This window comes from Urtica dioica, chromosome 2 (genome assembly GCF_054948205.1).
Source record: "Urtica dioica subsp. dioica isolate 48M chromosome 2, U.dioica_male_clone48M_v1_H2, whole genome shotgun sequence".
In the NCBI taxonomy this organism is placed as follows: domain Eukaryota; kingdom Viridiplantae; phylum Streptophyta; class Magnoliopsida; order Rosales; family Urticaceae; genus Urtica; species Urtica dioica.
Window position 1 is genome coordinate 47,086,452 of NC_142757.1, and position 70,157 is coordinate 47,156,608.

General features: G+C 38.4%; 10 protein-coding genes across 10 annotated transcripts; 4 read left to right on the forward strand and 6 right to left on the reverse strand.

The window, feature by feature from the left end:
- Positions 1-2,503: 2,503 nt before the first annotated feature.
- Positions 2,504-4,047, reverse strand: LOC149405074 (protein FAR-RED ELONGATED HYPOCOTYL 3-like). The gene is made up of 2 exons (XM_089606760.1): positions 3,177-4,047; positions 2,504-3,087 (listed from the first exon to the last, which is right to left on the reverse strand). The coding sequence occupies exons 1-2, from the start codon at positions 3,996-3,998 to the stop codon at positions 2,626-2,628; spliced, it is 1,284 nt and encodes a 427-aa protein (XP_089462886.1). The 5' UTR covers positions 3,999-4,047; the 3' UTR covers positions 2,504-2,625.
- A 480-nt stretch (positions 4,048-4,527) lies between these two features.
- LOC149405075 (uncharacterized) lies at positions 4,528-5,804 on the reverse strand. Its single transcript, XM_089607759.1, has 3 exons — positions 5,697-5,804; positions 4,660-5,166; positions 4,528-4,532 (listed from the first exon to the last, which is right to left on the reverse strand). Exons 2-3 carry the CDS (start codon positions 5,162-5,164, stop codon positions 4,528-4,530), a joined length of 510 nt encoding a protein of 169 aa, XP_089463885.1. The 5' UTR covers positions 5,165-5,166; positions 5,697-5,804.
- A 1,501-nt stretch (positions 5,805-7,305) lies between these two features.
- Positions 7,306-11,448, reverse strand: STRS1 (DEA(D/H)-box RNA helicase family protein). Its single transcript, XM_089606810.1, has 13 exons — positions 10,867-11,448; positions 10,656-10,780; positions 10,318-10,425; positions 10,135-10,215; positions 9,850-9,928; positions 9,030-9,115; positions 8,891-8,947; positions 8,711-8,778; positions 8,528-8,596; positions 8,346-8,439; positions 8,082-8,246; positions 7,857-7,949; positions 7,306-7,738 (listed from the first exon to the last, which is right to left on the reverse strand). Exons 1-13 carry the CDS (start codon positions 11,336-11,338, stop codon positions 7,649-7,651), a joined length of 1,587 nt encoding a protein of 528 aa, XP_089462936.1. The 5' UTR covers positions 11,339-11,448; the 3' UTR covers positions 7,306-7,648.
- A 3,076-nt stretch (positions 11,449-14,524) lies between these two features.
- On the forward strand, positions 14,525-15,916 carry LOC149405077 (uncharacterized). The gene has a single exon (XM_089607761.1). It carries the CDS (start codon positions 14,525-14,527, stop codon positions 15,914-15,916), a length of 1,392 nt encoding a protein of 463 aa, XP_089463887.1.
- A 1,918-nt stretch (positions 15,917-17,834) lies between these two features.
- LOC149405078 (uncharacterized) lies at positions 17,835-19,720 on the forward strand. Its single transcript, XM_089607762.1, has 3 exons — positions 17,835-18,677; positions 18,894-19,304; positions 19,697-19,720. Exons 1-3 carry the CDS (start codon positions 17,835-17,837, stop codon positions 19,718-19,720), a joined length of 1,278 nt encoding a protein of 425 aa, XP_089463888.1.
- An 8,412-nt stretch (positions 19,721-28,132) lies between these two features.
- LOC149405079 (uncharacterized) lies at positions 28,133-29,831 on the reverse strand. Its single transcript, XM_089607763.1, has 2 exons — positions 29,822-29,831; positions 28,133-28,506 (listed from the first exon to the last, which is right to left on the reverse strand). The coding sequence occupies exons 1-2, from the start codon at positions 29,829-29,831 to the stop codon at positions 28,133-28,135; spliced, it is 384 nt and encodes a 127-aa protein (XP_089463889.1).
- An 874-nt stretch (positions 29,832-30,705) lies between these two features.
- On the forward strand, positions 30,706-34,712 carry SCAMP5 (SCAMP family protein). Its single transcript, XM_089606814.1, has 12 exons — positions 30,706-30,915; positions 31,573-31,683; positions 31,773-31,835; positions 31,946-31,979; positions 32,074-32,196; positions 32,426-32,488; positions 32,587-32,680; positions 33,143-33,188; positions 33,290-33,357; positions 33,811-33,859; positions 34,082-34,147; positions 34,396-34,712. Exons 1-12 carry the CDS (start codon positions 30,859-30,861, stop codon positions 34,426-34,428), a joined length of 807 nt encoding a protein of 268 aa, XP_089462940.1. The 5' UTR covers positions 30,706-30,858; the 3' UTR covers positions 34,429-34,712.
- A 3,768-nt stretch (positions 34,713-38,480) lies between these two features.
- PRK (phosphoribulokinase) lies at positions 38,481-44,144 on the forward strand. The gene is made up of 5 exons (XM_089606815.1): positions 38,481-39,349; positions 41,752-41,836; positions 41,949-42,033; positions 42,691-42,935; positions 43,559-44,144. Exons 1-5 carry the CDS (start codon positions 38,811-38,813, stop codon positions 43,805-43,807), a joined length of 1,203 nt encoding a protein of 400 aa, XP_089462941.1. The 5' UTR covers positions 38,481-38,810; the 3' UTR covers positions 43,808-44,144.
- Positions 44,145-44,423: 279 nt separating this feature from the next.
- On the reverse strand, positions 44,424-49,385 carry LOC149405082 (plastidal glycolate/glycerate translocator 1, chloroplastic). The gene is made up of 8 exons (XM_089600955.1): positions 48,967-49,385; positions 48,114-48,429; positions 47,096-47,357; positions 46,492-46,607; positions 46,288-46,397; positions 46,012-46,189; positions 45,775-45,904; positions 44,424-44,857 (listed from the first exon to the last, which is right to left on the reverse strand). Exons 1-8 carry the CDS (start codon positions 49,354-49,356, stop codon positions 44,707-44,709), a joined length of 1,653 nt encoding a protein of 550 aa, XP_089457081.1. The 5' UTR covers positions 49,357-49,385; the 3' UTR covers positions 44,424-44,706.
- Positions 49,386-53,574: 4,189 nt separating this feature from the next.
- On the reverse strand, positions 53,575-57,478 carry LOC149405083 (AMP-dependent synthetase and ligase family protein). Its single transcript, XM_089605644.1, has 6 exons — positions 56,395-57,478; positions 55,753-55,942; positions 54,674-54,819; positions 54,513-54,580; positions 54,036-54,138; positions 53,575-53,875 (listed from the first exon to the last, which is right to left on the reverse strand). Exons 1-6 carry the CDS (start codon positions 57,412-57,414, stop codon positions 53,762-53,764), a joined length of 1,641 nt encoding a protein of 546 aa, XP_089461770.1. The 5' UTR covers positions 57,415-57,478; the 3' UTR covers positions 53,575-53,761.
- Positions 57,479-70,157: the final 12,679 nt, after the last annotated feature.

Consider the following 70,157-nt stretch of genomic DNA (forward strand, 5'->3'; position numbering starts at 1 on the left):
GTGTTGTTAACATACATTCATTTGTCCCATTTCATTTCATCATCTCAAAGGGACAGAATTTAAAGTACTCTAATAAACATATGAACATAGGTGAATGAGGTTGAACGTCATGTCGTCCGACATTTCGTTTTCAACTCTAATTTCTCCTTAATGTTGGAATTTTTTTATTAATAGCGTTGGTAGTCCTCCCAAAACAACTCATTTAAGAGTCTAGAAGGGAATGTCATGACGTTCCTGTCACGCAAAATAGTGATCTCGTGACGTTCCTGTCACGAAAAATGGGGACTTCGTGACGTTCCTGTCACGAAACATGGGGACTTCGTGACGTTCCTGTCACGAAAACTGGGGACTTCGTGACGTTCCCGTCACGAAACATGGGGAATTCGTGACGTTCCTGTCACGAAAAATGGGGATTTCGTGACGTTCCCGTCACGAAACATGGGGATTTCGTGACGTTCCCGTCACGAAACATGGGGATTTCGTGACGTTCCTGTCACGAAAATGAAGTTTTCAAGTCACGAAACGGTACGTTTTCGTGACATACCAGTCACGGAATTAAAATCAAAACATTAAAACATTAAAACATTGTAAATATTGAGTACCTCATCTCGAACTACATTTTATTTCTTTCCGTCAACCCCCATTTGGCAAGCCGGCAAATCTTTATGGTCTTCGATAATAGCTCCCTTTGATTTCAAAAATTCCTCCCAATTCTCGCCGAATATTTCTTCAAGAACGGAGTTAGCCATCAAAACCGGAGATTTGTAATCCTCACCTGCATGCATCTCTACATACTCGTTGTATTCAGCGTCGCTCATGTCATGACGCTTCTTTAATTTCCTGGGAGGGCGCGGATATGGAATCATGTAATATCTCGCGGTCGAGTTTCTACTTCCTGAAGGCATCTCCGACGTCTCATTCACCGTCGACACCTTTTTACTCGAATCGCTTCCCTTCGTCGTTGGATCTTTAGCGTCCATTTCACCGTTAGACTCTTTCGAACAATATTATCAGTTTGATCTGAGGTAAATATTTAAGGTCGGATAAATATGAGGATTCCTTACCTAACTTTTGTACGTAAATGCTAAAATAAATTTTCTTACCTAACTTCCAAAGTTAGTTGTTCAGTAATTTAATTGCTATTAATGTCATTTATTGATATTAAATATCCATATCCCAATTACCAAGTCGGTCAAAACAGCGAAAGATATCATGGTTCATGAAAATGGCTCGAACTTCGTGACTTCTATGTCACGAAAATGGAATTTGTATCTGTTACAAAACATAATACATAATCCAATACAACACATACACACATAAATCTGTTACCTTGAAATCTGTTTACATCATACACACATATATTACAGCAAACATCATAATAACCAACAACACAATAATCAATCTCAGCCTCCGATTTGCTCGACAGTGATGCTCAATATCCAACTGCAACTGGTCAATTCTTCTCAGCAATCCTGGAATGATTTTCTTTGCTCTTTCAGAAACTTCAGGATCAACCCATTGAAAAAAACCACACCCACCCTCTGCCTGAAAATCACCAATTATAGCCTCAAAAATCAGGTATTTGTTTCTTGTATTAGAGCATATATGAGTTCTGGTTGTATTCAAACAGGATACAATATCCGGGCTAGCTGCAAAGTGGACAACTGCAAGTCCAATATTAACCAAATACCTTTGGGACGAAAAACCCAAATACCCAAAAATCCAAACCACTCTCAGAATAGGATTTTAATCAATTTCAACCAAACATTCAAAATCAAAATCCTTACCGTCGTCACGTGGCAATTTCTGAACCTCCTACCGGGATTATCCTTGGTCCATGACGTCCTCTCGACCCATTGCACGCCGCATTTACACAGAAATTCACCTGGAGAGTCTCTCATCGTCATCGAGTCTCTCGTCGTTGTCGAGTCTCTGCGTTCGTGCTTCGTGTGCGAAGAATAAGAGTGTTGCGATGAAGAAGCGCGGTTCACTGCCATTCTCAAGTTGAAACCTCACCGGCGATGAAGATAGATCAGACGAGAGACAGCAAAAGAGATCTGGGTCGAATTTGGGGATTTAGGGTTTCAAATAATTCTCAATTGTTTTATACGTACAAATGGTTTAAAGAGGTTTTAAAATAAAATAAAATAAAATGCTTTAAGCCCCTTGATGTCGTGACTTCTCTGTCACTAAAATGATGATATCGTGACTTCTCTGTCACGAAACAATTGAATGTCGTGATTTCTATGTCATGAAAAATGATGATTTCGTGACTTCCCTGTCACGAAACAATTGGATGTCGTGACTTCTATGTCATGAAAAATGATGATGTCGTGACTTCGCTGTCACGAAATAATTGGATGTCGTGACTTATATGTCATGAAAAATGATGATTTCGTGACGTCTCTGTCACGAAAAAATTTGATGTCGTGACTTCTATGTCACGAAGAATTGTTATTTCGTGACTTCTCTGTCAGTGAGAAATTGTTTAATGGGACTAAAACGTCACGAATGAGAAATATAAAAATCCATAACAAACATAACAAACTAAGTGAGAAATAAAGTAAAGTACAAATCCAAATTGGTACATCAAATAAAAAGTTTTAAAAAAAGGAACAATCGAGCTCATGTTCGGGGTCGGCTATGGTGGGTCGGGATCGCGTTGCGACATGTGGCTCGATTATGTCCTACTCCACCACAGCGACTGCATTTATTCCTTCTATCCTCATCCCCTTCCCATTGAGAGGGTATTCTTTTCTTTTTCGGTCTTCCGGCGGCACGAGCCGCAACATGAGGTGGATTTACTATTTTTTGCGTGACTTCCTCTGGAAAATTCCACGACTCCTCGCTGCCAATTGGATGAATTACACCTGCATAACAACTTCTCCAATATTCGGTGGTGTAGTAATTTGATATGTACTTCTCAACTGCGAAGTTTCGAACACCGCAAGCCGCAATGCCGTGGGGACAGATAAAGTTGTCAGTTTGAAAGACACGGCAACTACATGTCTTCTCTCTCAAATTTACAGCCCACTTTTGCCCCTCTCTATCAACGACTTCAAACTCGTACACCGATGATGGACGCACCTGTTCCGCACCCAATACCATTTTGTTTACGGGTTATAATAAAAAAACATCTTATAAAAAAAATTAAAAATTGAATGCCTATCACGTACCCCCAGTCCAGTAGATTTAGCGTGGTATTCTTCAAGTTTTTTATTCGCGTCAACGCAAAGGATCGTCAATGTTCCCAACGCTTTTTCTCTACGTTCGTAAAACCATTTACTCATTCTCTCCCGGAGAAAATCAAATAGCTTGGCAATAGGGAACTCTCTCGGTTTGACATTCATTGCATTCAGCGACTCGGCATTGTTTGATGTCATTATTGAGTACCTCTTCTCCGTGTAGAAACTACGAGCCCATTTTTCGTAGCCTACGTCGTTCTGAAGATACGCTCGGACTCTTGGATCTTCCTCATCTATCATAAGCATATACTTTTCAAACTCTGCATACGTGTATGCCTTTGCTGCAGCATAGAACGTCCAATTCACCTCTTTTGATAGACCTTTGATTTGGTTCTTCACGTTCTTCAAAAGATGAAACATGCAATAACCATGGTCTGAGTTAGTGAAAACCTTTTTCACACTGTTAATGATTCCCGCGTTCCTGTCAGACACTATGACCTGATGTGACCTCTCCCCGATTGCTTCCTTTAACCTTGTCAAGAAGTAAACCCACGATTCAGTAGATTCTGAATCACCAGCGCCGAATGCGAGGGGGTAAACTTGTTCATTCGCATCCATACCACATGCTGAAAACAGTGTGCCTTTATAGTAACTCTTCAAAAAAGTGCCGTCGATGATAACTACGGGCCGTAGATACTTCCACCCCCTTTTCCAAGCACTAAACGACATGAAAAAGTATTTGAAACGGTGGGATCGAGGAGTTGTGACAAGGTCGAATGACGAACCTGGATTGTTAGTCGACCACATGTACATGAATTTAGGCAGAGATCTATACGATGCATCATCGGTGCCAAACAATGATGTTAGTGCCGCCTGTCTTGACCTCCATGCTTTTTTGTAGGACATGTCCACTCCAAAATCTTGTTGCATGTAGGACATGATGTCTTTGGGTTTGCATGGTGAACATGAGGGATCGATGTACCTGTGTTTCATAGTCTCGCCTACAAATGTGGACGTAGCCTGAGGATGTTCTCCTTGTCTGAATTGTGTAGCACACGTGTGCTCAGAATCATACCTGCAAGAATGTAAGAGCAATGTTAATTTCGGGTCACCACGATAATATCAATGTAGAAATAAGTAATAAGTCACCTCCTCACTTCAAAGATCTCGGATGTAGTCTTTTTTACTCCACGAACAGACCACGCGCATGAGTCATCTCGACAAACAACATGGATATACCGTTTGTTAGAAGTCTTCGTCTTGAACGTAAAATGTTTCGTGATTGCTAACATGCATAAATGTTTCTTCAGAGTTGCTTTGTTGGCGTACAATCCTCCTTTGACTAGTCTCAGCGGAGAGTGCATATCTGACACATCAAGGTCAGGATGCATATTTTGGTTATCCGTGGAAGGCGTATCGCATTGACTCGTCCTCCTCGTTCTAGAGCAAGGCGTACTAAACCGTTTTGGAGTGCCTGAGCGCGGAGGGGTCTGCCATGGTGTGCCTGAATGACTCTGATTCGGGTCGGGGATCTCGGGAGAACTAGCCTCCGACTTAGGAGAACTAGCCTCCGACTTAGGAGAACTAGCCTGAATGTCCGCTTGTGCTGGTTGACCGGTGGTCGGAGTTGAACCAACGCCTGAGTCCGAAACCAACGGCTCTTGCTTCAATGGCTCCATATCTACTACCAAACTAAATTTGGATCTGTCCGGTTTCTCCTTCCGAAGATGCAAGTAACATTTCAAACTTAGGTCGGAGTCAATACTTACTGGGGGTACCGACCCTTCTGTCTCATAAGAAACACGGAGGACTTGATTTTTAGGTGAGCGATTGAGCGTGGCATACAATAGCTGCATAAACACCTCGTACGTTGCTTTTGCCGGTATTAAGATTCCCACTGCACACCCAGGGCCAGCCTCGTATCGTTCATGTTTCACCCATCTACCGCTATGCTTGACGAAGGTATGAATGTCTTTCATAACTACAAATAGTGGAGATAAAGTCACATTAAATTATTTTCTCATAAAACTTTATTATATGCGCAGATATATAGTAAGCACTTGAATCCATATTATATAATATCGTTCATATTTTTTCATTGCAGACTTTAGTTTCGTGACAATAGTGTCACGAAATAATTTAATTTCGTGACAATAGTGTCACGAAATAATTTAATATCGTGACAATAGTGTCACGAAACTAAAGTCTGCAATGACAAAATATGGAGTCATGCTGAAGCTTTCGTGACTATGGGTGTCACGAAATAATTTAATTTCGTGACAATAGTGTCACGAAATAATTTCGTTTTGTGACTATATTGTCACGAAATATGGAGTCATGCTGAAGCTTTCGTGACTATGGGTGTCACGAAATAATTTAGTTTCGTGACAGTCACGAAATAATTTCGTTTTGTGACTATATTGTCACGAAAATATTGAGTCATGCTGAATCTTTCGTGACAACGTTGGTCACAAACACTGTAACGAAATGGCTATGTATGAGGGAGCTTACCGGAATAAAGAGCGAAAAGAGTGTCAATGTGGGAGCTTGCTGCGCCGGAAAGGGCAGAGAGAGACGGCGGCGAAGGTGGGTGGCCTTGGAAGACGACGGACGGCGCGAACTAAGAGAGAGATGAGGGATGGCCGTCAAGTTTGAGAGAGAGGACGGACGCCGGCTGAGATCCAGACACCCCAACGACAATGGGACACGACGCCAATGGAGGTGATGCGACGGAGACAATGGAGGAGATGAAACAAGTGCAGTGGAGAAGAAGATGAAGCCGAAATGAAAAGAAAGGAGAGATTGAGAGTAGGGTTTAGTTTTTAGGATTCTTAAAAAAAATAAATAGAAAATAAATAAGGGTATAATGGTAATTACATAAATAGAAATAAATGAAGAGGTCCTATTGCTGACCTTTTAAAAAAAACGTCCAAAAAAGTCATTTGCCCTCTATTTACTCCTAGTTTTGGAAAACTCCCTTTTTAATAATAATTCATTCCAAGTTTTCAAATGCAAATTATATATACGTTTTAAATGAAGAAACTGTATGAAATAGTCTAATTGCTACTCTTTAATTAAAAGTGGAAATTAGACCACTAACCCAATGGTCCACCATCTGTTTTAAAAAAAATAATCAAAGTATTATTTTATTAAGAAAATAGCTCACAAGCTCGCAATAAATTAACTAACTAAAGAGTAAATTTATTAATTTAATTTAGTCTTTAGTTAATTAATTTACTGCGGACCTGGCGGTCTATTTTCTTAGTAAAATAAAATTTTTGTTAGAATTTTAAAAGAAGTTGGAGATTAGCTAGTTACAATAAATTCTTCTAATTAAAATTATGGACTAATTATTCAAATATTAAAGAAATAATTCAACTCATACATATGTCTTCATAGTATGGTGCATGTATCTTGCTTTAATTTGGGTTGTTCTCTTAATTTTTAGATATGCAGACCATGAACTGTACGCAGACGAACATGTCCGAGCCCTAGATGTTCACTATCATCGAGGTCATCCACATTGCGTGCACCGAAAGTATCAAAATCGATGCCCTAGCTCAACCAGCGACCGGAAATGCTACGGAGAACGTGAAAGTCTCACCCATCAAGGTACCAACCCATCATCTTCAAAAAGACATTGTTCCTCGACATCGCGGCATAGCCCTCATGGATAGACCCGATTTGAGCCTATACCGAGGATAAGGTATTTCCAAGAGGATAAGGTGGAAGCCCAAAATCTCAAGCAACAAAATTGTAGGTAGTTACCTAGTTTTCAAAACCATGTCTTATAATAATCCCGTTCTCATTCTTATTATGAGAATATCCCAGTTCCGGTGCGCATTTTCTACTATGCCCTTTCATTGTCTTGGCATTCACCTAGAAATCACCTAGAAAAAAAAATCAAGTTCCTTTTCAAACTCGCTGGCAATGATAAAAGATAATATGTACGAAAACGGAGCAAAATTTAGTTTATGTAATAAGTATTAAATATAGTATCAATTGTATTTTTGTTCGGATATTTAGCTCGTTGAGCACTATAGAGGATTCTTCAGGCGCTTGGAAAACTCACCGAATAAATCTACAAAATCGTTGCGACTACACCACATTGCGAACAAGATGAACCCCTGAGGTCAGAGCCAAGCAGTTTGGCCACTGACACAATGGGTGTCAAAGCCGCGAATTTCATCAAATTTAACAGAGTGGGACTTCTTACTTGTTATCATCTTCACGTCAAAAATATTGAAATAGAAACATGGTGTACCAGCTCTGAAGTTCTTCATACATATGCATTTGACAATACATCTAGTACTTCTACAAGATTCAAGGACTCGACCAAATAAAAAATAAAATAAAAATAAAAAAATCCCCCCAACATTAGGCAAGCCAAAATCTCTACCACAAAACATGTGATGATTTTACTCTGTATATGACTTCTATAGATTTTTCTCAAGCCTTGAAGGTCACTCGTCGTCGGAGTCAAACGTAATCTTCGTGGCCTTCGGAGCATCTGCCGTAATTTCCTTGAAATGAGATCCATATAGCTTTGACTCCTATAAGAAGCAAAATTTAAAATATAAAAGTAAATAAAATTGGTAATTGACAAGGCTTTAAATGACAAGAAAACAAACAAAACAAAACAAAAAAAGATAAATAAGATAATATACAAACCTTTTTCTTTACATGAGTCCCGAACTTCAACAGCGAAGCTGGGATAACTTGCCCGGCTTCTCTGAGAACATTTACCAACTCTCCGGAGAGTCCCTAAACAAAACATTTTTTCCATTAGTAGGAAAAATAAAAAATAAAACAAATACAACACAAAAAACCCAGCACTCTGATTGAGTCTCTCAACTCAAGATCTCCTCAACAAGTGAATGGAAAATATAAATTTACCTTGTTCTGTTGGGTGAAAAAAGTGTGAGCAACGCCTTTTTTACCGGCACGCCCGGTCCGACCGATTCGGTGGACATAATCCTCTGTGGTGAGAGGGAAGCTGTAATTGATAACGACCTCAACGTCAGGTATATCCAATCCTCGAGCTGCCACATCAGTTGCTATCTGCATGATCATTTGTTTTTATGATAGAACTCAGAATCGTCAAGTTTCTATATATATATATATATGGGGGTCAGAAATTTCAAAAGGAAAGAGGTATACCATCAAAGGACAGGTTCCGTTCTTGAATAACGACAAAGCCTTTGTACGATCATGTTGGGCTTTGTTTCCATGGATAGATACGGCCTTCCAACCCCTAGAATGGGAGTAGAAACATAAATTTATTAAGTATCACAGACTGTTTCTTCATTGGCAAGTCATACTTTGTAATGATGGAGTTTCACCCTTTTTGGAGCATGTTCTCAACGCGTGTGGCTTCTACTTTATACAAAACAAACACCAAAACTCTGTTCCTGATTAATTACAAAATAATAAAAATAAAAACATATGTCAGAAGACTAAATTCGTTGGCGCACAATAGTAAAAGCAACTGAGACATTTATCGCTTTAAACTACTGAGTGCATACTTTTGGGATTTGTGGTATTTCTCTAGCAAAGCAATCAGACGCGCATCGCGTGCACGGTCTTCGATTACCTAAAAAGTGTAAATCGATGATGGTATTATACACACGAGAACAATATTAACGAGTCCATATCTGATATTCCTCTTTATAAATAATAACATTTAGTGTCAATTAATGTAATACCTCAACTATCTGCATGACATCGTGGTTCGCAGCTAAATCCTCTGAACCGACAACGACCTGAGATGAGTCAACACCTTATTTGTTTCTTCTTTATGGTAGTTTCTGGTCTTGAGGGTTAATGAAAAATGAAAGACCATACCTTGACTGGATTAGGATCCATGAACTCTTGTGCTAACTGATGCACAGAGAAAGGCCACGTAGCACTGAACATAACCATTTGTCGAGCTGCACAAAAGCAGAAGCAATGGTTGAATACATATTCAGAAAGAATAAGTAAGTCCCGGAATCGAATGTAAAGCAGATTCGAAAGATAAATGAGAAAATTCCCAAATTACAGTCCAACATTTCAGCATGTTTACTTGGACACTCCGACTCCGAGGGGTATATAATTGCTAACTAGAGATGGGGAGATAAAATCTTAGGGCTAGGGAAATTGTTAAGTGAATATAGAATATTAGGAAATTGTATTGGTATATAATTAGGAGAAATTGTGTATTCCTGCTATTTTTACATAGTTTCCTCTTTTCTTTCTTTTTTTTATGACCGTAGTGTCTGGTTTAGACCCGACTAAAATCCACGAGGTCCATGAGACTAACCTAGTGGCCCCAATTGTTACGTCCAGGGGGAATCGAATTGGGGACTGACAAGGTCCCAAGAAACCCCCTTACCACTAGACCAACCTGTTGTTTTCTCTTTTTTTTCTTTTTAACTGAAAAAATAATTGGAAAAAAAAAAACAGCTGGTGGTAAAAATAAGTAATATCCATAAAAAAGATTGGACATTCAGATCGGGATAGGAATAGCAGAGCCAAGTGTCTCTCGAATCACCCGGGTATATCCTTGTTCAATCAAAGAGCTCCCGAAATATCAAAATTCATCTTTCATATGCACTCCTTCCATTGTTTAAGAATTTGATTACCAGAAGTATTAACAGAAGGCTTATAACATAGCACATAGTACCTGAACATGTTTGGCCCAGAATATAGCGAACTTCTGGCTCGAATCCCATATCAAGCATACGATCTGCCTCGTCAAGGACCTGTATAAAGCCACAAATCACTTTCCTTTTCCAATAAAGCAAAAAAATATGCTGGTTCTAACCCATTTAAGGTCACAATGAATATACATTTCATTCAAAGCAATAGAGGGGGAAAAAACAGTTTTGATAGCAAAAAAGAAACTGATGGAACTGGCGAAAAAACATGCTAAGATAAACAGACTCTTTCAAGTAATACTCCAACTTACTCCAAAAGTTACATTCTTGAGGCTGCAGATACCCATCTCAATCAGATCCTTTAACCGCCCAGGTGTTCCAATGACAATATCCTATATACAAAAGAGTACAAAAGATGACATAAAAATTATGACACATAACCATGTGATAGAGAGCTCAAGATCTCCAAGTCCAAAGAGAATTAAAACGCTTACAACACCGGACTTCAGAGCCTTTATTTGAGGGCCCTTAGACGTCCCTCCATACAAACACACCGTAGCAATACCGCAAGGCTTCCCAGCTTCACACAGTACGTCTGAAATCTGCAAACAAAAATACAAAATCCCCAAATAAACAAGTGTCACTAATAATGCAACGGTGATTCTAAAGCTATGGTGATTTCACAAGACTTCTCTTTAATGAAATCATCCTAATTTCAATTCAAACGCAGACTCAATAACACAGCACAGCCATAACTAATCCCAACTCTATACACTTGTAGTGACACACGACAATTAGAAATGTAAAAAAAATCAGAGTACATGAAAATTACTTGCTGAGCTAGCTCTCTGGTGGGAGAGAGAACGAGGCAAAGAGGAGTCCTTCCGTCCGAGAAATTTCCCTTCCTCTTGTTCATTATGTGCATAATCCCCGGAACCCCAAAAGCCAAAGTCTTACCTAAACCACACGCACATACAAATTAGTCGATTCACATTTATAACTCATACTTCATAGTATATACACACATTATACATATAAATCACCTGAGCCAGTTGCGGCGATCCCGATGAAATCGCGACCGCCCAGCAAAAACGGCCACGCTCGGGACTGAATCGGCGATGGCTTGTCGAAGCTCGCGCAACACTCCATGACCTGACTCGGCAGATTCGCTTCCGAGAAGCTATTCAGAGCCGCGTACTTTGCTTCTCCGGCGTCCTTTCCGGTCACAACTACGAGCTCGTCTTCCTGCTTATTATCTTCTGATCCTTCCTCATCGCTCTTATTCTTCTTCTTCTTCTTCGGCTTCGAATCGGATAGGTCTTCTGTCTCGCCGAGCTTTCGCTTTTGGGGCTCGGTCTCGGCTTCGGCTTCGTCTCTGTTCTTGTTCTTCTTATTCTTCCTGTCCTTCTTCTTCTTCTTCTTATTGGCCTTTGCTTCTGAGTTTTCTTCGCTGTGCGTTTCAGAGGCCTTTAGGTCACCGAGCTGAGCTTCTTCTTCTTTGAGCTTCCGACCCATTGTTGGAGCTCAGCTGCGGAGAACAAAGAAGAAAGAAGAAGGCGGGTTTAGTTTTTTCTCGTTCCTTTCGTAGGGTTTTGGGAGTTGGTTTTTTTTTTTTTTTTTTTGGTAGTTTGTATTTATATATTTATTGTTTCTTATTCTTTTGGGACGGTTAATGTTGCTCGGCGCTCGCAGGCACTTGCGTGAAAACAAATATCGTATTTTAGCCCCTTCTCTAATATTTCTCTGCATCATTCTTATTAAAATATATATAATAAAAATCTTCAAAAAGTGTCAAACAGAATTGCAAGTGAGTATTTGACGACCAAGTAAGTTATTATTTTCACCTATAATAAAAAAAAAATGTCATTTGATTTTTGCTAAAATTTCTTTAATATTTTAGTTTTCGAAACATGTTGGTAGTCGAAAGGCAATATATAACAAGTTAAAATATCCATAACTATGTTATATTGGAATAATAGTTTATTTTATGGTTTAGGGGTGAAATCGGTTCGGTTCGGTTTTGGACCAATTTGAAAACCGAAACCGAATTTTCGGTTTTGAAAATTTTGGACCAATGACCGAACCGAATTTGTCCAAAACCGCAAAACGGTTAACCGAAAATTCGGTTAACCAGTTTTGTAAAACCGATAATCGATTTTATAACCGTTTTAAAACTGGTTAACCAGTTGTTACGATGATATTTTCGCAAAGTAAAAACAACACCCTAAAATAAGAAACGACACGTCAAGTCAATGCACAAGGCCCAAACCGTTGGCTTTAAAACTGGAATGACTTCGTCACTTCGTCCGGTCGAGCTCGCCCAATCGAGCTGGAACGATTTCGTCACTTCGTCCGGTCGACCTCGCCCAGTCGAGCTGGAATGACTTCGTCACTTCGTCCGGTCGACCTCGCTCAGTCGAGCTGGAATGACTTTGTCGCTTCGTCCGGTCGACCTCGCTCAGTCGAGCTGGAATGACTTCGTCACTTCGTCCGGTCGACCTCGCCCAATCGAGCTGGAATGACGTCGTCGCTTCGTCCGGTCGAGCTCATCCAGTCGAGCTGGAACGGCTTCGTCACTTCGTCCAGTCGACCTCGCCCAGTCGAGCTGGAACGGCTTCGTCACTTCGTCCAGTCGACCTCGCCCAGTCGAGCTGGAATGACTTCGTCACTTCGTCCGATCGACCTCGCCCATTCGAGCTGGAATGACTTTGTCACTTCGTCCAGTCCAGCTCGTCACTTTCTCATTCACCTTAGCAAGAACAACCCGGTCATCTTCACTCGGCCAAGACCACCCGGTCATTGTCACTCGGCCAAAGACCACCCGGTTATCTTCACTCGGCCAAGACCACCCGGTCATCTTCACTCGGCCAAGACCACCCGGTCATTTTCACTCGGCCAGGACCACCCGGTTATCTCCACTCGGTCAAGACCACCCGGTCATCTCCACCCCTCGACCAATCTCTCTTCACCAAACTCCTTGGCCCCTATAAATACCCCATTCATTCACAGCACCAAGTAAGTTTCTCTCAACTTGTCAAAACTCTACAAAAATCACACCACCACTTTCTCTCTCTAGAAAACATAGAGACAAGTATAAATTGTTTACCAAAAACACAATACAACACGACTAATGTTGAGCGTCGGAGAACGCGCCGAGGGAAAACCCTCCGCGTCCCCCTAGATTCACATTTCGTTTGTGGTTAGGTGAAGGTGCAAGGATTCGAAGACCCAGCGAAGAACACGAAGAACGTAGAAGATCCAAAGACCCGGAGACTTGAAGATCCGAAGACCCGGACACTCGAAGACCCGAAGATCCGAATAACACAAACATGGCGAGAAGAGAAGAACTTCACCAAACCCAACCTACGTGCGGTCATAGGGTCCGGCCCTAGATCGAACCACGGACGGTTCTTAAGTGTAAATCCAAAAACGCGGTTAACATTTTGGCGCTAGAAGGAGGGGGTTCTCGAGTACAACCGCGAATTCCCAACAGCAAATTTCTCATATCCACTAGTAGAGCTTCGAAACTACCAGTGGGAGACCACTCTGTGTGACCGTACTAGACGACATCCTTACGAGATGCTTAACCGAGTAGCCGTCTCCGAGAGCGGACCACCCCGCCGAGGAGGAAACATTGCTCACCGCACGCGGGCTCAACTCCAAGCCCGACAAAATCAAATCGAAGACGCTCCCCGAGCAAGTGTAACCTCTGGACCCGTCCACCCCGAAAGAGATGCTCGAATAGAGCGCCTTGAGAATAATTTATTTCGTTTGACCGGAATGATCGCGAGGATGAGAGGAGAAGGAGACACCCTAGGCGAAATCTATGGTGAATACGAAGATCCGGTGGAAGCCCTACCGGAGCATAAATGACAAGAGCTGGAAGAGGCCGCCGAGGGGTATGAAGGAAACGAATACGTTGACCATGACGCGCAAGGTGATGCCCCCGACCCAAGTATCCAAGATATAGACCGCGGCGAACGCTCAAACGAAAGGAACGGCCACGATGAAGACCGACGCCAAGAAGGCCGAGCACCCGACATGCGGAAGCTCGCCATCGTGAGCCACCGAGGCGACCAAACCACAACCAACCCCGGAGTGTCCACTCGGCGTCCGCTCCTAGGGCAGAACCTTCCCGTCGCTCCGCCTCCGCCCGCCTAGGTCGAGGAGAAGAAGTTGCGGACAGTGGAGACATTCGAAGATTCTCGCAACCACGGCGAGTAGATGTTCCGAGACCACCCACGCGTAACCTAGATTTGAGGCAACACCTCAATGCACAATGGGAAATCCCCCGCCGCAACAATGAGCGAGTGAACACAGAGCCATTGTACACGACAGGGCCGTTCATAGCAAACCCTCCTCCTCCGCAAATCGCTCTGGTGAACCAGGAATCCAACGAAAGGGGTCGCACGGCGCGACCCGCTCCTGTAGGAATGCCGACTGGCGAAGTCGACCTGGCAGGAATGATTCAAGGGCTAAGGGAGGAAGTTCAGGAGCTAAGAGCGGCACGAACTCTCACGCCTGCGGTCCGAAACTTAGTAGAGAGTACGACTTCCCCATTTACCGCAAACGTACTCGAAGAAGAAATCGTGGGCGACTTCCGCCTACCGAATTTTCCTCTTTATGATGGAACGAGTGACCCGTCCTATCATATAACCCAGTACCAGACAGCAATGAGAATGAAGAGATTCTCCGGCGGCGATGTGTCAAGCGTTCTGTCTCACACTTACGGGCACCGCCTTTGAGTGGTTTCAAAGACTTGGCAAAGGAACCGTTCCCTCATTCGAAGACCTACAAGGCCGATTCCTCACACGTTTTGCCGCGTCGCGAGTTCGAAAGAAGGAGAAATCTCACTTATGGTCGATCAAGCAAGGGAGAGACGAATCTCTTCAGAAGTATCTCACTCGATTCACCGATGAGTCAAATAAAGTGGGTGATTACGATGACGGAGACGCGATTGTTGCCCTCATGAACGGGCTCTGGACATGCGAATTCCTTATATCCTTAGTCAAAGAGAGACCAACCTCGATGACCGAACTCATGGCCCGCGCAGCCCAACATATCTCTGTTGAAGAGTATCTCGAAAGTCGAAGAACCAGCGAACGAGGAAATCGGAACAGAGAAGACGATCACCATGATAACAACGGCTCGCGAAAGAAGAGGAGTAGAAACGCTCCAGTCCCACACGTTCGTCCTCTTGTTGAAGCAAGACCCCATTTGATGGAGAGATTTCGAAAGCAATCATATTTCACCCCGCTCAATACCCCGCCGGATAGGATTCTCGCTCTTCATGGGAGCAAGTTCACCGAACCAGTTCCTATGAAGAATGACCCCGCCAAGCGAGATAAAAATAAATATTGTGAATTCCACAAAGATCATGGACATGTTACCGTCAACTGCGTCCACTTGAGAAGGCAGATCGAAAGTTTGATTCAAAATGGAAAACTAAAAGAATTTGTATTGGCCATGGTAGCAACGGGGAACGCCTCCTCGAACCGACAAGCCCCACCCGCCAACCACCAGCAACGAGGTGTTAGAGGAACCTCCGCCCGCATTAATGACCTTGACAACGCCCGAGGGAACACCGTGACCACCCCACTCAACATTGTATCAACTATATTCGGCGGTCCGGAAACGGGAGATTCTAACAAGGTCCGAAAGAACTACTCCCGGGCAGCACTCAAGTTTGATCTCTCTCACCACGTCAACCTCGTTGAGGAGAATTGGCCAACCACCCCGTGCGAGGCAATCCATTTCACAGAGGAGGAAGCCGTTCGGGTGATGCATCCTCACAATGACGCGATAGTCATCGAGACCCAGGTTGCCAACAACATGGTGAGACGAATTTTGATCGATAACGGGAGCTCAGCTGATGTCATGTTCAAAACGGCTCTCGACCGGATGAACTTGGGAGGAATCAGCCTCACACCAATCAAGACGCCGCTCTTTGGTTTCACCGGAGAGCGCATATACACAGAAGGATCCATTGAATTTCCGGTCACATTCGGGACCAAAGGAGAAGCTCAAGTCACTAGGATGGTCAATTTTCTTGTGGTGGACCAACCATCCGCTCACAATGCAATCATCGGCTGACCGACACTCAATAGGCTTCGTGCGGTCACTTCTACATATCATCTCCTCATGAAGTTCCCGACTCCCGCCGGGGTCGGGGTTGTGAAGGGAAATCAAATAGATGCGCGAATGTGCTACATCCGTGGGACCAATCACAAGGCATCCGACCTCACGATCGGGACAATTCACCAAATCAAAGATAATTATCCATGTGCCGTTAACGATGCACGAATGTTTGGGGAACTCGACCCGAGGGATGAGGCAAATGGAAAGAAGATTGAAGCATAAAGCGATCTCTCCCCTGTCGTGTTAGATGAAACAAAACCCGACCAAATAGTCATGGTGGGAGCGCGCCTACCCGTAATAGTGAAGACCCAACTCGAGGCCTTCTTGCGAGAATACAAAGATGTCTTCGCATGGACACACGCAGACATGCCGGGAATAGACCCAGAAGTCATCGTCCACCGACTCAACGTCATTTCCCCGGAGAATGGAAAAGTCCAAAAGCGGCGCTCTTTCAATCCCGAGCGTTATCTCGCCATAAATGAGGAAGTTGAGAAGTTGATCACTGCCGGATTCATTCGCCAGGCGGAGCTCCCTACGTGGGTGTCCAACGTCATGATGGTGAGGAAGGCAAACGGGAAATGGAGAATATGCATCGACTACACCGATCTCAACAAAGCGTGCCCAAAGGACTGTTTTCCTCTACCGAGGATCGACCAGCTAGTGAATGCTACGGCCGGACATGAGCTCATGAGCTTCATGGACGCCTATTCTGGATACAATCAAATCCGGATGCATGAACCAAATCAACTTAGGACCACGTTCACCACCGACCGCGGACTGTTTTGCTATAGAGTGATGCCGTTCGGATTGAAAAATGCTGGGGCCACATACCAACGCCTAGTCAATCGAATGTTTGCAAGGCAAATCAAAAAGACGATGGAGGTGTACGTAGATGACATGCTGGTAAAGAGTTTGAAAATTTCGGACCACGTCCGAGACTTGAGAGAGATGTTCATTCTCCTACGAAGATATAAGATGAAGTTGAATCCCAAAAAGTGCGCGTTTGGAGTCGAGTCAAGGAAGTTCCTAGGATTCATTGTCAACCAGCGCGGAATCGAGGCTAATCCCGAAAAAATACGAGCCCTAATGGAGATGAAATCCCCAAAGAGGGTGAAAGAGGTGCAGAGTTTGACGGGGCGAGTCGCCGCTCTGAGCCGGTTCGTCTCCAAAGCAACCGATCGTTGTCGACCATTTTTTCAAGCCTTGAAAGACGGCAAGGACTTTAAGTGGGATGACGAGTGCGTGGGTGCATTCCAAGAGTTGAAGACCTACTTCAGATCTCCCCTATTTCTCGTCAAGCCCAAGGAGATGGAGACGCTATACCTGTACCTTTCGGTATCTACAAGGACGGTAAGCACGGTCTTAGTACGGGAAGAAGGAAGAGTACAATGGCCAATTTATTACGTAAGCAAGGCATTGCTAGACGCCGAGACTCGATACCCCGAGATTGAGAAGCTCGCCTTGGCATTAGCAACAGCAGCTAGGAAGCTCCGTCCATATTTTCAAGCACACCAAATTGTGGTGAGAACGGAATATCCAATTCGAAAAGCCCTTCAAAAGGGATCATCATCAAGAATGGTCGTATGGTCCCCAAGAGCTTGGAGAGTATGGGGTGGATTTCCAACCGAAGGTCGCCATCAAAGGCCAAGTTGTGGCTGACTTCATAGCGGAGTTTACGTACGCGGTAGATGTGCAACAACAAGAAGAGGAAGCGAAGCAGGGAAGCATAGAAGGGGAGAGCCCCACCAGGAAAAGGAAAGCCACTCCTGAGGGCCCGTTGTGGAGCTTGCATGTAGACGGAGCATCGAATATCCAAGGGTCTGGAGCAGGAATTGTTTTCGTCAACCCAGACGGATAAAAGTTGAAGTACGCTATGCATTTTCAATTCAAGGCTTCGAACAACGAAGCAGAGTACGAGGCCCTCCTCGTGGGACTCGAATTGGCCAAAAAACTAGAAGTCGAAAACCTCAAAATTTATTGCGACTCCCTCTTGATCGTTAATCAAGTGAAAGGTGAATACCAAGCGAAAGAAGATAACATGGTGGCTTACCTCGGTGAGACCAAGAGACGCCTCGAATCATTCTCATGGTATGAGATAGTTCAAGTCCCACGAAGCTCTAACGCTGAGGCAGACGCGCTAGCCCGCCTAGCCTCCGGAGTTGGAGATGAAGGTTTGGGGAAAGTTCCCATCGAAACTCTAGCGCGCCCCTCGATCGCCAGAGAAGAAATAAACTCCGTTGAGGCACCTCCAGGATCCTCCTGGATGACTCCCCCCGTGGAGTATCTTCGTGAAAATAAACTCCCCGACGATCACGCCGGTGCCAAGAGAATCAAGCTCCACGCATCGAGATATGTCTTGGGGGGCGATGTGTTGTACAAGCGCGGGTTTTCACAACCGTTGCTCCGTTGTCTGGATAGCACCGAGGCCGATTACGTCCTTTGGGAGATTCACGAAGGAATATGTGGGAATCACGCGGTCGGACAATCACTTATGCAGAAGGCTCTGAAGCAAGGTTACTTTTGGCCGACGATCAAAAGGGATGCTCATACCTTGGCGCGGAAGTGCAACAAATGCCAGAGGTTTGCGCACATTCCGAAGCAGCCCCCGGCACCTTTATGTCCTATCCTGGTCGCCCGACCATTTGCCAAATGGGGGGTCGACATCATTGGCAAGCTACCCTCTGCACCGGGGAATCGAGTCTATGCCATTGTCGCGGTAGATTACTTCACAAAATGAGTGGAGGTGGAACCGTTGCACAAGATCACTGAAGCCAATACAACTAATTTCATTTGGCGGTCAATCATATGTCGCCACGGAATTCTCGAATCCATAATCACCGATAATGGTACACAATTCGATAACAAGAAGATCAGAAACATATGCGAGCAATTGAAGATTAGCAAGACTTTTTCATCGCCGCGACACCCGTAGGCGAATGACCAAGTCGAAGCCGTGAACAAAACCATCAAGGAAAATTTGAAGAAAAAATTGGAAGAAAAGAAAGGAGCTTGGGCTGAGGAGCTTCCCTTCGTCCTCTGGGCATACCGAACGACGACTAGAACTGCCACTGGGGAGACCCCATTCTCCCTCACATATGGAGTCGAGGCGGTAATCCCCGCCAAGATCGGCATCCCGACATATCGGATGGAGGATTTCGATGAAGAAAACAATAACGAAGCCCTAAGGATGGAGCTTGATGTGATTGAAGAGAAGAGGACGGACGCTTTTGCACGCATGACCGCACAGAAGAGGATCGTCGAGAGACACTACAGCTCGAAGGTTAAGGCGCGTAACTTCGCGGAAGGAAATTTGGTCCTCCGAAGAGTGTTTCAAAACACGCAGGTACAAGGAGCAGGAGTACTTGGCCGGCCCCAACTGGGAAGGCCCGTACCGAGTCCGACAAGTGATACGCGACGGCACATACCGGATCGAAAGAATCGATGGTACCGAGATCGCACATCCATGGAATGAGGAACACCTCCGCCAGTATTACCAATAGAAGATTAAGCTAATTATAGCGTTAAGTCTCTACTTTTGATTTTGATTTTCGTTAAGATTATGTACCTTTTGATTTTGCACTTTTAGCCAATAGTAAAATGTTAAGCACTCATCCAAGTGCCCCCTTTTTTGTTTTATCTTAAAATCGGATCAATGAAAAAGCAAGCATATTTCCTCTCAATTGTGTATTCTACTTTTAAGTTTTTTCACAATTATTTGAATTATACAAAAACTAGGGGGTTAATGGATACATGGAATGAAGGAATACAAAGGAACGAGCCACGAGCTAAAAAAAAAAAAAGACGAGTCAACGCATGACATGAACAACACGCGTGAAAGACATAGTCTACAAGCACAAAAGATATAAAAAAATGAAGGATTGCCCGTCGAGGGCTCTAACAAAAACGAGCCCCAACAGAAGCGATCCTATCTGAGACCCACGGTCTGAGACCCACGGTCTGAGACCCACGGTCTGAGACCCACGGTCTGAGACCCACGGTGACAAGCCAAAGCGCATAAGACGCGAAGTAAACACCAGACGAGCGTGAACACGCATCAACGTTACGGGAAATAAACCCGACAAAGCAAACGAACACAATCGAGGGCTATAGCACCCCAGGTTCCACAAGCACGTTGAAAGTTATGAAGTCCACAAACCATCAACAAACGATGTATAAAAGCATAGATAAAAAAAAGGGAAAGAAGACGATTATGCGAATGGGAGAGCTTTCATTTATCGGCAATACACCCGTGAGGGAGGGCCCACAAAAGATAATAAGGGCTCGAAAGGACGGATAACATACCGCGTCAACAAAAAGAAAAATAGCCAACAAATGATGGCTCGCCCTGAAACGCATACATAAACATATAATAATATCCTAATAGCTAAATAAACAAAAAGCATCAAGACTACTCGCCAGTGCCATCTAGAGCATTAATCCTATCGGCGTCTTCCGGAACGTCTCTGTTTTCCATTCGAACTGCGCAATCCGCATCACCATCAGAAGCCCCTGACATCCTCGGACCCTCCGATGCTTCGACTCTTTCAGCTGCCCACCTAGCCGCACGTGCGTCATCCGCAGCAATGTACTCTGGCGGGATATAACTAAAGGTAAGCGGGCCGGGGTTCTCCATCATAGTCTGCCTCCGACCATAGAGCATCGCATCCCACTCCAAAGAGACGTTCTTAGCCTCAAGAGACACTCTGAGTTCGGTAACCCACTCAAGTGCCTTGTCCAACTCCAAGCGAAGAGAACACAAGTCGCCATTACATGCGGCCGATGCTTCAAGCTCGGCAATCCTCTTTCCCAACCGCTCAATCTCAGAGCGCGTGAAAGCCACATCGTCATCACGATCCCGGAGTTTCTTTTCGGCTAGCAACTGTAGCTCACGAGCTTGCTTCACCAGGTCACCGGAGGTGTGGCGGATAGTTCTTTTCTCCGCTTCAGAATTCTTTAAGTCAATCTTCAGACAGTCCACCTCCCTCGACAAGCGATCAGCATCTTTTCGAGAACGTTCGGAGGTCTTCATTTTCCCCTTTAACTCGTCCACCTCCGCCTTCAACGACCGAACAACCTCATCGGATTCCACGGACTCTACAAAAGCCTACAAAGGGGAACGACAATATAAAACAAGACGCATATACCCAAAACATATGTTCGTACAAAAATACGTTTAACCAGGTATCAGCACTAAAAGGAGCATATGAAATAAATCACCAACCATCATGAGACGCTCCGAGTGGGAGGACATCAACTCCAAGCAACTCATCCGACTCACGGATGCGAGCCGCTCATGCGGGACTGCCTTGACAACCGCGGTGATACGTTCACCCAATCTCCTCCCGCGCCCCGACGTGGACGACGAGTCTCCCTTTAATCTTTTCTCAAGACCATCAGGAATGGGGTCAGAAGAACGCTTCCTCCTGAACACCTCCAACGACGGATGCTCAGAAATAATAGAGGGGCGAGCCGGCACGACCCCCGTCTCGCACACACCCGGGTTGCGAGTTATCGGATACTGCAAGCTCGGCCATCCACTGCGTTCATTACGAGCGTGGGTGCCTCGAACCATCCCTGCAAAGAAGAAGAGGATTAAGCAAAACTAATGTTATTATACTAATGATTATAGTAATAACAATGACAAGTAAATATTGGGAATGTATGCACAATCGGTGGAACACGATCATCCACGCGCTACACACAATCGCATCTCCCACGCCAATAAATAATACCGTCAACTGTCGATGGCTGGGGCGAGGAAATCGACGGATCCGCGGGTGACATCAAAGGAGCTCCCCTCGACGGCAAAGTATCAGGAGTCGTGACCTCATGTGACAAAAGACCCCCAGACGGCGATAAAGAAACCCATGGGATATCGGGGGAATGATTCGAAACGGGAGAAGCCACAGAGTTGCCGAGAAGTTCCGTATAGGCCTCAGAAGTTTCCTCGAAGATCTCCGGGGACGGCGGGGTAGAACTTGGCACAAGAGACGCAGCAGGGACCCTCGACGTGCATGGCTCATTGTCGTCGACCACACCCGGACGAAACGGAAGCCAACCAAACTCCCACCATGTGACACGAGACCGATAAAACTCGGCACAGAATGCGTCATCGGGTAGCGACCGGATCAGTTGGCAGAACTCTGTTATGTTCGCTCCCTTGCTCGCGCTGAAACTAGCCGGTAGACCGAATTCTCAAGGAGCGCTACCGTACAACTTGTCAGAAATCCAAAACCACCGTTTCTTCCATCCCCTACGAATTCTCTCAGGAAGACCCAAAACCACCGGCCTCCGAGTACGGTCCATGAAAAAGTACGAACCCTAAACCGAAGGCAAGGTAACAAGCCTCACCAAATCACGAAAGTCCCCCGCCGTCATCGCCCGACCAGAAAACCACAACCAAATCATATAACATGCCGAGATAACCCAATAGGCTGTAGGACTCAACTGGAAGGCATGAATACGAAGGACCACTAATAAGTCTTGTACGATAGGCTGGAAGGGGTAACTTAACCAGCACATGAGACTCTCGAGGTGTACCGGCCCGTAACCCAAAAGAGGACAACTCGGAATATCATTCGGAGACGGGGCGAGAGTGAGAAACGATTCCGGGATGCGAAGCTCCTCCCGGATCAGTTTCAACTCCTCCGTGGTGATAGAACTCTCGACCTCCAAGACGGACGGTTTGGGCACCTTTCCGCGGGAGGCATGCTCTTTTTCATTTTTATTAACGGCTGCCATTTTGCTTTCTCCTGAACTCTCTACCCACACCTTCCCCGCCGCTTTCTTCCTCTCCCGAGGCTTGTCTTGTCTTTGCCTTGCTTCCTTCCCTTTTTTTCTCTTCCTCAACTCGCTAAGAGGGATGTCATCTGACTCGTGATTAGATTCGGGACCTGCCAACGCAAAATAATGAGAAGACAGACGCCGAACGAGACAAAGATACGTTCACAAATGTCACGCTACCTGTGATGTGATAACAACGCGTGTGCACAAAATAAGGGCACCAAAGACCGTGTTCGACCCAAAACTCAGTTCAAATATACAAAAAAAAGAGGAAACGTACCTCCTCCGGCCGCCGAGACAACTCCCGCCGCTAGAGCACTCATTGTCGACTCCACCTTTACCGGACCCGACATGGACGGTTCGTGCGAAAATCCAGTACCAGCAACGCAAGGCGAAGAAGGACATCCAATCGCCGGATCCTCGTCGGCCACCTCGGACTCGAGTCTGCCACCGACCCCTACCGGAGACCCCTGTGGAATGACCGACACCGCGCTCTCGCTCATCGCCCTTACTTTCCAGGCCCGCGTTCGCACCGAAGGCATCGCAATACCCACACCGACGATCTCCGGGTTTCGAACATTCTCCGGGGAGACCTCCGCCTGAACAATCTCACTGAGGGATCGTCTCGCCACCTCCTGGATGACCTCCGCGTGTGACCCCACTACACGCGCACCGCGTGACTCTTCGACTCCGATGTCGGAGACACGATTTCCGTCACCGTCAACGAGTTCCGCTCGGTTCGCTTCCGCCAAGATTTCCGTCCAGTCAGAGTCACCATGCCTCGACGAGCTCGAACCTTGAACCCCCTCCGTGGGAAATAAGTCGTCAAGCAAACGAGTCACAAATTCTTCTCCCGGGTCGAAAGCCTCCACATTGGTCAAATTAATTTCGCACAACGGCACATAATCGAGAATCTCGGACCCACCATCGATGGGGTCGTTGAGCACCATCAATGAAGAGGGAGAAAAAAAAAAAATATATATATATATATATATATATCTACATATAAAAAAAAGGAAACAAAAATACGAGAGAAAGAGGAGTCAAGAATCTTCTCTCACCTGAAACCCGACGATTTTCTATGACAAAATGAGCTTCAATCCGGCAAGAACGGTGAAAGCGTGGGTTTTAGGGTTTTGTTCCAGTTTTAAAATGGAAGAAGATGTTTCAGAGGTTTTTCCCGAAAGTGGTTGTTCCTTCTTTCAAATAAAATATATATATATATATATATATATATAATATATATATATGATACATTATATTATATGATATCTGTATATATTATATATATATATATATATATATCTACATGTAAAAAAAAAAAAGGGAAAAACCGTGTGTCAAAGGAGAAAGAAAGCTGACATTATATAACAACTACTCCTATCTCTTTCTAGACTCATGGTGTGACTTACCACATTACGTGAAGTGTTGGTCTTTGTTTTCATTTGTTAATCCGTTTCTTTTTCCCTCTCAATATACACATGTTTTTCAAAGTTCAGAGACATTCATAAAACAAAATCCCAACACCATCAGACGAAATATATACGTATAAATATATGCCTTTTTTTTTCCTCTCACATATAAATGCTTATTTGGGAAGATCTGCAAATAAGTATGTATGTATACGTTCCTAGAAATACATCTATACACATATGTAATAAAAAAAAAAGGTCGACCAAAAAGAATTTCGGAATCGTCATCGGAGATCCACGAACCAGAGAAGAAGATTAGAGAATTTCTCACACGACAAGTCGCGCAAGAAACTGGGGGGTTAATCCTACGGACGGTCATAGGCCCTAGATCGAACCACGGACGGTTCTTAAGTGTAAATCCAAAAACGCGGTTAACACCAGTTTTGAAACCGGTTAACCGATTTCAAAATTGGATGACCAAATTTAAAGATGTTACAATTATACAAATCGGTTATCCGGTTTCAAAACTGGAAAAAAAAAACGGTTAAATAACCGATAACCAAATTTTTGGATTTTCAAAATCGATAACCGAACCGATTCTTAAATTCGGTTTTGGTTAACCGAACCGAATTTTCGGTTTGATGACGTGGCACCAAATTTCAGTTCCGAATCGGTTCGGTTATCGGTTTAACCAATTTTCGGTCAATTTTTGTACACCCCTATGGTTTAATATCCATAACTATGTTACATTAAAATATCCCTTGTTATTATGGCTTATAAACGTCTGCCCCATAATTTATTTAAAGACAATAATTTTTTTTAAAGTAATAAACGCTTCATAAAAACCTCCACGTCAGCACATTATGCCTACATGGACCCATGACGAAGAGGCAATCAATTTCTAAGGAGTGCTTGGATGATTGGATCAGTGGTTTTGAAATTCTGATTGCTTCTATTTATTTTCGGGAGTACAAGTTTATCACGTGAAATACTTATGGAATCCTGGACAGCTTTTGATTCTCCTTGCTACTTATGGCAATGGAGCTCGAGAAAAAAAAGTCCAAAATTTTGAAATTATAGTGGAGTTTTGTTCTTGTTAAAGTTTGGTGCATTAGCTCGCGATATGGATGACTTTTGTATTGATTGGGGATTCTTTGAATTTGTTATTAAGTTTTGAGTTGTTATATTGAAATCGCAAATTGTTAATTATCAGTAATAATAAGCGAGCTAAAGTTGATTTCTACCTCAAAACCGATTTTTTTTTCTTTCTTTTTTGCATTTTCTATGATATTAGCTGCTTAGATATTACACATATTAGGGTTTTCAATTTTTTTGGAGTTTCTTTTCTTATAGAATTTTTATTTTTAAGACTTTATGTTGAGTTTATTTAGATTACAATATTTGATTTCCGTTTCTAATGTTTTATATAGTGACTAGGTATTTAGCCCAAACTAGTCATCTTCTTTAAAATTTTAACTCAACTATCACTTAAATTATGTAACTAGCTCAATCCACTACCAAACAATATTATATTCCTATCTTACTCATCATCAAATTCACACCAAAATTTTCGCCTCCGACTCCGAATCCTTCAATCCTCCGATATTGCCTTCAAACTCTCCGTCGATTTCGAATACTTCATTCCTCCGATATTGCCTCCGACCTCCTTTTCTGCCACCAATTTTCTGATTTTCCCACTTCCGAAGCCGACGAAGACGTATTCGTTCTCAGACTTGGAAAAAATGATAAGTAAATATTATTTTCAATTTGATTAATCCATCGTTCTCAGACTTGGAAAAAATGATAAGTAAATATTATTTTCAATTCGATTAACCCGTAGAACACCATAATTGAAACCCTAGCCCGCATCTCCGATCAATTCTCTGTTAGATTAACTATAAAATATGGTAAATATTATTTCTAATTCGATTAATCCATAGAACACCATAATCGAAACTCTGAAACTTTAATGGTAAATAATATTTACAGTCCGGCCATTCGACAGTAAATATTATTTACCATTCAAAAAAGAAAAATACTTGTCTCCAATTTGGCGAACGATTCCATGATTCAAATCCGATGATGAATAACTGTAAAAAATTTGGAATTAACAAACAAATAAGAACGAAGTTTTATGAAGCCAAATAACCTAAACACCTACACTAGACAAACATAAACTAAAAAGAATTAAATGACTAACCTAGACAAACAGATAAAATAAGAACAATAAAAGAACATCTATGAAATCGACGATCCTAAACATCTATTCCAAATGAGTCGTCGAATATCCTGGTTGCAAATCGTGGGATAATTTTAATGGTAAATAATATTTACAGTCCGACCATTCGATAGTAAATATTATTTATCATTTGAAAAGGCAAAATACATGTCTCCGATTCGGCGGACGATTCCATGATTCAAATCCGATGATGAATAACTGGAAATAATTTTGAATTAACAAACAAATAAGAAAGAAGTTTTTGTTTGTTAGTTGTAAATATGTTTATCTTTATGTCTCAGGTAAAAAAAGAGACTATATTGTTTCTTATGTTGGTGTAATTTAATAGACAATCTATTGTCTTCTTTTTTGTGTTTGTTGATGTCAAGCATCGTAAGTGTTGTTTACGATTTAACTATATGTGTGATTTTTTCTATAAATTATTTTGTTGATGAATATCTTCTACCACTTCTCAATCTTTGCCTTTATATATTAAGGTCAACCTTGATGCAGGCCGATTCATCCGAGTGATAAATTTTTTTTTTATAAAGGGCTCATCAAAATAATATATTAACAAAAGTCAAATGCTTAGATAACAAAAATAGCATAGATAATTCAAAAAGTTCTACGGGAAAATTGATGAAAAAATAAACCACAAACAATCATAGATACAACAAAATAATTTGTGAGTTACTCGTTTATACATGTAACCCACTGGACTACGCATGTATAAAATAAATGTGTCAACCTTAGCGCGTAGAATATGTTTGTCATTATCATGATGTGACATATTACAATCTCGTCCATCAATTACATCAATATAGGATCAAAGTTGTTTTCGTTGTATCAATCACAACTAAACACGTCAATGGTCACATACATCAATATAATCAAATGACATAGATCAATCATGAATATGTGGTAGATAAAATTATATGCAAGGTGATCTATTCATATCAATTTTATCCGATCCTACTTTAAAGAGATAAAACTTTATCCTGAATATGCAAAATGAAATAAACTAATACCATAAATCTAATCAGAAACAATAAATATGTGTGTTTACAAACAACACAAGTAAACATAAAGCACACAACATAAATAAAACAAATAAACAAACTCCCACCGAATCTAGATATCTTGAAGCTGTACAACACTCATATGAGAAGTGTGTTCGTGAAAGACCTTCGGTGGTAGACCCTTTGTAAGAGGGTCCGCTATCATGGAGTTTGTTCCTAAATGCTCTATGTAAATCTGTCCACTTTGCACTCTTTTCTTAACAACTAAGAACTTGATGTCGATATGTTTCGACTTCGTCGAGCTCATGTTGTTATTGGAATACATTATGGCTGATTTATTGTCACAATATAACTTAAGCGGTCTTTCAATTCCTTCCACAATACGCAGCCCCGTGACAAAATTTTTCAGCCATAAACCATGGTTGGATGCCTTATACATACATCCACCACAAAAAAAGACCATAGCCTGATGTGGATCTCCTACTGATTTGGCATCCCACAAAGCCAAAGTCAGGGGATCCATTGATCTCCAAATTGTCTCACTTTCTCTATGTGAGCATGCGATCTTTTGTTCTTTTCAAGTACCTTATGATCTGTTTGGGTGTTTTTCAATGATCCATACTTATATTAATTATCTGCATAAAGCTAACAATATACGCAATATCTCAATACGCATAAACTTGAGCATACATAAGACTCTCGACAAACGAAGCATGACTCCCGTATGTTTTCATTGCCCTTAAAAATTCATTGAAATAAGCTTCTTTAAAAGAGTGCTCGTTTCAGCCTTATCGCTCTTTTCAAAGCGCTTTTCGATTTCGGCAAGAAAATCTTTGGCATTGGTGATCTGTTCAGACACCGCACCCCTAAATGCTTCAGGTATGCCGCGCTTGATGATTATAAGACTCATTCGGTTAGAACGGTCCCACTTCTCATAGATCCGCCTATCATTGGCGGAACTAGCATCCATAAGAGAAGTCGGTTTATCCATTCTAAGCGATAAGTCAAGATCCATGCAGCCAGGAACAATCATCATGTTCTCCTTCCAATCCTTAAAGTTGTTACCATTAAGGACCGGAACCGAATTGAGATTAGCAGATACAGTAGCAACAACTGAAATAGAACAATACAATCACATAAACATATATACACAAAAATTTAACCTTAATAAGCAATAAAATTCAAATAATGGTAAATCCCATCCCAAGATACCTAATGCAACATCAATACCAAGTCTTTGGACAATAATATTAACTGCTAATGGTAATCTTGCTGTAATGATCAAACACTAACAATAAGGCTTGTAAAAAATTAATCTATCTTTGGATTGATTAATTATTCACAAGTAAAACTTTACAATTGTTACATGTTTATCATCACAAATATGTATATGTAATTTGGCCAATTACTAATCTTCCTTTGGGCCGACTAGTATCCGCATAAATTAACACATACACAACATCTAAAATTCTTCATAAATAATCTACACAAGAGAGGTCACTTTGGCGACATTTTTGTTTCGACTCTTTATTAGGAATAATAGACCAAGAATTATTTATAGTAACCATATATTTGAATTACCAAAATTTTAAATATGTGTATATAATATTCTGTAGCTTTTGAAACTGAATCTGAACATGAACGAATATAATGATACATACATATAAGAATCATGATGTACGTAAAGCCTAACAAAATAATAGAATTAAATCTATTGATATTGATTTAATCTGATATCTAAAAGCAGTGAATAAAGCTGTCATGTACGACAATTATACTAATATTCAACTTGAAAGGCTAAACCGTAATACTGTCACTTTAACAATCAATAGCCAATACCAAGAAAACAATGATAGCCATGTTCAGTAAAAGTGAATATTAATATCAAGCCAAAACAAAACAGGATGTACAGCATAAATGCAAAGAAAGGAAATCACCATATATGCATAATGCCAAACAAAAGAAACAAAGGAAAACAATATTTCCTTAAATATGCTATACACAAAAGTAATGGTTACGTATAACCAAAGACAAAAGTAAATATAACTTATAACAAAGAGGGGCTATTTAATTCAAAACCGAAGCAGTCAGCCGCAATAATCACATATGCGACAAAAAAAAAAATATGCATACAACATTATCGCAAAAGGCAAACAGCATAACCAATTTTGACCGATGATCAATGAGAATGAAGTAAAATCGCAATACAGTATGTTCGACATCGAAATACGACAACGACTAAAGATCCCAAAAAAATAAAACTTATATTATCTTTACCACATTGATCATTGCCGATGAAAACAAGCGGATTCTCAAAAATGAAATTAGGTTGCTCTGATACCAATTGTTATGATTTTTGAATCCCTAAAATTAATCCTAATTCAATTCAAGAGAAACCGAACCATAGATCTTAATAGCGGAAGCGTACCTGAATCCATGGATTGCAAACAACTATCGGAAGCGTACCTGAATCCATGGATTGCAAACACCAATAGTTGGATGGTCTTCTGATTGCAGTTTGCCTGAGTCTGGAGAATTCTTGTTGATGGGGATACAAGAAAATTATCTTACGTACTGCAATCAGGGACCTACCCTGTTATTAATAACTGTCAGACAGTTACTAATAACTATTGCTTATTTCTAATTTGACCCCTCATCAAATTAGATTAGCACTTATGGTAGCCACATAATAACTTCATGACAAATATGTCCTTAAGTCACAAACTTTATTCTAAATTAGACCACATCAATTTTGACTTAATTAATAATGACCCAACACATTTATTTAATGACATTAGTAGTCCCAAAATTATTCTAACAAAAAATATATATATATATTTTCTCCGGTCGAGAATTCTCTATTAATCAAGATCCAAGATCATTCGAATTTTCGTATACTATAAAAAGGAGAAAATTGTTGGGAGAGAGAGTGCCACTGAGATTTTTGGGAGGGAAGGCCGATATGAGTGGTAAAATATTACAAAAATTTGAAATCTATTCGAAATATCCATTAACCAAAGGGGTTTTACAATTTTCTAGCTTTTGTCTATTTGAGACGAGTAATAAAATAACAGACAATAGTACATAGTACAATAGACCAAGATAAGTAAACCTAAAATCCAAAGCAAGAGAGACGAGTGCAAACAATAAACTCTTAATATAATCATCATCGGACGGCCCAAACCATCCCACCATCACATTCTCGTGATTGCACAACAGCCGAAAAAGCGCGAATAATGGCAAAAAGCGTAATTAATTTGAAGTTCCGGGGTAGAACAGAATTCATAATCGAATTGTTCCACACCAAAAAAAAAAAAAAAAAAAAAAAAACACTTTTCATTTCGAAATCCCGCGTAGCGTGCCAGCAAAAAAAAGCCTCACTCTCAGTCTCACTGTAACTCTCTCCACTTTCTCTCACTAGAATTTGGGGATCGAGAGAGCTGAGGAATCGGATTTGAAACCGCCATGAACCGACACAATGATCCAAACCCTTTCGAGGAAGAGGAGGTCAATCCTTTCTCGGTAATAACCTTTATTTTAACCTATATTTTCTCGCTTGAATTTATTTATTTATTTTTATTTTTAACGAAAATCCTTGGTCTTTTAAATCGTCTTCTTCAGATCTGATTCACGTATCTAGGGTTTTATTTATTTATTCATTAATTTTATGAATTTCGGATCTGAGTTGAATTATCAGTTTAAGTTTATATTCGTTTTCAGCGATTATGTTTTAGAATTCATTTTAAAAAAAGAAAAAGATAAAGACAAAATATGTTTTGAGGATTATCAGGAACTCTATATATACTATAGAATTTAATTATCAACAACGCAATAAAATAAGATATCGAGAATTTGCCTACCCAGATTCGACCACTTGTCCGAAAAACCTTTTTCTTAAAGGTTTTTTTATTGGTGAATCTGAAGGTTTTGTTTTTGGTACGCAATATGATCAATTGGGATGGATTTTGAATTTGTGTCGCACCATTTTGAAGAGTTTCAAATTCAAAATGATAATGTAAACAGTATACCAAACATAAGTATATATTTCATACACATTTGAGAAGTAGATAAAAAAAAATAAAAAATAAAGATAAAAAAAATGTTATATTTCTTTTCCTATTTCAACTTCGAGTACTGATTGTGTTGAAAGTTTACGTCGTACATTGCAAATTTCTGCAGAATAGTCGAGCTCCTGGAACGAAAACCCGAGTCCCTCCAGCATCGTCTGGTTCGGCTGGTTATGGGCAAAACCATGATGCGACCGTTGATATACCATTGGACACAATGAATGTACGGACTCATATCACTTCATTACATGTAACTTCGACGCCTCTTATAGAACGCTCTGTTGCTCATTGTTTTGTTTCTCATGTTTGTAGGATTCCAGTCACAAAGCAAAGGAACTTGCAACTTGGGAAGCGGATCTCAAAAGGAGAGAAAAGGTTAGTAGTGTATGTCTCAGCAATTATGAATACATCCACGTGGCGCGAAAAATGCCAAAAAGTTGAACTGCTTTTCAATCTTTTGATGATTGATTTTCTTTCGTCTGCAGGATATAAAACGCAGGGAGGAGACTATTGCCAAGAGTTAGCATTTCGAGCCTAAAAAATTAACTTGATCTATGAAAGGCTATTCGACGATTTGTGTCAAATATAACTAGTTATGTTTGAATTTTTTCAGCTGGTGTCACCGTTGATGATAGAAATTGGCCTCCGTTCTTCCCAATTATTCATCATGATATAGCCGGTGAAATACCAGCCCATGCTCAGAAATTGCAGTATTTGGCTTTTGCTAGTTGGCTAGGTATGATCGATTTAATTAATGCAATACACTTGATATTTATATATAATCTCTGCTGTATAATTGTTGATCATTTAATATAGATGTGGATTTACCTCTAGCAACGGAAATTTTACCCTTTAGGTTCCCTTTAATAATACCTTCGTCTAACCAGCGTTCTGAGAATAATGAATTAGTTTTCCCTGAAGTTTTGAACTCGTGTATTTGATAATCTAATTCGTAATATCTGCAGGTATTCTTGTTTGCCTTGTTTTCAACGTGATTGCAGTGACTGTGTGTTGGATAAGGGACGGAGGTAAGCATAACTACGACTATACAATGAAATAAGACATATTTCTTTAGTTACTAGCTTATAATGCAATTACATATTTGGACACAATTCGTGATTTGCAGGCGTGAAGATATTTTTCCTTGCAATAATCTATGCTCTACTTGGTTGCCCTCTATCGTACGTGCTATGGTACAGGCCGCTGTATCGTGCAATGAGGCAAGTTTTAATGTGCAGGCATTAATTTCTATTACGAATGACAACTGAGCAATTCAAAACCCATTAAAATCTAGAGAGTACATGATCAGTATACTCTTAGAAGAAAATCTTGTGATTAGATAGATAGTCTTTTGCTTGCTGAAAAATAAGACGGTATATTTTATAATTGGTTATCTAGAAAAGATGGAATACTCATTTTAAGCTACAAACTAATTTCTAATCTTTAATCGGCCAGAGTAGACCTCAAATTTTATTGCGGTCTCCACAAGGGTTCTTACTGTTGTAAGTACTCAGTAGTTACTTGCAAGGCATATATGATCACTACTTCTTATATAAAAGAATTGTATAAAGAAAATATTCCCAACCTCCATTTTGTATAGTGCTAAATGCCCTATGTAATTGTTGTATTATTATTGTTGTTTGACGAGTTATACGAAACTGTCCTTGTCTTTGAACTTGCAGGACCGATAGTGCATTGAAATTTAGCTGGTTTTTTATTTTCTACATGGTAGGTGCTCTTGTTTCTGCGAGTGATGGTGCAACATCTTGAATATTTAGCTGATTTAATAATCGAGTTCTTTCATCTATTAATTGGTTGAGGTAATGCAGATCCACATTGCCTTTTGTATCTTTGCTGCAATTGCTCCTCCGATAGTCTTCCATGGACAATCATTAACGTAAGTACATGCTAGTCTCAATCTGTTTACAAATAAGAAGCAGCGTTATCATCAAGTTTTTATAAAAGATGTAAATAGTTCATTCTTGCATTGAGTTTTCTTGATTTATTATATGCCCCTTAACTATTTGTTTGACATCACAAGTTATCTTCACTTAATTTCACTTTGCAAAACCGGTTTCCCATCATGTTATGTATAAAAATATATATTTTTCTATGGGCCTCTTGCAAATATAACCTCTCAACAATTTTTTTATGTAGTCATTTAAATTTGTTGAATGGGGTGTGATGTGGATATTCGCGTTCCATTATTATGATTTACTTAAAAGACTTCAATGGAAGTTTTTGGAAAATTAAAAAGGATATTTTTATGGGATCTGAATGATTGTTTGATATGTAAGAATGTCCTCTTGATTTTTAGTCACTGATATTCAGTTTTTTTAAACAAATGCAGTGGAATCCTTCCGGCAATTGATGTCTTCTCTAGCCATGTCTTGGTGGGGGTAAGTTTATCTCCATTTCTTAAGAGTTGTCTTCGAGTTTCATCTATTCCTGCTAAATCATTGGTTGTATATACTATGACCTTTGCCACGATGAAACTAGTACACAATCATTCTTTGGTCAATGTTAACCGGTTTTATTGCTTTCTAATCTTGTGATATGAATGGTTGAAGAATATTGAAATTTGTGATTTAGCTAAAAGCAAATCTGGGTTTTTTCTGCAGATTTTCTACTTGATTGGGTTTGGTTTGTTTTGCTTAGAATCCCTTCTAAGCTTGTGGGTGCTTCAGGTAAGAGTTCATTTCATATGTAACCCATTTCATTTAATTCTAGTAGATTGTTGTCATTGTTGAAAAATGAATCTATATATATATATGTGTGTGTGTGTGATTTTGAAAAAAAAAATGTGAATTTTCTCAAGTAATAATGTTAGCTTTTTTTTTTTTAATAAATAAAATAGTAAGCGGGTTTCAATATGTTTTGTTCTGTAGACTATCTTTTTTAATTTTCTTCATTTTATTTGGTTTTGCTTGTGCAGAAAGTGTACTTGTACTTCAGGGGAAACAAGTGAGGAGGGAGAGAGAGAGGTCTCGGGTCATGACTTATTATCATGTTTATGTAGAGAGAGGGAGAGAGAGTCTCAAGCTCGTTGAAATATAGAGGTAAATTTGCAGTAGTAAATTCTTTTTTGTCTTGAGTTCTGTTGTGTCTATTTTATGATTGTTACGAGTTTATGCCAAGTTTAGTGTGCTAAATATGGTAAAAAGCGATCTTGTTTGGTGTTCAAGACTGGGGATCTGTGGATGTTTATGAAATTTGATTCTTTGATATGTTTTATTTTTTATTTTTTGTCAAGCAAGCTAGTCGCCTAACAAGCTTATTCAGATTCAGTTATTAACCCTATTTCTTTATCTAATTGTGATTGTCGAAACCGCAAAAAAATTAAGATTAAAGAATTAGCTCACTCTTCTATATATTTATTCATTATTTTTTTAAAAACCTATACTGTATTTATTATAAAAAAAAATTAAAGAACTATTATTAAGTCTCGTATTGGTTTGAAAATATGATATTTGTTGACCTGAGATGTCACTCGGCGAGCAGTCGCGAACCTGCGAATGAAAACATGGGACTTGAACAGGGAAATAAGAATTGAAATATAAGTGGGGAAATGACAAAAATAATACTTTTTAAGTGTAACATTTCAAAAATAACTGTTTATCAAATGGTAAATAGTTACTTTCCTTTTAAAGTAAATTGTAAACTGGGTATCAAAAGCAATTTCTACAATAAATAAATGTTTGACGAGATGTGTGGTGATCGATAGGAATCGAAATGAGTATTAAGACTATATTAGATTATGCTTCATATTCCAATAGTAGTAGAGAGAAGAAGGAAAGGTTATGCATATAAGAATTTGGATCCATTTTTTAAGTTACAATAGGCTATATTTATATTGCGATTTGTGAATTGTTGAGCTCCAACTCTTGGAGAACACGTCTTCAAGTAACGATTCTCTGCTTGTTAGCTCGTGACACACGTCTAGCTCGATCCGAGTCTGTAGCAATGTTTGAATTTGGTTCAATGATCGGACGAGTCTTCCCCACAACCAGTTCTCTCTCGTTTTCTCTCTCGATTTGAAGTCGGCCAAATTCAGTTCGGCTGGCGGAAGTTTAAGGTGCCTTTATTGACGAAGTCGTATGAAGGGTTGTGTTAATTTGAAGAATTTTCACTAAAAAAAATTTGGTGAGAATTTTGTAAAATTAAGCTGCCTCGTAAGTGTTTTAGTAAAGTTTGAGAAACAATTACAAATAACTGTTTTTATTTTTTAATAGAACAAATAATTCTTTTGCGTGGCTTTGCAATTGTGTACTCGTTAAAATAACACGGTTATACTAGATGACGAAAACGATCAAATTCTCCGCATTGGTGACGTCATATGTGAAGGGACAATGCTTGTATTATGGGGTTGCTCGATATGGAGCTGAGTACAAATATCATTTGTTCATATTTGAAAATTTATTATTATTATTATTATTATTATTATTATTTTGACATAATTTGTAGTTGCATGAAAAGTTGGAGTGGGCACTTATTTATTATCAATGAACACAATCTTGACGATTCACACATAAGCATGTACGATTCACACAATGGATAATATCAAGATAGGTTGGAAAAATGTCGTTTAAACTATATTAATAAATCATTGGGCTTTTAAATTTTAATTAAAAAAATGTCAAAGTTTAAAGTTTAAGGTCATGAGCGCTTTTCTCACTTTCGTCATGATCTTTGTGATCTATAATGTAGTACAAAGTGTCATGCATCTCTCCATCGCCGCTTTCATCTCGATCAACGATCGACTCTTTAATAACCAATGAAACTTGTTCCTCGTCGCGATGAACCCCAGTTTGTAATTCCTCGTAAATCTCTTTAAGCATAGATGTATATCGACAACTTCAATTTTATGATACATTTGCGTTGCTGCTTGCATGGACACTTAACCTTTCCTTTCTTATTTACTTGACTATTGGCAAAGCGTATGAACTCAACCATGTTAGCCTTAATCGGCAAGCTGATTTTGTCATCCTCAGATATCCAATCTCTATTTGGATTTGACATACTGCAAAAAATTCTACCGAAATTTACAGAGTTTTCTCCAATAATATCAATAGCCCAAATACTTGCAATATGATTGTGGAAATTGAGTGAATCGAGCTTGATTTTATTATCAAAGTATTTGAGTAAAGAGTCAAGAATGAGATGGGTTTTTCCTCCTTACAAACGTGTACTATGACACTTATTTACATAGATGTGGATTTCCAAGTCAACTTTCATCTCGGATAATCTCGTAATGTCTCTATTCATTGCAATAGTTGTCGTGTGATTCAAATCCAAACTCCGCTCTTTGAGTCAAGGTGGGCCTGGCCCAATTGACTTTCTTCTCTAGTCAAAACGTCTTCTTCACGTATGTATTGGGCCTAATTATTTGTATTAATGTCTATTTTGTTGATCATTGAATGAAGATGAAGTCGTATACCAATATGTTTTATGCGAAATCAAGTGGTATGTGAAGTTAATAATATGATTTTGAGGTATTTTTATTAAAGTTTTATCAAATCTAGAACTATTTCGCCGTCTCTTAAGATTTATTAACAAATTTTTCAATAGCTTCATAGGTGTCAATAAATCTTCAGCGAATTCGAGAATTTATTTGAATATTTATTGACATGTTTGTCAATAAATTATTATATGTCAATAAATCTTCAAAGATCTGGGAATTTCTTTGAAGATTTGACATGTTTATCAATAAATTTTAGAATGTCAATACATCTTCAAAGATTCTGAGATTTTCTATAACGATTTATTGATTTGTTTGTAAATAAATATAGTTTTATTTTATAGTTTAAAATGTGAAAATTAGCGAATTAACCAAGTTTGTTTTTTTTAAAACACATGTTTTGATTTAATGAAGAGAGAGGTAAATGAAATGAGAAAAGAGAGAGAGAAAAGAATAATTAGATTAAACAATGTAATTCTACAAAATAAGTTGTCAATAGTTTTAGAATAGCATGCAATTAATATATTTTTGTCCAATTTGTTTTTTTTTAAATGATCATAGTTTCTTGTTATTCCTTTATTTTATACTTGTATTTGTACGAACTACACATTATGATATACAAGTCCTGTAATAACTCCATGTCATGTTATGTGTGTGTACATATCAATAGAATTTCGTTTCGTGAACAAAAATGAACATGAATCTTTGGCTGGTTTCTTTTGTTGATAAATTCAGGATATATTAATAGTCTACGTTTAATATATATTTTTCTATTTATATTGCAGATTTATACTTGCGCTACCATTTTTGACGTTTTCGATTACAACGTGAATTGGTAGATTTTTACGACAACTGAAATTCACGGACAAAAGTAACCAATTTACGCCCAAAAGGGAATAAAGAACATAACAGTGCACTGATATTGTCACAAAGCATGTTATGCATCAATGATATATAGTCGTATATTCCAATACGCATACACTTTATATCATTCTGAAACACAATATCTTTGCTTGCATGTGAGCTTAATTAGATAATAAACAAATATTAAAGAATCAACAGTCAACGTTCTATTTCTAACATTATTAATTCTTCTTTCTTTCTTTTACTCTTCAAGTTTTATTACATAGTTTCTGTGGTCCTGGATAACACTTCCTGAGAGCTATGAATACTTCAACATACATTCATTTATTTTCCTTTTTTTTTTTTTAAATTCTTTATTTACAGAAACTCAAGACAAACACAGACCATAGTAAGAAACTAAATTGTATGGCATAGACTCAGTACCCCCATATCCCTTCCATTCCTCACCTCCCAACCCTAATCTCCAACCAGCCACCCACATCTCGCCACGTGGCACTTCAAATATCCAAACCGCAACAAATAACCACCATGCTTTTGTCTATCCATCACAATTGCCATTCCTCTCCTAAAAGAAAAAAAAAAAACTATATTTTCAATAAATAAAAATAAAAAATTAAATATCTTGTTTCATTTATTTATTTATCATCACAAAATCACATTGTTCACATAAGACGATTTTGCCCCCACTTCCCACCTTAGCCACACAAACACAAAAAAACAACACTCTCTCAATCACTCACTCACTCACACACCCATGAAAACAATTTCCTTTCTCTTATACCTTTACAACACTATTATTCCCTTCAAGAAAATTAAAATCTAATCACCATATTTAATTTGAGCCTCTGGTTTTACATAACCCAATCCTCAGTTCCACATAACACCATTTCATATATATGTCACCAAAAAAAAGAAAATAATAATAAAAATAAAAAAAATCAATCCATACCATTCTTTCTCTCTTATTCATCTCTCAACGCACCCAAACACAAATCAGAGAGAGAGAGAAAAGAAAGAAAGAAAAAAAAATGGCAATATGCACAGTGTACACAAGCACAACCCAACCCCACAGCCTAGCATCATCAGGGTTCCACAGTAAGCAAGTGGTGTTCTTCACCGCATCGAAGCGAATCCCATCCGCAAGCAGACGATCTCAGCCGTCGATCACGTGCCTCCAGCAGCAGCAACAGACGGTGGTGATCGGTCTGGCGGCGGACTCCGGCTGCGGGAAGAGCACGTTCATGAGGCGTCTGACGAGCGTGTTCGGCGGGGCCGCGGAGCCGCCACGTGGCGGGAACCCGGACTCGAACACGCTGATCAGCGACACGACGACGGTGATATGTTTGGACGATTATCACTCGCTGGACCGGACCGGAAGGAAAGAGAAGGGAGTCACGGCGTTGGACCCGAGAGCCAACGATTTCGACTTGATGTACGAACAAGTCAAGGCCATGAAGGAAGGCTCGTCCGTACAGAAGCCCATTTACAACCACGTCACTGGCTTGCTTGACCCGCCGGAGCTCATTAAGCCGCCCAAGATCCTCGTCATCGAAGGTCTACACCCAATGTGAGTATGCATTGCCACTAATATTTTTACTAATCACTTAGTACACCTGATTAAGTTTAAAATGATATATATATATTTTTTTTAAGTGTGTTTTAATGGGTATTCGTTTTACAGTAATTAAGTTGTTAGAATATATTATTACCAGATGAGATTTTTTGTTGTTTATTTTAATTGAGGTCTGTGGGCTCGGTTTTACTATACAGAGTTAGTAGTACAGCTGATTAAGTTTTAGGATGACTTATTGCAAAATGAGAGTTTTATTTTAGAGAGCTTACGTATTTGGAGTTATTAATTTTATTAACAAAAGATAGTATGTTTTTTAATTCACTCTACAGTAATTAAGTTAGAATGAAATATTATTACAAAATGAGATTTTATATATATATATATATTTAATTTTTTTTTGGGGAAAATAACACATTTATACCTTGTGTTTTAGTGAACTGTCGAGTTTAACCCTCGGTTTTCAAAAATGTCGAGTTCATACCCTCTGTTTAACTAAAATGACGAAATTATATCATCTGTTTAACTAAAATGACGAAATTATACCCTGAAATGAATAACAACCTCACAAATCTCCCTTTCATTGATATTAACTCTTATATAAGAAAAACCGAATCAAATCTAAATCAGTACCCTAACTTTCAAATTCTCAATTTTGAAATAAAAATAGCCTTAAATTGAAATTAAATAATAAAACTCATACCTCATAAGAAATGACTTCATTCCGTGTTCGAATTGTAACTCTAAATCCTGGATTCTCTGTTCGAATATGCGATTTTGATGACTATCAACTATCGATGTTTACCACTTTGCCTCTTTCTGTGTTCTTCACGATTAAGAGACTGTTGTTTATTTTTTTAGTTTTTAAATAAATTACATATATGGCGCGAATGACTAAAGATAATTGGTGTTTATATATAAATATTATAGTCAACGTCAACGAAAAGTCAATAAAAAGGATATTCGTGACACTGTTGTCTATTTCATGGTATAATTTGTCATTTTAGTTAAACAGATGGTATAATCTCGTCATTTTAGTAAAACAGAGGGTATGAACTCGACATTTTTGAAAACCGAGGGTTAAACTCGACATTTCACTAAAACACATGGTATAAATGTGTTATTTTCCCTTTTTTTTTTGGTTGGCGAAAACTGTATTCTGTAGGCAGCAAATTGTTGGTTTTTCTTCAGTTAAATGGAAAAAAAAATATTTTTACGTTTTTTTTATGCCCTTCATTTAAGTATTAAAGAGTATATGTTGCGCTTCTTTTTGTTATTAGAGGTATCTCTGGTAATTTGGAAAAATATAACGTATAGTCTATAACATACACACACGTTACATCTGTACATGGCGTAGTTTAATTTCTTCTCTTTTTTGGTTACATCTGTTAATCGAGCTCAGTGTCCGAACATCTGTTCATGGCACTCTTTTTTCTCATACACTTGTATTCACGAAACGGAACATTGGAGTGGCATATTTATTTATTTTTTTTTTTTATCATGAAACTGAATTTGTTGTTTTGTAGTAATGTTTGTACGTATTCATTTAGTTTCTCATCAGTCTGATCGAAACCAACTCGAGTATTCTGCTTATTCATTTACATACTTTTATTTTATTTTTTTGTTAAGATTATATAACATAACAGAGCCTTGAAAACTCTAATTAATTTTTATGTGGAGGAATATATTTAGGGGTTTGTGAGTGGTAGTGAATCGAATTCTCGAGCTACGAATGTGGATAAAAAGATAATATATTACGAGTTTCTAAGGTCACAAATGTTGTTCCTGTCCTTAGAGCATCTTTAATGGTTTAGCTTAGGTTATTGCTTAGCTAAATAGTATTTTTGCCACATAGATTTTCTAGAGCTAAATAGTTAAGCAACTAGCTTAAATTAGCCAATTTGCTTAGATTTGCTTAGCTAAATCAATAGCCAATATGCAAAACAATGGTTAAACAACTAGCTAAACATTTTTGATATTTGCAAGCAAATCCCTACAATTCTTAAGCAAGAAACCATTATCTCTTTTTCCTTAGCGGGCCTAGGTAATTCATCTAATTATATCTACAAATAATTAACATGATAATAATTATAAATAATAAATTCATCCTTTGGGAAAGGGGCTACCCATTTATTCTGAAATTACATAATTAAATATTATGAAACTATATGTAGTCAAAACGCAAGATTTATTTTTCTTACCGTGTACAAAATTAAACAAAAAATAAACCCCCAAGACATGCATTGCGATAATTTTTTTTTTTTTTTTTTTTTTTTTTTTTTTTTTTTTTTTTTTTTTGCCGATAGTAGAAATGACTTCACTCATTTTCATAATTTTTTTTTCTTTCTAATATTAGCTTACGTTGATTTATTTAATTTTTTTCTTCTCTATTATACTAGGTATGATCATCGAGTGAGGGAACTCTTGGACTTCAGTATCTACTTGGATATTAGCAATGAGGTTAAGTTTGCCTGGAAAATTCAGGTAATTTGATTTACATTTTTTTTTCTTCATAAGCTTCTACAAACACAAATTCAGGTGATTTTTTTGGGATTGGTATGAAAAGAATTAAACGCGTAATGTTCAATTATCACAGAGAGACATGGCCGAGCGTGGACACAGTCTAGAAAGCATCAAAGCAAGTATCGAAGCTAGAAAGCCCGATTTCGATGCATACATTGGTAAATCATTATCAATTCATTATAATTAAAATTTATTTTAAAATTCTTATTAATATATAATATCACGTAAAATTATAACATCAATAAAATTTTGACACTTCACTATGTATATCTCGAATACGTAACATATTCTTGCTCTTTCTCTAATCCAGATTGTCTGTCCACTTTTCGTGTCTCATTCTATGTCCCCCCAATAAAAATACAAAAAATTAGACAACTAATTAATTAAAACATTTGGAATCGCTATATAGCCAACATTTCGTAAATCTTAGGTAAATAGCCATAACGATGGCGTGACATTTTTTATTTTCCCTTTCATTGAAATAAAAGAGTGTGGTATTTATGTCATTTTAAACATGTAAATAAATGGATGTAGCTACTTACTTAAGATTTACAAAACGTTGAATATATAGCAATGTGAAAATGTAAATATGGCTATATACCTAATAGACCCATAAAAATAAGTCATGTCGTCACTTTAACTAAGTCTTAGAAAATATATAATAGCAAGAAAGAGGTGATATCATAGAATATTTCGAGTGGAGGAACACATAGGGAGACAAGAGACTGAAGATCCAGATTCCTCTCTCTCTCTCTCTCTCTCTCTCTCTCTCTCTCTCTCTTCGAGTGTTAATTTTATGATATTTATCAATGCAGACCCGCAAAAGCAATACGCGGACGCGGTGATCGAAGTGTTGCCAACACAGCTCATCCCTGACGACAACGAAGGGAAGGTGTTGAGAGTGAAGTTGATAATGAAAGAAGGCGTGAAGTTCTTCAATCCGGTTTACTTGTTCGACGAAGGCTCCACCATTTCGTGGATTCCTTGCGGAAGGAAGCTCACTTGCTCCTACCCCGGCATCAAGTTCTCCTACGGCCCCGACTCCTACTACGGCAACGAGGTATCAATTTTCCCCTACAATTATAAAATATTGACTCTTCATATCTTGTCTACACTATATCCAACGTCAAGTCCTGTAGTTTTCATCTCAAAATTAACTGACAATAAGAATTAGTAAATCAATAACGTTGACTATATATTTAGGAGAATTTTCGCAAGTAGTCTACTTTTTCTAAGCATATTTCCAATGTTTTCCATAGAGCGGTCAGTGTTTGGTTACTTATAGTTACTCAGTCATTGATTTGATTCTAATAACAATAATTAGTTTTCAATTTTACTTCAATAACTCCTTTTTATTGAAAATTAATGAGAGAAAATTATATGGACAAAATTGTCAAATATTTATTGTAAATAGAATCAGTAACTAATTAGCTATAATTAATTAATGTTGGCTATTTAACAAACAATAAGTTTGACGTGGCTTAGTTTCTTATAAATTTCATTTTTAAGTTATAGGTTAGTATTTGTTAAGTATCATACGGTTTATCTCAAAACTAATTGGCAAGATGAGCGAACTCATTATCTTATAAACATTTGTAGATCCGTTCATCTTTTTCGATGTGTGATTATTGATGTAATATAACATTGATTTTGTTACATTTGTTTTTTGGGAAAAAAAAAAAGGTGTCTGTTTTGGAGATGGATGGGCAGTTTGACAGACTAGATGAGCTCATCTATGTGGAGAGCCATCTGAGCAACCTCTCAACCAAATTCTATGGTGAAGTCACTCAACAAATGTTGAAGCACTCCGATTTCCCCGGGAGCAGCAACGGAACCGGTCTATTCCAAACCATTGTCGGTTTGAAGATCCGCGATTTATACGAGCAGATTATTGCCAGCCGGGCTTCAACCCCCGTAACTGCCAAAGCCTAAAAAAAATAAAGAGAATTATAATAATTATGAGATCATATTTATATTCTAAATTTTAGCAAAAAAAAAAAAAGTGATCGAATTAAGGCGACGAAGCCATATAAAAAATTCGATCTCGCCTCTTTTCGGTTTTTTTTTTCTTCCTTCTTCTTCTTCTTCTTCCACTTTCTTTTCTAAGGTCTCATTGAGTGCTAGGCTAAAAGGAGAGAAAGAACACTCATGTATGTAGTACTTTTATTCTGTATTTATTTATATTTATTTTCTTTGTAATTCTGTTGAAATTCGTCTGTAAAGTAGAGAGCTGATAAGGCAGATAATTAATGAAATTCAGTTGAGTTCTTACCGAATAATAATAATAATAAAATGAAGTGAGCGTGGTGAATTTATTGCCGAATTCCTGAGTACTAGTCAATGATCATTAGCCGATAAACACTAACAACATTATTAAAATAAAGAAGCTTCTAATATATGTAATGGAAATTGTGACAAACAAATATACGTTGCCAATCATTTAAAGAACATTGCCGTATGAAAGGTAGAAAATTAGAAAGACATTACTAAAATATTATAAGTTAGATATAGTTTGTTTATACTTCCTAATTTTGCTGTATTACTACCAAAACTAATGTTGCATTTGATGATTTAGGGGCTTTGTATGAGACCTTGGATTACAACTAACATTTGAGTTTATTCAAGACGACTCTTGATATTGTCAACATGATACTTGATGATATTGACCAGCAATAAATTTTTTCAATGATCATTTTTATTAAATATAGACTTCCAATTGAACATTTGATTGCTTCTCACATTAAAGAGGGTGAGAGAGATTATTAATATGTACATAGCGCATAGAATGAAAATGTCAAATTTGGACTCCGTACCAAAATTTGTGAGATGTTTCACCCGACTAGAGCAAGCAAACTTTGTCTTACAGCCGGTATTGAGCAAAGCACGGAGCCAAAAATCCCGTTTAGCGCGTAAGCAATTGCACAAAACGGAAGTGCCTCGGGTTCCTTGGCCGACAAGGCAGCCGTGCCTAACCCGTGAGCGCTGCACAAATACATAGAAGTGAGGGTCGGATCATTTAAAATTTATTGGTATTTTTTGCATTGGGAGGATAACAGTCAAAAGGTTCGGGCGCCCACGAGTCACTCGACCCGGATATGACCCTTAAAAATAAAGAACTTAAGTTTAATAAGTAAATAAATATTTTTTTGACAGCCATATATAGTCTTTTGTTAATAATGCAACTTTTTAATTGAAAATACATTTATTTTTTAAACCGCAAATATTTTTGGGCCCAAGCCTTTTGGACTAAGCGAAGCCCCAACTTAGAGGGTCAAAGACTTGACCTCGGGCCTCTTAGAGCAACTCGTATAGGGAGTGCTCATGCTTAGTTGGAGCTTATGTGAATAGCATCTTAAGTTAGAGTGCCATAATCATTAGGGCAATGGTGCTCAAATATGACATAAATGCTCACTAATATTTTATCTATAAATATATATAAAGTGAAAATAAACAAAATATAATATTTAAGTGGGCAACTTTAAAGATGCTTTGCACCAGAGTATTTTGTAAAAATATGATATAAAAGTAATATTTAATAAAATATATTATTTTTAGTGATGTGTTATAAATAAGAGTTACTCTTATAATCTTTTAAAAAATGGTCGGCCCGATCCAGTTTGACTCTTTTGATCTTCTTAATTGAGAGACTTTAAATATGTTTGTGATTTAGGTGATAAAAAAAATTTCAAATAGAAGCTACCATAAATTTATGATGCAAATTCGGATATTGGGTAGTGAGAGCAACCCAATTCATTATATTTTTATTAAATGTTTACTTTTTTTACTAATTTATATTTTGATTTAATCGTTTTTAATGCGTCTTTCGAAAAATCTTTCAAGATGATATTAAAAAAAAAAAAAAAAAAAAAACTCATTCGAAATGGCCAAGATGTGTATACCTAGAAGCAGTCGCTATTCCTCGAGCGATGGGGTCACGGAAACGTAGTTTATCGAGCGTAAATTGGACAAAATTTGCCCCGACAAGGCCGGTCACCACCACTACCGCCGCGGTCAATGACGCATTGGTCCCTGAGAAATAAGACATAAAAAATAAATTAAAAACCTAATGAGCCCACAAACATGTATTTTTATTGAATAGAATGGTTCACAGTGACTAAAGGCATTTATTTTTGTACCTTCAAAGAGAGAGACTATGCTTAGAGCCAATGCAACAGTGATACACCTCGGCAAAATTGACACGGTCAAGCTCGGATCTAAGCCTACTAAGCGTCCAACGATCGCCGTTGAATACAACGAAAACACCGTCGAAACAATGACTGAAGTGAAGATCTCTGCCGCGTGCCTCTTCACTAGCTGCCAAAAAAAAAAAAAAAAACTCATTTGTTTCTTAGCTTTCAAGCAACTGAAATTTGTTCAATTAAGACCGTTCGATTCGAAATCGTAGTGCTTACCTTTCGCTGCTTGTACATCGAGAAGGCAAACGAGAGAATCACGGAGCCCAAGAACCCCATTAGAACATCTCCGGCCCCGGGGTTTGATGAGACCTTGGTCAAATAATTCCCTGTGGAAGAAGATATGCCGTTTTATGCAAATGTTTGTAGTTTATGTGGGACAAATTATTAATTTTTTTTTTCAATTCACGATTTTCGATTTACCTAGAACAGGATCGAGCCCGGACTTCGAAAAGTACCCGAAAGCGTATGCTGTTAGATCCGCTGCTAGCGTACAGCATATGATCGGATGAAACACTTTCTTCACGCCCGATGGCAATCTATTAATCAAAAACAAAAAGTTGAAGAATAAACATTGTTTTAAAAATCGCAAAATACCACCGTTTTATAATATATAAAAAAAAAATCATTTTCAAAGGTTACTTACGGGTCACGTTTGCCTTTTCCGTTTCATTGACAAAAATTGCAAATTCTCTTGCAAAAACCGGGGGAAAAAAGGTTTAGCAATAAAATTTTTGTCAAAAATGAACCAATCTAAAAAAATTGTCTCAAAAATTTCAAATCAGGTTATAGGATTTTAGTGGGCATCGTCGTCAATCGCCAAAGTTTCTGTAAAATGTACCTAGCTTAAAATTCGTAATTTTCAAATTGGTCTTACAAAATTTTCGTGGGCATTCTTATGGACCGCCGACAATTTTGTAAATTATAACCCATTGGCCAGAGACATTTTAAACCTTGGGTAAAAGTCGAGTTTTATTTTTTCTTGAAAACGTAAACGAAAGAGAAAAAAAGTGAGAATATATGTTACCCAGAACCAAACATGTAACCGAGAACAGTTGAGGCGAGAAGGAAGGGAAGGCAAGTCCGAGCACTAGTCCCAAGAACCGTCGGTTTTATTAGAGCCAAAACGAAAGATATGACAAGAATTCCAGTGCAACACCATATTTCTATGGACGAGAACGGGGATGGTTTGCCCATTGGTTCGGCTTCGACCATTTCGGTTTTCGCTAGATTTCTCACTGCTATCGCCGTATATCCCGCGACACAAAGCGTAGCAAGCCACCCTCCCACTGCAATGTTGTTATAAAAAGATTTAAAAAAAAAACCTTAATTTAAAATGTGACTTGAGAATTGAGAATTAAATTATAGTCATCAATTTAAGCTTTACATATATTTTTTTATTACTTGACTTTAGTCATAGACAACACAAATAAAAATTTTCAATCTAGTAAGATAAGAAGGATATACCTTAGTAGGAAATCTCGTAAATAAGGAGATGAATTTGAGTCACATTGAAATAAAAAAAAATGTTGAAAAAAATACTAATATTATCACCTATGGTAAAGTATTATTTTATTAGTCTACGGTTTGATAAATTACAAAAGAGATTCAAAGAGGGCAGAAAAAAGAGGGCATTCTCATTTGCAGTGAGTATTCCTCGTGTGTTCTACTCTATTTTTTTTAAAAAAATGATTGATTTCTTCTTGTGTGAAGTATCATTGGATTTCATCTCAAAATTAAGTAGGAATGATAAAAGGGTAACACCTTTATAACATATTGTTAGTTCTTATTCATTTTCAATATATGCGGAAATTCTAACACTTTCTAGAAATCCATAGTAATTTATATAGAAAAAAAAATACAAAATAGCAATTGAAAATTAATTAATTAGACAGATAAAACTAATCAAGTTTTACTTTATTTTAGCAAAAAAAAAAAAAAACCGTTGACACTGCCCCATAATTTAAAAAAAATCATTAAAAAAAATTTCTAGAGCAAAGAATTGAAACTAGAATTAAATAAAATTAAATCAAATTGTGGTGAACCTGTAATGTAGAAAATCTTGATGGCAGCCGCGGCGGGGATGTCTTTCATGGAAAGAGGCAAAACGACCAAAGACGGGACGTAAAACAATGGAAGCCATCTTTGGATGAAGAGCAAAGCCGGCTCGAAGAAGCTCACAATGCTCTTCGCAGCCGCGGGAACAGTCAAATCTAAAACGACTAAAACCGAAAATATGCAAAACATCCCAAAAAGCGCGCTCGGGAACTTTATCGCCGCGTCCACAAACACCTTCTTCAGAAGCTTGTCCGTTGCCACGATGATCCCAAGCGAAACCGCCAAATGTATCACCCCAAAAATCTATATAAAAAAAAAATAATTAAATTAAAAAAGCCATGTTATGGTAGTATGTGAAATTCAGAGAATGACTATAGTAGATTTTTGACGAAATGTCACGTTTTTCAGGAATTCTCATTCTATCTTTGAAATTTATTACTTGATGCACAACTATTCATTGGAGTCAATGCCTTTCCTTTTTTATAAAAAGTATATTTACTTTAAAAAAATTTAGGAGTGCATTTATTGCTTCATTTAGATTTTTCACCCCAAAAATCTAACAAAAATAACTATTTTAACGGTATATAAGTTTAGTTTTGTATGTACCCAGGAATGCTGATTCTATCCGTGAGTTTGTTATTGGATTCAAAATACATTTACTGAGTTCTTAAAAAAATATTTTATTTATTTAGAATATACATTATTTAGCAAAAGAATTTTCACAAAAGTTATGTATCAGATTCAATTCTGCATTTCTTAACCAAGTGACCTCTATTTTGTGACTTTTCATTCAATTCTGTGATTTTGTTTTTCGTTTTTCTTTTAAGAGTAGAAACTCACGGTTTGAGAGAGACTTGAAGTAGTGGCGTTGCTCTCGGAAGCGCTCGATCTGGCCGAGACGTCCCTCGCTTTGGAATTTTCGGGAGAATCCATTTTCGAGAGCTCGGAGCTGAATCCGACACGAGACCGAACTTCTCGGTTCGATATCTTGGACGAATTCGAGCGTTTAAGTAAATGCCTGGCCTCATCATTGAGAGAAGAGACAAACAAGGAGTGATTGGAGGGCTTTTGGGTGTTTCTGTGGAAGCTTGTGATGAGAGAAGGGAAAAGGAATCTTGATGAGTGGCTTCTGATTTGGAGGTTGTTGGGAAAAGAGAACGGTACGGCTGATGAGAAGGACGCCATTGGAGAAGAAGAGCTCTTTGGGAAGAGAAAGGAGAGAGATTCCATGGTTTTGTCTCTTTCCTTTTTCTTTTTTTTTTCTTTTTTTCTTTGTGGGGTCTCTCTCAATATGTTTTTGTATGGACGTAAAGCAAGGGTGAATATGAATTGTGATATGCTTTTTTTTTTTTCTTTTTTTTTTTTAAGTCTTACGAGGGAAGAAAATGTAACGGTTTTTTGAACATTTTTTTTCCCGGGGAAATTGAGAAATGTGCTTTCATCAATTCATTCACGTTCACCACTCTTGTTAAGCGACCTTAACTAAAATGAAATCGGATTATAAGAACAAATAAGTGGCTACGTAGCCATCTTAAATACTAGAAATTTGGTTTTAGTCAACATTTCATTAATTTCCCGTAAATAACCATCTTGTTTACGTGACAGTTTATTAATTGAAATTTTTTTACATGTTTACCCTTATTAATTAAGCTGACTAATTAAAGATTTTTTTTAAAAAAATTTGAATCTTTCCGATTTGGAAAGAGTTTTTAACGTCTATTTCAGGATTTTATGAACGTGAGCTATGCGTTGACTTTAGCTAAGTTTGTTTCTATTTTCGTGGCTATTAATTATGGAATAAAATCAGTAAATATATTCTTTTATTTACTTAATATTATTTGATTCAAAATAGCGAATCATCCTCGATGAAACAATTGGTATTAACTGTAAATATGCTTTGAATTTACAATACATTTACGATGAAACAATTGGTATTAACTGTAAATCAATGTTGTATTTACAATACTGTATAAGAATTCACAAGAACCAAAATCTCAGCAAATATTCACAATCACTTAAACAAATCTCATACACTCAAAACCACCAGCAATTCCGATGAAGAAGAAGAAGAAGAAGAAGAAGAAGAAGAGAGAAAAAAAATGAAGGATCATCATAATACAAGAAATCCTGTAATCCCAATTCTTCATTAATAAAAAATAAAATATTTGGGTTCTTCTTTCCCAATTCTTCTTTGCGTAAAATATTTGGAAAACCGTCGCCGTCAATATACCAGGCATGGATATTTCGAAAATCTGCAAATTGGAAAGAACAAATCAAATCAAGCAAATCTGCCATTGGAATCCCTAACAAGCTCCACCAATCCAATCCGATAGGCACAGCTCGTTTTCCGTCACCATCGACAAGCGTCGGCCGATGTTGCAGAGGGTGGGCGAGTGTCGGAGTCGATGTTGCAGAGGGTGGAGCGTCGGCCGATGTTGCAGAGCGTTGATTTTGTTTTTATCGATTGTGTAGAGATAAAGAGAGAGTATAGATATCTGCATTAATGGAGTTTTAAATGCCCCATCAATTTGTGCGAGTAGTTATGACCGAATATTTTATTTTCTATTTGAATTAATGGGCTAAAAATAATGAGCGGGAATTTGGCTAGAGTTATTTGATGTCATTCACGTCTTTTAACATGCTGTAAATAAATTGATGTGGCTATTTATTGCAATTCTAGGTTTGATAGAGATTAAATCGAATTGGGAAAAAACAATCTCTGTTCTTGAATGAATCAGAGAAAATGTTTTATTCGACCTAAAAAGAATTGTACAGAAGATTGGCTTTATATAGCCTGTTTACAAAGAAAATAAACGACAACTATTGAAAAAAATAATAAAACGACAATGCATCTGATATGACTCAGGAACTAAGCTGACTAACTAAAACAAAACTAAACCAAACCACATAGACTAAAAACCTGAGTTCTAATACACCCCCTCAATGTGAACTTTCTTGAAAGTTCATCTTGGACTGAACACAAAGACAAACAAATGCAAAAACCCCATTAAGTTGATCTCCTCAGAGACTTGTTGAACTCTGATGACAAGCCTTTAGCAAAAACTAGTTCGCGAATGCCAACCAACTCTGAATAGACTTCCATCCGATAATCACGGATTTTGAACAACCTAGAACTCCCACGCTCTCTTCACCGTCGCGGCAGTGATCCCTTTTCAGTGACGAAACGCTGCGACTCTGCAGGCGAGGTAGACAAAGTAGCGGAGGATCTTGATGGCAATGGCACGGCAGGGACTTGCCGGAGAAGGTTCTTGACTCGACGAAACTTGTCGCAGAAGAACCTTGATCGCATTGGCACGGCGTGAACCGCCGGAGAAACATTCTTGATGGAGTTGACACAACAGGACGCGCCGGAGAAGAATCTGATCGTATTGACAAGGTGGGAATCGCCGAAGAAACCTTCTTGAAGACTTGACACGGCTGGACTCGCTGGAATGGAATAAGCTCTCCGTCGATGAGATACCAGATTCTGCCGTGGAAGCACGGGAAGGGAATCGGATTCTTCAATCGAGAAAAGAGAGGAACATATACCTTGAATCGGTATTAGGGATTGCAGTGTCGCCGATCCATCTTCCATCGAGGTTTCTTGAAGCGTCATTGAACGAACGTTGAAGAAGAAACAAATCTTGGAATTGGCGGCGAATTTCAAAGAATCTTGCCGAGAATCACTCTGAACCGTCCGCCGCAGATCCATTGAAGCCTCCTCCATCATTGAAGCGATGGAGAGAAGAAGCTGGAATCGAGAAGGAGATGAGATCAAGACTCTCAGTGGTGAAGGAAATTCGATCTTCGTGAGTTTCTACTTGAGCTTGCTTCGGAGATCTCCATTTCTGTTTGAGTCGCCATTGGAGTCCTCGAGAGAAGGAGATGAAGAGATCGATTCTGATTACAGGGAATCGTGGATGACGAAGAATCTTTCTAACCTAGAAAATCAAACGCGGAATGTAGCTCTGATACCATATTGCAATTCTAGGTTTGATAGAGATTAAATCGAATTGGGAAAAAACAATCTCTGTTCTTGAATGAATAAGAGAAAATGTTTTATTTGACCTCAAAAGAATTGTACATAAGATTGGCTTTATATAGCTTGTTTAGAAAGAAAATAAACGACAACTATTGAAAAAAGAATAAAACGACAATGCATCTGATATGACTCAGGAACTAAGCTGACTAACTAAAACAAAACTAAACCAAACCACATAGACTAAAAACCTGAGTTCTAATACTATTAACAGAAAATTAACAGAAGATTGGCTAAAACTAAAACCCTTATAACAGTGTGGCTATATACCTATATAACCCTTATAAGAATGTTCATTATAATAATAGCAGGAATATTAAACGCACAAATTAGTAGTATTGATTGACGGGGAATATCAAGACTTTTTGGTAGAGCGCTTTTGATACAACTCTCGCTGATATTGCAATTTCATCCAAATAGTTATACTCTATCAAGTGTCGCTATGAGATTAATTTGTGGGATTTCATTTAATGCTCATATGGTATGTATTCATAAAAAAAAATATTAGTTAAAACATCTTTCTATTTATTCCTACTGAGTTCTTTCCTTTTAGAAAAAAAAAAGTACTGAGAATATATTCCTGCTTGACTATGCCTTGGATTTTGTTTGCTTTCGTAGGCGAATCTATGAAGCTTCTTGAAAATTACATTATCGTTAATTCCATGAAAATTTTGTTCTATATAGAGCTTTTTTATTTTTATTTTTTATACATTTCTATATAACAAGTATTCATCACAGAAGAACACGTGAACATGCTACCCAAAAAAAAAAATTGATGCTTGCTGTAAAAATCTTATTTATGAAGTAAAAGGGTTAAACAACCCTTTTACTCCAAAGCTCTTAGGCAACAATATGCCACATGTGATGTGTTAATGCGGTTTTTCGTTCAATACTCGAGGACACGTGATGTGGACGGACTTGGTCACGTGTCTCGTCTTGGAGTGCCCTAACTCACTTTTCTAACTTTCAAAAAGCTCAAAAAAAGTTAGGACGAGAGCCTGAACAACCGAGAGTTCTGGAAAATCTTTGAATCGTGACAAAAAAGTGGAAATCCGCTCTTTTAGAAGTCAAAAGAAATAGAAAATACTTTGCAAGCCTTGACCCTAAAAGTCTTTTGATCTTTGATTCTTATAGGAGGGATTTGAGTGTGGTGGTGTAATGATGTTTTTAGTGAGAATTCTACGGCTATATTAACCCTAGCTTTTAAGCATTAAAATAAAATTATAAGAAAGAAAGAAAAACAGTATAACATCTCTGCTTCTATATACTGGAAAGCGACAGTAATAAACTAGACCATAATTCATAAAAAAAAATTCTTTTCCTAAAGTTTGCTATGGTTTGAGACTAAAAAAACAAATCATCTTTATTGAACACGAAAAAAAAAAAAAATGTAACCTTACATCAAACTGGAATTTGTGAAATTACAATGCCGCTGCTGAATTTCTAGCGAAGGAACACAGCATAAAACATAAAAGAATGATCATGGAGGACTAAAAGTCCAGCAATTTATGATTTGAAGGCATAAAATAACTATATACAGTGAACCCTGTTATATGTTATTTTAGTGTTCAAAAGTGAAGAATTAAAAATGAGATCTCAAAGTTTAGAACTCAAAGACCTCCTCAGTTCTCTCCGGAGAATCTTTCCAGCTGCTGATTTCGGTATTGAAGGCATAAATACCACCTTTCTGATCTTCTTGTACGGCGCAACCTGGTTTAGAGTAAACGTACACGATAATTAATAAATTAACAAAATATCGAAATAGTTTCTCGGGTTTGTCTCTCTGCATACTACAGAATCCTGAATAAAAAAGAAGAAGAAGAAAAAAAACAAGAAAACGAAATACGAAAAAAAAAAAAAAAAAAAAAACCTGTTTGGCAACATATTCCATGACAGCTTCCGCGGAAAGCGAGCTTCCTTTTTCTCTAACCACAAAAGCCACCGGTATCTCTCCCAAATCCTTATCCGCTACACTGAAAAGAAACACAAGATATAGTAAGAAAACCTCTGAAAACAAGTAAAAAAAAAAAAAAAAAAAAAAACAGATTTTATAATTTTTTCGAGTGTTTTATACAACGCTTTTAAAGTGCAAATAGCCCCGGAACTCTGATGCAGTGGAATTTTGGTCTCCTAGAAAAATGGTCCTAATACTATTGATTAAGTTAAACACTTTAGATGAAACTCAACAACAGCTAAACAATATAAAACAGATTACTCGCTTATAATTTTATAGACGTAAATAACAATTAATTTTTTTTGTTATGATATAAGATAAAACAATAAGGTAACCCTTTGCCATCAAAATACTACATATTCTCTGTGTATTTCGGTTATAGTTGACACTTACGCAGCCACAGCCACATCCAGTATCTCGGGATGGGAAACCAACACAGCCTCTAAATCCGCCGGTGCAATCTGCAAAAAGTAACGTCCGAATTCAAACACAAACCCCTATCATCGGATAAAATGATTTGGGCTAAAGAATTATAAGACAGAATCCGCTTAAACCTGAAATCCCTTGTACTTGATAATCTCTTTTAACCGGTCGACTATGTATAAATATCCGTCATGGTCAAAGTAAACAAGGTCTCCAGTGTGTAGCCAACCGTCTTTGTCAACTGTCGACCTAGTGGCAGCATCGTTATTTAGATATCCTGCGAACCCAAAAGTCGCTCAAGCTTAGTCAGTACTAATGGTGGGCATTTTGACCGGTTAATATTAACCAGCCGGTTAATTTGCATATTGACCTGTTAAAATCAACCGGTTGGTTAATTTTAACCGGTGTTTTCGATTAAAAATAGCCAAAACGTTTATTTTTTCGGTTAACCGGGTAAAAGTAAAGAAAATATATATCCAAATGTTAGCCGGTTTAACCATTAACCGTTCAAAATGGTTAAAGGTTAAACCAGTTAACCAGCCTTAGTCAGAATGGAAAAATAATTATCGGAATACACCGAATTCGAGCTACTGTGTTTTCGCTACAACATGACAAGCTGTCAAAATATATTGTAATTTTTTTTAAGGGAATCGTCGTCTCAAGTGTGACTCAAACCCACGGCCTCGCTCTCACCTACCCCACTTGGTCCGAAATAAATTGTACATTAATCTCAGAATTAACTGTAGGTGAACAAACTTTGTCTTTAATCATAAATCAACTCCTATGCTATAGGGTTAATTATTATTTGAAAAATAAAGTATTTATTTTTTGTTAGTTTCCAGATTCCAGATCCTACTTGTACATCTATTTGAATTATTCGGTTAATGATAACAACTAACCCTATGTCTGAAAAGATTGCAAATTATTGTCTACTGATTCCCAGATCCTATTTGTTGGCTATTGTTATGTACACTCTTCAGTTAATGGTAACTATGTACCGGTCAGATATCATTAGCTTTCACAATCATTACTTGTTTTATCTAATAAAAATCAACAGAAGATTATTCAAGTTGAGAGAAGCCTGAATCAATAAGCCAAATAAAACAACCAAAAAGCACAACAAAATCATATAAACTATGTTGAGGCTTTTTTTTTTTTTTGCCAAAAATGTTAAGCAGAACAAAGTTTCAAATGGTCTCTTTGAATTTACCTTTCATGATCGCTGGTCCGCGCAGCCAAAGCTCACCAACACCGCCGGGTGGCAAGAACGTTCCGGTACTCGAATCCACAACTTTGGCTTCCATGTTCGGCGCCAAAAGGCCGAGCGAGCAAAAATTCCTAAGCTTTTCGGTGTTGAAGCCTCGGGTTCCCACTGCCGTTGACTCGGTCATGCCGTACCCCTAAAAAGTCAACATTTTCAGATAACCATATACCATGGAAGTGGAAAAACAGCCATAAAAGGATTTCATGAGCCAACAAGCAAAAGAACCTAATTAATAATATGACTTAATGCCAGTCATAAGTTAGGTAGATGATAGATCATATGAGAAACAGAGCAATCACACACGCACACAAAAAAAGAAATTCTAATGAATAAATTAAGATAATTACCCAACACAACAAGAACTGTAACTAAGCGGACCCAAACAAAAATGGAAGTCAAGCGCAACTTTTCATTTCGTGATTAAATAAATTATTATGAGTAATAGCCATGAAGATCTACCAAGAACCAGGAAACAAACAAAAAAATCGATAAGTACTAAGAGAATTTTTTAAATAAATAAATAAATAAGAGCAACTAGACAGTTGAATATTTAATTCTCTGTTTGTTTTTTTTTTTTTTTTGTTTTACCTGAATGAAATCTACATGAGGAAAAGCCTCAACGAAATCCTGAATTGCTTTCCCGCTCAGAGGAGAAGCTCCGCTGGAAAGCTGCCTGAGACTCCTCATCCGCCGCCTCTCAGCCACCGGAAGCCTCGAAATCGCAGACATAATCGGCGGAACCACCGGGAAATGCGTGACGCCGAACCTCTCCACAGCCGCCGCGACCTCGCCGGCGTCGAACCTCCTCAACACCACCACGGCGGCGCCGAGCGAGAGCACTCCGATGGCGAACAGCGACATCCCGTAGATATGGAACATCGGAAGCACCGCCAAATAGACAGACTCCGATCCGGAAATTTGCTCGTACTGCGACGCCTCGAACCTAACGAAGAGCTCGATCATCGCGACGAGGTTTCGGTGCGTCAGAACCACTCCCTTGCTCGCACCGGTGGTTCCGGAGGAGTACATTATAGCCGCCGTGTCGTCCGGCTCGATCGTCGGAGTATCCAACATCTCGCCGGAGAACTCGTTCATCGCCGAGAATTCCGATTTCGGATCGGCCTCGACGACGACGCAGGCGACACCGAGCCTCCTGAGCTCTCCGGCGCGCTCCGGGGCGACGAAGGCGAGTTTCGGCCGGGAATCCCCAACCTGCCTGGCGATCTCGGCGGCGGAGCTGAGCGGATTCATGGCGGAGACCACCGCGCCGGAGAAGAGCACCGAGAGAAGTACGATCGGGTAGTCCACGCTGTTTGGGAGAACGCAGAGAACTACGTCGCCTTTGGATAGGCCGTGGCGGGATCGGAGCGCGGCGGAGAGAGACTCCACTCGGCGCCGGAGGTCGGCGTAGGATGTGGCGGCACCGGAGACGGCGTCGATGAGCGCCGGAGAAGACGGTGATACAATGGCGGAGAAGAGGTGAGAAACGACGTCGTTTGATGGGAGAGGAATCGGAGAGTGAGTGCTGTGGTGGATTCCGTCATGGGGTGTGTACCAGTGCGGCAAGTTTTTATTGGAAGTTTTGGCTTCGTTGTTTAAGAACGCCATTGTATTTGTATGCTTGTTTGATTGTTCGTTTGCTAAGTGATATGAAATTATTATTTTTGAATTAAACGAGAGAAGAGGGTTTAAGGTTCTATTTATACTGTGCGTGGTGTCGAAGCAGCCACACAGACAGAGGTTTATGCTTCTGGAAACTTTTTTTTTTTCTTCATTATAGTATTATATATCTTACATTCCCTACATTCTTACCTCATTAATTACATTCAAACATTACCACGAATAACTTGTTGAATTTTTTTCAATCTTATATTATCCTATTAATTTCTTATTTCAAGAGAAAATGATAAAAAAAAATGATAGATCATGAATTTGTATAAAATTGATTGGTATAATATGAGTAAATATTTTTATACAACTATTTTTTTTATTCGAAATATATGAAGAAATGAAACGTTTAGTGTTATTATGTTAAAATTAGGAAATTACTCTTATATTTATATAGTAATTATATCTATAAAGTTTATAGTTGTAGTTTAAGCAGAATAATCTGTTCCACTCTTCTTCACCAAAATTGGAACTGGTTGAAAAAGAGAGGATTATTTTCCATAATCTCTCCCTCTCTCTATCCACTCTCTTTTTCCTACCAAATATACAATATATGATTGCAATTCAAGCATAAAGTGTTTCATTCTTCCAAATTTATTCAAATTCCAAAATTTATTTTTCGTTGACCACACGGATAAAAATCAAGAGACGATTACTTCTCATAACCTATCTCCCTATCTCTATCCATGATAAATGCCTGTGGATATCATACCAAACATAAAAGTTATAATTGTAATTTAAGCGCAAAAACATATTTTCTAATATCCCAATTAGAACATTATATCCAATGAAGACTCTCAACCCCTCATTTTGAATGTTTTTGGACTTCCAATGAGAAAGTCTAAACCCTTATTATGAATTTTCAATAGGGCACTCTCATATTTGAGGGTGCGCTATTTGGATCATAAAAAAATATTGCTAAATTATTCATTAGTCTTATTATTTATATAACTTGTTAAAAATGATCTCATTTTACAAAATTTAGTAAAAAAAATTATTCTTTGGTATATAAAGATAAAAGTATATTAATATAATCAATTGATATATTTACTAGTGGATGAATAAAAAAAAATACACATTCTATTAATATTATAAATTTAAATTAGCACAAACTATGATTGAAGAGTACAATATTTAATATACTGTCACTCAAATTAAGAAAAAAAAATACATTTAAGACCCATTGACTCTATGGAGACACACATAAAATAAATTTAAAGCACAAACTATAATCTATGTTTAATTAAAATTCAAAAAATTAGGTAACTAACCAACTAAAACGTTTGAAATTACTAACATGACGTGGCATTCCTTATTTGCTCCTTCATTGAAATAAAATGGTAGGGTATTTATGTCAATTTACGCGTGTAAATATATGAACATGGCTATTTACTTAAGATTTACGAAACGTTGACTATATAACAATGTGAAACTATAAATATGGCTATATACCTAATGGACTAATTAGAATTTGACTTTATGTAGAGTATGTGTTAATACTATGTATGGACGTATAATAATAATATTATCAAACATTGATGACTAATATGTAATATTTAAATATTTATAGGGATAAATTTGAGGGCCCTCATTGAAGTAGATAGGACATTTAAACGATCATTTTGAAGATATGACCTCTCAAAATGAGAATCTCCATTTGAGATGTTCAATTACTTGTGTAAGCTCCTACATATCCATGCATAGGTAACAAAGAGCAAATTCACTTTAAACTTTCATCTACATGCTGCCACGTGGCTTCGACACACGGCGACACATGACGTTTTTTTCACTTTTTTTTCTTTTTCTTTTTTCACCTTTCCTAAATTTAACTCTCTCTCTCTCTCTCTCTCTCTCTCTCTCTCTCTCTCTCTCTCTCTCTCTCTCTCATATAAAGTATAAACAAATATAAAAAAAATAACATTAGGGATTCTTCAAAAGTTCAAACCATTGAAATTCTTATCAAAATTTTATAGGGAAGGAAAATAAAATCTGACAATAGATAGAGTTGACATGAAATACTTTTGTTAATATATATATATATATATATATATATATATATATATATATATATATATATATATATGTTACAATTTGTAGTATTGTTAAATATATTTATATTATAATAAGAATAAATGATATTTTTGGTCACTCATCTTTGACCACTTTAAAAGTTGCACCCCGAACGAAAAAAACTGTTTTATCAATCCTTTATGATAGTCATTTTTTCACTTTCAGTCATTCTGTTAAAAAAACCGTCAAAACAGATGAAAAATGGATCATTTGCTTATCATGTGCTTTTTAAATGAGGACAAAATCGTAATTTAATAATAATAAAAAAAATCATATTACAATTAAAATTAATAAAAAAATAAAAAAAAATAATAGTTAAAAAATAAAAATATCTAAGTCTGAGGATAGTTTTTCCTCCGACCCCCAAAACTAGCAAAATGATGTCGATTCGCCGTTGGCTCTGCAAAATGACCTCCTTTCTTCCATGGCTCTGCAAGCCATGGCCGTCGATTCGCCGCCAGCGATGGAGGTCCGGCCCAACGCCTCTGAGCAGAACCTTGTCTTGAATGCCCCAAACACCGGCGATTCAACGCCGAAGCCAGCATCGAATTTTTGCTTCTAAACAAACACACACTTACCTGGAACATCGGATTCTATTACCTTCCTCAGCCATAAGAGCATCTTGCTGCTGTGGTTTGTCTGTCAAAAACACTGGTTATTTCCAAAGTAAGCACTGATAACAAGTAGATCAATGCCAGTTATATAGATGTTTAAAGTAATTCTTACCTACTGGTGCGACTATGAACTGATTTTCTTGTGAATTCTCATACTGAAATTCAAAAAGAAAAATTAGTTTGTCTAATTTAGATTCCAAACAAACATAAAAATCGAAAACAAAAAATTAATCAAGGATTTTACCTCACTGTTAGAGTCAAAAGAGCCGTCCCATCCCACTAATCACCAGTTAAGCTCACACTATACTCTTGAATATCTTCATTTTCATCCTCGCATGGATCGAGAACACTTTTCACCTAAATAAAAAACACCCAACTTTAAGGTAAAAGAAAACATTTTGAGAAGCTATATATTTACTACTCATGACCGATTGCGTACTGTGATCTTGATAACAGTAGATAGTATCAGCAGAGTTTTTAAAACAATTCAGAAATAATTTTGTTTTCCATAAACAGTAAACAATCCAATGGCGAAATAAAGATGGTGGGCGAGAAGAAAGAATGTACTAAAGGCTCGACGAGTACTCGGTGCGAAATGGGTCGGAGAAAGATTACCGAACGGAATCGAGAAACAGAGAGAGTAGAGATCTCAAGGTCGAGCAAGTCCTGTGTCTGAAAGATCCTCGCCGCGCAGTTCGCCGAAATTCTGATTATCTGGCCTCGGCCTTCGACCTTCGTCGAAGCTCGCCGTATCGCTGTCTCGATCGTCTGGAGTGGAACAAGCATAGGAAGCTCACGAGATTGATACATGGGCTTAATATGTTGGAGTCTGGTTTTACCTCTGCAATTGATGTTTTTTTTTTCTCTGGATTATAATACGTGGGGATTGGTTTTGGTGTTGTTTGTTGTTGTAATATGTAAAAATAAGAAATTTAAACTCCTGTGCGTCGGTAATAATGGTGGTGGTGGTGTTGTAGTGGGAAGAGAGAGAGAAGATTTATTTATTTATTTATCTATTAACAATAATTAGGAATCATAATAGTTAAGGGTATTCTGATAATTTCCTTTTTTTTGTTCTACACGTTAGAATTTTCAGTCAATTTTAACAACAATGCTAACAGAATGACTGAAAGTGAAAAATGACTATCATAAAGGATTGATAAATCAGTTTTTTTCGTTCGGGGTGCAACTTGTTAAAGTGGTCAAAGATGAGGGACCAAAAATGTCATTTATCCTTATAATAATGATTAACATATGTTTTTTTTTTTTTTTTTTTTTTTTTTTTTTTTTTTTTATCAATATTAGTATAACTTATTATATTTATTATAATAATAATTAATATAAATATATTTTACGATCACCTATCGCACATACATTAGACTAACATATATATTATAGTAATTAATATTATTTTAGTATCACCAATCGCACATACATTAGACTAACATAGATATTATATGTTACTATTTAATATAGAATCCAGTTTTGAAATTCAAATATATTATAACAAAATATTTTTCTTATATTATTAGTAAAAATATAAGATACTTTTTTTAATTTTAATTTCAGTTTTTATTTAGTTGACAAAAATTTAGTCCATAATACTTTAAAAAATTGACATGATAAGAAAACATGCAATACATTTTAAAATCATTGAATCGTCAAGATAAAAGATGTTTTTTTTTTTTTTTTTTTTTTCCGAATTTCTAAATTTTGTTACTTGCTAAAAATTATTGACAACAATTTTACTAATCTTAATTTAATTGAAACTCTTCAATATATTTTTTTGAGATTTGTAAGTAACTAGGCCACATTAAACATGTGATTTTGGATCTAGCCTATGTTTGACAATTTTTAGAGATATAGCCAAATGGCTTATGTGACAATAATTAAGGTCTTATTTGCCCTTATTTATTAACAAATTCGTCACTTTCTCTCTCTTATTTTTTTTCAAATAATTTTTTTTGCATCAAAACTTCAAAAATTCGTATCTTTCTCATACGAACTCGAAATTGAGTGATTTCAAATCCTACAAATTCGTGGCGTCGAGATCTTCAAAAATAAACCCATTGTGTTTGATGAAAAATTATGTTTAATGCATCATAGTTACGTTTCCATTTATTTTTTAATAATTATAAAAAATTTACAGTTATTTCCATATTTAAGGTAGTAACGTGATTTTTCTACATATAGGTATTAAACATGATTTTTCTCAAACCCAATGGATCTATTTTTGAAGATCTCGGCGTCACGAATCCGTAGGATTTGGAATCACTCAATTTCGAGTTCATATGATATAAATATGGTTTTTTGAAGTTTTTATGTAAAAAAAAGTGTAGGAAAAAATTAGGAGAGAGAAAGTGACGAATTTGTTTATAAATAAGGGTAAATCAGACCTTAATTATTGCCACATAAGTCTGTTGGCTATTTCCCTAAAAGTTGTGAAACATAGGCTAAAAACAAATTTCATAGTTTCATTTTGGATATTTCGCTACACTGCCCTATTTTTTTCCTTATTTTTATTTTACACTTTTTCTATAAAAATAATAATAATTTTACTTACTTCCTGAAACTAGTAGCAATCAAGAAAGAAGAGAGGATAACCCCCAAACTAAAGATGATTAATTTCTATCTCTATCTGTTTTTTTATGGATTCATCTTCTCCTTCCTTACCAAATAAGGTGTTCTTTTATTATCACTTGTTTTAATTTTTTTTTATTAAAGAAATTTCATTAGATAAAAATAGACATGCCCTAATATAGGCCAAAGTTTAAAATTATGTGCTTACTACACGAACCGCAGTATACCGTTAAAATTGTGATTCACCATCAAGAGTTTTTCTTCTTCAATTCTACGATTTTTTGTGTTCAAAGCAAAAAAAAATGGATTTTAAGTTTTTTTAATTTTATTTTGAGTCGATATAGTTTAGATATAGTTTATTTGATTGATTTTCTGTTGATTTTCGTTTATGTTGAATTGATTCTTAATTTCATTCAAATTATTTTTATTTGGTTAATTTTGGTTGATTTGGAGTTGATTTCGATTTATGTTAAGTTGATTCAGAGTTAATAGAATTATTATTGATTATTTTATTAATTTGGTTCATTTTTGCGGATTGATTTTTAGTTGATTTTAATCATGGAACAATTAGGCCAGTAGCCCAATGTCCATCCTCCTTTTAAAAAGTAACCCAAATTTCATTTTATTAAAAAAAAATGTAGTCCAACGGCCCACAGTAAATTAAATTGACTAAAGAGTTTTTACTTGTTAATTTATATATATATATATATATATATATATATATATATATATATATATTATAGATATATAATTTTTATGTGCATTTGATAATAAAGAATGCAATGCAACAATAAAAGCTATACATTTATTCTTCTTCATTAACTTCGAACCGACCTATCCCTTGCCTAGCTCGGGGTCCATCGCCCCGTGCTTTCATTAGGCCTCCTGGTGACAGTTCGAACCTTCTCGTATGAACCGGACCACCAGGCTTAACCCTCAGTCGAATTCAATACCCTATATAAGCTTTATCTATAATCGTATGGTGGATGATCTATGTCCGTTCACTCAACCTGTCTCGATGCTAGTAGGGCGATTAGGCTGCTTGACCTTGCCCAGAGCTACGTCTATGAGTCCTACTCGACTTGGCCTGTCACTTTGCACCACACCGATAAGGACCGATGAAATATATTTTTTGCTAGTTTTTACATGCTTTTTTTACTTTTATCTTAAAAATTTATAAATTAGCTGAAATCTGATCTTCTTTGAATGATAACCCGCTCTAATTTGCATGGCTCCGTCCCTACACACACCACGCCAAGTTCCATGCTCGACCCCACTCTGAACGATGAAATGTATGCCTTGGCCCGAACACCTAGCCCCGATTTCATTTTGTCAAACTCTATTAATTCTCATGACATGGTTGATTTTGAAACGATTTACTTTGTTAAGTATATTTGATAGATGGATACATCCTTTCTAAAACGAATATTTTTTAGGCGAGTGGACCAACATCAAAAGTTAAAAAAAAAAAAAAAAAAAAACATACACAAAGATTTTCTTTAATTTCGGATCGAGCAGATATATTTGCTTCATTCCATGGATAGAAATCCGTCCATTTTGATGAAGCATCAATTCTTTTAGACTGATACGCTTTTTACTATGGTAATTACACAGATCGTGAAGCCTAATGTCCCATAAATCTACTACATTGGAATTTATAGTACAAGTTAAAATGTTTGATATATCGGCTTATGAGGCGGCTGTATATTAATATTGTTTAAACTTTAAAGAACTATATTTTTAAAATTTCAACAAACAATGTTGTGTATATAACGTGTATAAAGCAAGCTTGGTATATATAAAGTAAGTTACCTGATCTGACACATAATTTTGTCAGAGATTCCATAAGTTCACGCACGCGTACTCATGAGAGAGCGTGTAAAGTAGGCCCAACTATGATATCCAATCATCTTCTTTTAAGGTTCTTCCATATTAAAAAAAAAAAGAAAAAAAAAGAAGAAGGGGAACTTACACAAATATATTATTTGAATTCGCATAGTGCGACTCCTTAAATATTTTCGGTTTCAAATATTTTATGAACATCTTATTTTTTAAATTTCAGATAATTTTATTGTTATTCTAAATGAAACTATAAACAACTACGAAATATTGAAATGTTCATAATAAATTTTAGTAATATTAAAATTTAATCCTTGAATATTATCTCTTATACTTTAGTAATTTTGTCAATGTTCAAAATTTAATCCTTAGTTATATTGCAGTGACTTTTTTAGTGTTCTTTCATTAATCTAATTGGGCATAATAAAATTGATGAAATCACAGTAGAATATGTATTTGTATCGAGACCCATATTGATCAAGAATCATATATAAACTAATATGATTATATCTAATTTTTCTAGACCGAGTATTACTTTGTAATGTTTGTTTTAGTCTCTAGTTATGCTTACCTTGCAATAGGTTGATATCGGGATTTTCTTTATACCTCCAGCTTGGGTTTCCATCACAAAAAATTAAAGCGTAACCAGATATTTCATCATCTATGTCTACTTTAACGCAACCAAAAACCTGTGTTTTATGTCACACACGCTGCGGGGGTCAAAAAATCAATTATCTAAAAATAACAATAACAAAACCATTTAAGTTGGGCTTAGGCTCGACCAAAGCCCAAACAACAGGCCCAGTCCAACTCACAAGGGCATATCTGTACCCAGTTCGACTCCTGAAGCTCGACCCAAGCCCAGTTCGCCATAAGAAAGACGAATCGCCAGAGTTGACCCAGCGAGGGAAATCAGTCATGATTTGATAGAAGACTCCGCCGCAAAGACCGGATCTGAGATAACTTCAACTAGCGACGTGGTAGAGCCGAACTGACGAACACGTGTCCACTCCAACAAACCAGCCCCGACTATAAATAGAAGCCGATATGTTAAATTTCGGGACGCAAGCTTACAATCTTATTTTCGATCTATTGTCTCTATATTCTTTGAGTTCGCCCTTGTTGAGTTCGGCACTCTGCCATTTTCCAGTTTGTAATTTATTCGATTATTAATAAAAGCTTTGAGCATTCATATTCATTTCGGCCCATTTCCTTTGAATTCTTTTCGCTTCTTATACGACGTCTTCTGAAACCCATATTTATAATAAATCAAATATATAAACTATATTATAACTTGAGATTGTTGAAATCGACATCAACAATTTGGCGCCGTCTGTGGGAAATCCAGAAAGGCTAACCTCGAAAGGAGCAAATTTGCTAGAAAAGTGATATCATGTCTTCCACCCCAACTCATTATGAATCGGGAGAGTAAATCTCTCCGGGGATCAGGGCAATCCTGGATATGATGAACAAGAAAATAGAAAGTCGGGAAGAAACCAACCGGAGCCTCAATGCCCGGTTAGATTCCCTCTTGACCCCTCAAAATACTCCGGGTCGACATCCGAACCCCGGTGAGATGACCGCACAAGAGTCTGCTCGTAACGTGGTGTCAGCCGCGCAGACGAGTCGGGCTCTTCCCCCTGGAGTCCGTCTGGACTTCACCGGGATCCAGGTTTCTCAGGGCATGGACCAGCCCCTGTGCTCGAGCTCACAACTCGGAGGGGGCACGGAAGAGGTCGCCACCGAAGCCCCAAACGATCCAAACGGACTGCCCCTGCCGCCGCCGGCGGGGGCACTTCTGGGATCCTTCCCAGCGGATTTCGGACCTCGCCCTGTGACGACCATCCCAGTGTTCACCCCCCAATATTTTGACGGACAACACCAGAAGCAAACTAATCGGGGCGAGATCACTACGGTCACGCCAGTGCGCACGGGACCTCGCCGTTTTCAAGAGGGCGAACCCAGCACGACAGAATTTGAAAAGTTCAAAGAGTCGGTAACAGCCGAACTGAAGGCTGTCCACTCAAAATTTCACAGTGCGACCAGCTCGGCCCCCGAGATAGACCGACTTGTCGTCGAAACGGGAAGAACCCCATTCGCAAAGAACATCACCGACATCTTTATTGGAGACGCCGGGAAAGTTCGACTCCCGCGATATAACGGAACCTCGAACCCGAAAGCTTATATCCTATCTTTCAGGATTGCGATGGGATGAGCTATGCTGACAGAGGGAGAACAAGAGGCGGGATACTGCCAGCTGTTCGCTGAAAGCTTGTCTGGAGCCGCTTTAGAGTGGTTCTCCAAACTAGAGCCGAACTCCATCGATAGTTTCGCCAAACTATCGGCAGCTTTCCTAAAACATTATTCGATGTTCGTCGAAGACGAGCTCACGGTAGCAGACCTGTGGGGGGTTCAATAGAGGGAAGATGAGTCCTTAAAGGATTATATGATCCGCTATAAGGACGTCCTCTCGAAAATCTCCAACGTCGATCCCGAATCTGCCATAACCTCTCTGAGGAACGGGCTGTGGCACGACTCGAGGTTCAAACTGGAGATGACTGTGAACCGGCCCCTGTCATTGGAAGACGCGATCCACAAAGCTGCAAACTACGCTAAGGCTGAGGAGGAGTTCACCCTCTTAGCAAAACAGCGCGCGGCCGAAAAGAAACCCCACGCTAACACATGGGTACGCCCCGTAAGCGCTGGGAACAATCCCCGGAGGCCCAACCCCCAAGAGGTCGGACCACAGGCTAGGAAGCAGCACACTCCTCCGGGTTTTGCTTTCAACATAGGAGAAGAGAGCAAGGAGGGAGGTCCCCAGGAAAAAAAATGGACTAGGGATCCAAACGCGTTCTGTGACTTCCATCAGGCCACCGGCCACGCCACAATAAATTACGAAACTATGCGCAAAGTACTGACCGAAAAATACGCAAAGGGGGAATTGAAAAACATCGACCTGGGTCCCCCTCCCAAAAAGAAGGTTTTTAACAATCGCGGCAGAGGCAACCCTTCGCCAAAAAGATCTAGGCCCATTGAATAAGGGGAGCCGGAATCCCCGCCGACCGCGGCAAAACACCGAGTCGACTTCATAATGGGCGGATCGAAGTTTTGCAAAAGCTCAGTCAACTCAATAAAAGCTCACCAGCGTCAGTTGATGAATAAAACTGTCAAGATCGGAGAGGAACATGATGTTCAAATCTCATTCTCCGAAAGAGAAGCCGCCGGAGCAGCAGACCAGCACGACGACGCGCTCGTAATAACAATCGACGTGTTCAACTGCGAAGTCGCCCGAGTCCTAATCGATGGAGGGAGCTCTGTAGATCTAATTTTCAAAGATACCCTTAAAAGAATGGGAATCGAAGAATATGAGATCGAGAAGGAGCAAACCCAATTAACAGGCTTCAACGGGTCAACCACTCCATCGATAGGGACCATCAAGCTGCCCGTAAAGATCCACAGAATAAATAAGATAGTCGAATTCCAGGTTTTGGAATGCCTCTCCCCTTACAACATTATCTTGGGGCGACCATGGATACATCGGATGAGGGCCGTCCCCTTTACCTTCCATCAATGTATCCGTTTCCCCACGCCTGAAAGGGTAGGCGAGATAAGAGGTAACCAGACGACCTCCCGTAGCTTCTATCTCACTCACCACAAGTAAAATATTAAAGAAACTAGTGCGAAGCAATAGCAATTAACGAACTTAGGGCCAACAGAAAATGAAGGCTCTAAACTAGAAGAATTGGACTCCCCAAGTGCTGAAATGACAGTACAAATATAGCTCGATGGCCTCGACCCCTCCAAGTGTGTGGGAATCGGAGCCGAGCTCAAGGGGGGCATACGGCGAGAACTGATTTGTTTCCTGAAACGAAACAAATCTACCTTCGCTTGGACAACAGAAGATATGCCATGGATTAGTATCGACGTTACGTCCCATCAGCTTAACGTAGATCCAAGTTTCAAGCCAATAAAGCAAAAGAGGCGTAAACTTGGTCCCGACAGGGCGTCGATAGTTAACGACGAAGTTGAAAGAATTCTCAAAGCTGGCTCAATCCGCGAAGTCAAATATCCGGACTGGTTGGCCAACACTGTCGTCGTAAAAAAGAAAAGTGGAAAATTGAGGGTGTGCATCGACTTCACCGACTTGAACAAGGCATGCCCCAAAGACAGCTTCCCCTTGCCACATATCGACAAGTTGGTGGAGGCAACCGCGGGACATAAGATGCTTTCATTCATGGACGCGTTTTCAGGATACAACCAAATCCTAATGCATCCGGACGATCAAGAAAAAAACGGCATTCATAACTGACCGAGGCATTTATTGCTACAAGGTCATGCCATTTGGACTAAAAAAACGCTGGCACCACCTATCAAAGGTTAGTCAACGAAATGTTTAAAGGAAAAATCGGAAAGACAATGGAGGTGTACATTGATGACATGCTCGTCAAGTCCCTAAGAGATTGTGATCATGTAGGGCACTTGCAGGAGTGCTTCGAGGTATTGAACGAATACCAAATGAAGTTGAACCCTGCTAAATGCTCCTTCGGGGTATCATCTGGGAAATTCCTTGGATACCTAGTCACCCAGCGTGGAATTGAAGCAAACCCAGACCAACTAAATGCCCTAAGGGAAATGCCCTCGCCACGCAATAGACGAGAAGTGCAGCGACTGACAGGCCGCATTGCCGCCCTCAATCGCTTCATCTCTCGATCCACTGATAAACGCCTCCCATTCTATCGACTCATAAAAGGAAACAAGAAACTCGAATGGGACGAAAAATGTGAGAAGGCATTCAAAGAACTAAAAGAGTACCTGGCGACACCCCCGATTTTAGCAAAACCTGTGACACACTAGCCAGGGCATCTACCTCGGACACAGGATCTCAAAAGGGTAATACCAGTCGAGACAATCAAACAACCCTCCATAGCCATCACTGTCACGGCAGTAATAACTATAGAAGGGGTGGATTGGAGGGATGAAATCATACATTACATCACGACTGATACGGTCCCATCCGACAAGATGGCAAAACGAAAGCTCATACTAAGGAGCGCAAGGTTCTGCGTAATAGACGGAAGTCTGTTTAAAAGAAGCTTCACATGACCATATCTCAAGTGCATCGGCGCGGACGAGTCAAAACGAATCCTGGAAGACGTACACGAGGGAGAGTGCGGAAGCCACACAGGAGGCAGAGCAATCGCCGTCAAAATAAAAAGGCAAGGCTACTTTTGGCCGACCATGCTGGCAGATTGCGAGGCACATTCGCGCCGCTGCGACCAATGCCAACGCCATGCACCCAACATAAAAAGACCCGCTGAAGAGTTGTCCTCCATCTCATCTCCATACCCATTCATGAAATGGTCTATGGACATCGTGGGACCAATGTCGTCCGCCCCCGGCGGATTAAGGTTTTTGTTGATCTTAACAGATTATTTCTCAAAATGGGTCGAAGCAGGAGCCTTCGTCTTGATAAAAGATGTCGACGTAACTGCATTTATCTGGAAGAACATAATCTGTCACCACGGAACCCCACACGAGATCGCAACAGACAAACGGATCACAGTTCATATAAAAAAAATT

Bases quoted from the DNA above. Each gene is read 5' to 3' on its own strand.
- LOC149405074 (XM_089606760.1), bottom strand. From the start codon at position 3,998: ATGTACATGTGGTCGACTAACAATCCAGGTTCGTCATTCGACCTTGTC. The intron at 3,088-3,176 runs GTACGTGATAGG...GGTGCGGAACAG, and splicing joins CTAAATCTACTGGACTGGGG to GTGCGTCCATCATCGGTGTA.
- LOC149405075 (XM_089607759.1), bottom strand. From the start codon at position 5,164: ATGAAAGACATTCATACCTTCGTCAAGCATAGCGGTAGATGGGTGAAA.
- STRS1 (XM_089606810.1), bottom strand. From the start codon at position 11,338: ATGGGTCGGAAGCTCAAAGAAGAAGAAGCTCAGCTCGGTGACCTAAAG. The intron at 10,216-10,317 runs GTAAGCGTTTTA...TTTTGTATATAG, and splicing joins AGGCTCTGAAGTCCGGTGTT to GATATTGTCATTGGAACACC. The intron at 8,247-8,345 runs GTATACCTCTTT...ATGATCATGCAG, and splicing joins ACGGAACCTGTCCTTTGATG to ATAGCAACTGATGTGGCAGC.
- LOC149405077 (XM_089607761.1), top strand. From the start codon at position 14,525: ATGTGTCAAGCGTTCTGTCTCACACTTACGGGCACCGCCTTTGAGTGG.
- LOC149405078 (XM_089607762.1), top strand. From the start codon at position 17,835: ATGCATTTTCAATTCAAGGCTTCGAACAACGAAGCAGAGTACGAGGCC. The intron at 18,678-18,893 runs GTAGATTACTTC...CGACACCCGTAG, and splicing joins GAGTCTATGCCATTGTCGCG to GCGAATGACCAAGTCGAAGC. The intron at 19,305-19,696 runs GTACAAGGAGCA...TACAAAAACTAG, and splicing joins GAGTGTTTCAAAACACGCAG to GGGGTTAATGGATACATGGA.
- SCAMP5 (XM_089606814.1), top strand. From the start codon at position 30,859: ATGAACCGACACAATGATCCAAACCCTTTCGAGGAAGAGGAGGTCAAT. The intron at 32,681-33,142 runs GCAAGTTTTAAT...TTGAACTTGCAG, and splicing joins CCGCTGTATCGTGCAATGAG to GACCGATAGTGCATTGAAAT. The intron at 34,148-34,395 runs GTAAGAGTTCAT...TTGCTTGTGCAG, and splicing joins TAAGCTTGTGGGTGCTTCAG to AAAGTGTACTTGTACTTCAG.
- PRK (XM_089606815.1), top strand. From the start codon at position 38,811: ATGGCAATATGCACAGTGTACACAAGCACAACCCAACCCCACAGCCTA. The intron at 39,350-41,751 runs GTGAGTATGCAT...CTATTATACTAG, and splicing joins ATCGAAGGTCTACACCCAAT to GTATGATCATCGAGTGAGGG. The intron at 41,837-41,948 runs GTAATTTGATTT...CAATTATCACAG, and splicing joins AGTTTGCCTGGAAAATTCAG to AGAGACATGGCCGAGCGTGG.
- LOC149405082 (XM_089600955.1), bottom strand. From the start codon at position 49,356: ATGGAATCTCTCTCCTTTCTCTTCCCAAAGAGCTCTTCTTCTCCAATG. The intron at 46,608-47,095 runs GTAACATATATT...TTTGATTAATAG, and splicing joins GGTTACATGTTTGGTTCTGG to ATTGCCATCGGGCGTGAAGA. The intron at 44,858-45,774 runs GTATACACATCT...GTATTTGTGCAG, and splicing joins GGAATAGCGACTGCTTCTAG to CGCTCACGGGTTAGGCACGG.
- LOC149405083 (XM_089605644.1), bottom strand. From the start codon at position 57,414: ATGGCGTTCTTAAACAACGAAGCCAAAACTTCCAATAAAAACTTGCCG. The intron at 54,820-55,752 runs GTAAATTCAAAG...TTGGGTTCGCAG, and splicing joins CGGACCAGCGATCATGAAAG to GATATCTAAATAACGATGCT. The intron at 53,876-54,035 runs GTTTTTTTTTTT...ACTCTAAACCAG, and splicing joins TGGAATATGTTGCCAAACAG to GTTGCGCCGTACAAGAAGAT.